Genomic DNA, 72089 nt, shown 5'->3' with positions numbered 1-72089 from the left:
TACACATTCATTGGTTTCTTTTCATGGAAAAGGTAGTCAATAAAAGTCCCATCAAAGAAAAGTGAAACCAGTGAAGATATTTGATTCGTAAGGGTGGCAACGAGCCGGCCTAGGGTAGCTTGGGCTGGGCTGTGCCAACCCTAGCCCTAGCTCCTTGTTCCCATAAAGTTGGCTTAGGCCCGGCCCTGCCATCCTCCTGTTAGGGACGAGCCAAAAACATATGAAGAAATAACAAAAGAAAAAACAAAAAAAAGAGAGGGCCAGGCTGCCAGCATGGCACTGCCCTAGCTCGGCTCTCAGTCCACAGTTTGTGGCCTAAGCGCTACATTTTTAGAGCTAGGCCGCTCGGCCCATTTCCAGCCCAATGAACTCACTGCCGTCGATAAGAGCTTGTGAAAAAACAGTGCGCTCAAGTAATCTGGTTGGGTGGAGTTGAAGAAAGAGAAAAATTACCCTAGCCATATACTTCAAAATTATGCACTCCTTAAGCTCAATCCCTTGGGGCTTTTTGATTTTTTTAAAAGTTTCACGTTTGATACACGATTTCATTTAGAAGTTCATAAAGTAATCTTTCAACAAAAGTTCTCATTCTTTTGTTAAAACATTAAAAATTAAGTTTCTAGAGGGGAGGAGGTGAGAACTTAATCTTTTATAATATTTTTGTTGATCACTCTTCACTACACAATTATGCTTAATATAAATACACAATATTAGTATTATGAATATGATATAATGTAACATAATATTACTATAATAAAATATTGTATAATATAATATTTTTATATTTATTTATTAATATAATTTATATTATATAGTATATATTGATTATATTAATATATATTTATATTATATTATATATAATATATATTTACGATATTATATGTAATATCTAAAAATATTATATAATATATATTTATTATATTAAATATACATTATATCATATTTATATTATTATATTATATAATATATAAATATCTTGCATTATACTATATATTATATATAATATATATTTATTCAATTATATATAGGGGTGCGGTTTGTATAGAGCCGATGCTCTAAACAATCAAATTAGAGCCACCTTCAAATAGTGTCGTGAAATGTAGTTTCAATACTAACAATCTTTGACGAGCCTTAAAATATATTTTTATATTTAATGATAAAATTTAAAGTTTAAAAAATAGTGATTGAGCAAATCTATGAAAACTTGAATAACTTAAAAATTGACAGTAAAAAAATGTGTTACAAGATGCATTATTTCCAAAACTTGAAATCCATTTTTTTCTCAAGTCTATGCATCTTGATGTCGAGATGATCAATTTGAGGATATTTGGGCATCAAAACAACCTCTTCTAGTGAAATTTTTGAGGTGGGCTCTAATTTGATTGTTTCGTGCCTAGGCTCTATATAAACTTTTTCCTTACATATAATATAGGGAAGATATCTCTTTATACCCTATATTTTACTTCTATATCTCATGAGACCCAATGATTGAAAATCTTACTTGTAAGCAAACACTATAATGACATCTCGACATCAAGATGCATAGATTGCTAAACAATCAAATTAGAGCCCACCCTCAAATAGTATCGAGAAATATGGTTTCAATACTGTAATGTTTTGTGATATCTTTAAATTATATTTTAATTTTTAGTTATAAAATTTAAATATTAAAAAATAGTGTAGATCGAGCAGATCTATGAAAACTTAAAAATCTTAAAAATTGACGGTCCAAAAAACATTAGAAGATGCACTATTTCCAAAATTTGAAATCCATTTATTTCTCATGTCCATGCATCTTGAGGTCGAGATGATCAATTTGATGATATTTGAGCATCAAAACAATGTCTTCTAGTAAAAGTTTTGAGGTAGGCTCTAATTTGATTGTTTAGAGCCTAGGCTCTATATAAACTTTTCCCTATATATATATATATTATTAAACACAGTACTCAGAATTTTCTTGACATTCCAACATATTATCAAACACAATATCCAAAAAATTATTTAAACCTTTCAAAACAAAACATTCAACTTTTTAAAAGATGTCTTTAACCTTAAAAAAAAACACTTCAAGAGCCGACTTAATTGGTTAGCGTTTGATGGTTACAACACTACGTTATAATCTTAATTTCCACCAGAGGTAGGGGCCCTCTCCTCACTTACTCGCCAAAACAAAAAAAACAAAAAACACTGAAGGTCTAAGTAATGGTGGCCCAATAGAGCTTTGATAGGCCAATATAAAAGAGGATAAAGATGAATCTACAAATGCACCACTAAAACTTAAAGAACGACCATCGCATCAACATATTAAAACATGTGATACATATGCAATACCAAACCGCATTTCTTTGAAGCCTTTTATTTATTTATTTATATATATATATATATATATATATATATATATAAAAGTGCAGATCTTGGCCTTCTTTCCGAGGACAGATAAACTGCACAGGGAAAAGAGAGAGAGAAGAGCAAGTGGAAGAAGAAGTCATGGAAGGTCGAAGAAGGATGATGGGAAGTCACAGGAGCCGGCCAATTCCGAAGAGAGGTCAAGTGAAAGTGGCGATCGTGGTGGGGTTTGCAAAGTATTTGGCCTCTTTCTTTGCTAATCAGAAAGGACGCTCTTTTACATCACAAGATTACTGACATTTCAGGAATTCCTTTATGAGATTTTTGAGCTCAAGAATTAAACACTGCCTACGCTTAAGATGTTTATTCACTGGCTACTCTGTTGGGCCCTTTCTTGTAGGGAACTCAGTATTATGGAGAGAGAGGGGGAAAGAAGTCATGTGGCTGCAATTTTGTTGCCCATTTTTGTACATAATCCCAAAGGTAGTGGAAGCATTTGATGACTCTCCACAGATTGTTTCCTTGTTTCTTTATACCATCTTTTTGTTTGTTGGGGTTGTAAGATAAGTTCCGCTTCCTTGGCCATTTTTCGTATCCTTCAAATTTTTCAGCTGATTTTGATTCCATCATATTTGGTGTAGTGAAATTAGAGATCAATTTAAGTATAAGTTTCACCAAATTCGTTGAATTGAGAGCTAGACCCAAATAAATTCCATTTCATTTAGGCTGTAATCAGACATTTCGAATCATGGGCCACTGTTAGAGATAAGCCCAAACAGAGAGAAAAGAGAGGGAGTGGGAGCGGAATTACTTTTGGGGAAGAGAGGCTGGAGCCACACAGAGAGAGAATCACTTTTCAGACGAGAGGGTAGAGTGCTCTAGGAGGGGGATTTACTTTGCAGGAACGAGATAACAAAAGTGCTTTAGATAAATTAAAAAGATTAGGATAAAATCAATATTCCATAAAGATTAAAAAAAAAAAAATTGTAGGAAGCTATCACGTATCACTTTTTCTTGTTTGTTGCATGTTTTATTTTTTTCGTGCTATATTTTCCAAAAATCAACCCGTCATGTTTTGAGCTTCCACGCACAACAAAAGTATTATTTGTCTTTAGATCAAATATTAACATTTCCCTTCAAATGCATCTTGGTCGAACATGAGAGAAACTACATCTCAAAATGTGATTGTTGCCTCGTATCTTATCCAAAAGTTTTACCATACAACATATAAAAGTTATAAACATTGTAATATAAGGGGAATGATCATGTTATTTTTAAATACACTGTTATAGGATGTATTGGACTCTTGGACTAAATACACTGTTATAGGATGTATTGGACACTTGGACTGTCCATCATGATAAGCAAAGAAATCCCAGACCCAGTCAAATTGGGAAGTCAGTCAATGGATTTTAAGTGATGTAACTTTTACTATTTTGCTTTCTCTCTCCCCTCATTGAAATTCTCCCCGTTCCATGCCAACTCATGGTAGCAAAGAGTAGAGGAGAGAAGAGATGTAACCAACCATAGTGTAAAAGAACAGTGCATGAAAAGCAAGGGAACATGACTAACAAAAGGAATCAGTGTACCAGTCTCTTTCACTTCACATATGAGATTAGGTTAAAAGTTTTCAAAGGAGCAACACTGGGGAACTCGTCAATGACAAACCGAGCCCAAAAAGAACCCTAAACTCATCATTTCTTTCAAAATAGATAAATGGGTAATTGATACAAAATCCCCTTATGAGGTCGTGGGTATAGGTTGGGCGATAAAAGGGATTCATATCATCGCAATGCATGAAGGATGCAACCACCCTTTCCTCATTCGTATTTGCCCTCTAACCATAGACCTTCATGAGTATAATTGAGCTTGAAAATATGGATATTTTCCTCTAATTCATAAGACGAAATCCAATTTGACTGATTCATAGGCATTGTAATATGCATTCCTCTTCTCATCATCATTGTTCTGTTGTGCTGGAGAGCACTATCATTGGGAGAAAAATGTTCTGCTTTTTTGGGAATGTTCTTTTTATTATGGGAGGATAACTCGTACAGATATGGGATGTACGTGATTAAGCTTTCCCATAAATGAGAGTTCCTATTTTTTTTGGTTTCCTTGATATGCAATGAGGGAAGATCAAGTAGAATTTCTTGCGTGCAGGAGATCTCTCATCAATTTAAGAGGGTGATAGGAGGAAAAGGGATGAGAGGACTATCAGGTGATGGTCTGTTGGGTTCTTTATGAAAGAGCATCTTTATAGAGAGAAAAGCGAAAAATAAGATACGCAAAATAGAGAGAAGGTTTAGTTTTTTAACCCTTGGGTGGGTGTTATAGAGAGAAAAAAACTTGTTTTAGGGCTTGAAAGAGAGAGCTTGTAATCTCTTGAATTCTCCATTCTTGCATGGTTTTTTCTTAGGGAAAATATTATTGTACACCGTAATTTGGTATATCTTTTCTTTGTAGACCCTCACGTTTGAAGTCTATATGGCGGCATTAACTTTTTCAAAAACCTGTCTTCTAACCCCTTGATCCCTATTTACCCAAACATTTTGCTTTTTATTAACTTTTTTCGTCCTAAATAAATATATGAAGGACATCCACGCCCAACATCTCTCTCTCTTTTCATTTCACTGGTTTTCACTCATTTCCTCATCATTTCTCTCTCACTACTCTCTCTCATGCCCTCTTTCTCTCTCACTGGTTTTCACTCGTTTTAAAACTTTGTCTCTCTCTAAAGCTCCATCTCTCTCTCACACATCACCGTCTCTATTTCTCAAAAGTCCATCTCTTTCTAAAACCCAAACTTCATATCTCTCTCGCTCTAAAACTCCATCTCTCTCTCACATCACCGTCCCTCTCTATCTTCAAAGGGGAAGCTCAAATTACATATGGTTGTGTCTTGTGAGTCAAATTTTCGGCCGGAAAACTTGCTAGAACCTTCAAAGTTGGTCTTGAAGTTGCAGAGGATGTTTCTTTGTTGGTCCGTTTGTTTCCCAGAATTTGATTTTTGTCCGAAATCTTCAAACGGGGTGTTGAACTTACAACGGCTTTCTCTTTGTGGGTTAGATATTTTGCTGGAATTTGATGTTTTTCCTGAGATTTGGTCACATTCTTCAAATGGCGTGTTGTTGAAATGGGTGAAATCTTGGTTTATTTGTTCAATGTTTTGAAGGGAAACTTCACCGGACTCTGATTTTATACCGGAATCTTCGAATAATCTTTGAATGTTTTGTGGGTCAGATTTTGCACCTGAAATTTCACCGGAATCTTCAAAGAGAGTATTGAAATTAGAGAAGGCCCCATTTTGTGGGTCAGATTTCCGACCATGAGCAAAAGATGGGGTTCTTGGGCATTTGCACCATGAGAAAAACCATGAGGTTTTTGAGTGGTTTTGAGACCAAGAGTGGTGGTTTTGAGGTGAAAATTGGGGTTTTAGTAAAAAATTGGTGGATTTGGGATGAGAATTTGTGGTTTTGGTGTGAAATTCGGAGATTTTGAGGCGTGGATCATTATTCATGGTTTTCGTGAGCTTTGATATGTAAAAATATAGGGTTTTCTGCAGGTTTTTTAGCATTTTTTTCAATCAAAATTTGGTGGATATGGGATGAGAATTGGTGGTTTTGGTGTGAAATTCGGTGATTTTGAGGCGAAGGTGGATCATTATTCGTGGTTTTTGTGAGCTTTGATACGTAAAAATGGAGGGTTTTTTGCAAGGTTTTGGCATTTTTTTCACAATTTTTGGCGGTTTCATAAGAGCTGGAAGATCAACAAGGGAACGTTTTAGGGAGAGAGAGAGAGAGAGAGAGAGAGATGGAGTTTCTGAGAGAGATGGAGTTTGGGATTTAGAGAGAGAGATGGAATTTTGAGAGAGAGAGAGAGAGATGATGATGCGAGAGAGAGATGGGATTTTGAGAGAGAGAGAGAGAGATGGATAGAGAGAGAGATAGAGTTTGGGATTTAGAGAGAGAGATGGAATCTTGAGAGAGAGAGACGGTGATATGAGAGAGAGACGGTGATATGAGAGAGAGAGACGGTGATGTGAGAGAGAGATGGAGTTCGAAAATGAGTGAAAACCAGTGAGAGAGAAAGAGGGAATGAGAGAGAGTAGTGAGAGAGAAATGGTGAGAAAACGAGTGAAAACCAGTGAAATGAAGCCAGAGAGAGATGTTGGGTGTGGATGTCTTTTATATATTTATTTATGACAAAAAGGTTAACAAAAAGAAAAATATTTGGGTTAATAAGGATTAGGGGGTTAGAAGATAGGTTTTTAGAAAAGTTAATGCCGCCCGATATACTTCAAACATGAGGGTCTACAAAGAAAGGATACACCAAAATAGGATGTACAATGATATTTTCCCTTTTTCTTATTAGTGGAAGCGAATTTTGTTCCCCGTGGACGTAGGCAACTTGTCGAACTTTGTAAATCTCTTCTTTTATTTGTCACTTAAATGAATTTATTGCCTTAATTAGTAAGTTGATGTCATTGGATGTAAAAATTAATAAAGAAGACAAAACGGCTATTTTACTTTATTCTATGCCGGAATCATGGGTTGGATTAATCATGAATCTCAGTAGTACGAAATCTCTTGAATTTGATTATGTTGTTTCAGCACTAATGACAGAGGAGTCTAGGCGAAAGTCTGATAAAGATTCCTCTAGGAATATTTTGGTTTCATGAGAAAGATCAATGGAGAGAACTAATGATAGATGTCAGTTACAATCCAAAACAAGAAGGCATAAAAGTGAAGTGTTGGAGCTATGTAAGGCACAAAAAGGGAACCCGGAAGCCCCTAAATTTGGTTCTAATGAGAAGTCTAATTCCAATGGATCTCAAGGATATCTAATAGAAGAAATTGAGTTTCCTACATATATGGAAGTTTTGTTTGTGGATAGAGAGGAAATTTTGTAGTATCGGTTACTTGATTCAGGTGCATCCATTTACATGACTCTACATAGGGATTGGCTCTATAAGTACCAACTATGTGATGGAGGTATAGTTTACATAGAAAATAATGTCATGTAAAATAGTGGGAATTAGAGACGTGAGAATCAAGATGTGCAAAGGAGACATATGTACCATCTCAGGTTTTAGACATGTTTCAGATCTCAGAAGGAGTCTATTGTCCTTAGCAAAAGTTGATAGGCAAGGCTTCAAATTTACAGGTGAAAAATGATGTCTGAAAATTTCAAAAGGAGCACTAGTGATTACAAAATAAGAGTTAGCATGCAATTTATACAGACTTGTTGGAGGAGCAATTTTGAGAAATGCCATTATTGCAAAAGTGGACTTCGTCATGACGTGGCATGCACGTTTGGGTCACATGAGCGAGCGTGGACTCAAGGTACTTGTCGATAACAATCTTATCCCCGGTTTAAAATCTTTTAATAAAATTTTTGTGAGTCATGCTTGTTTGGAAAGCAGAACAAATTGTGATTTTTTTTATCCACAGCTAAAAGTAAGAATTTTTTAGAATTAATTCATTCGGACACCGGAATTACATGTTGTTTCTATGGGGGGGGTGTTGCATATTTTGCCATTTTTATTGATAATTTTTTAATTAAAGTGAGGGTTTATATGCTGAAAAAGAAATCAAATGCCTTCAGTTGTTTCAAAAAATTTAAGGCCTTGATAGAAAATCAGAATGTAAGAATACCAAATGTTTAAGTACTAATAATGGGGGAGAATTTTGTTTTGGTGAATTAAATGCCTTTTGTAGTGAGCATGGTAGTGCTAGGCAGTTGACAGTTCCTGAAACACCTCAGCAAAATGGTATTATTTGAAAGGATGAATCATACCATTATAAAGCGTGCCATGTGTATGTTGAGTGTTATTGCGTTAGAGCAGTGTTTCTAGGTAGAAGTAGTTCATACAGCTTGTTTCCTAATCAATAGGTCTCCCAATTCTGCTATTGACTACAAGATACAATAAGAGGTTGGATAGGCAAACCAATTTATTATTCTTTCCTTCATGTTTTTTGTTGTGATGCATATTATTTGATTCCAAAGGAGAAAAGAACCAATTAGGATGAAAAATCCAAGTGAGATTTTCATGGCTATGCTAGTGGTACAAAGGGCTACTGATTGTAGGATCCTATTAACCACAAGGTTATAGTTAGCCGAGATGTTATTTTCAATGAAAATTCCATACAGAAAAATAAAGATGAGTTAAATGCAAACTATTAAAGTGAAATGCACCGATAAGAACCAGTAAGATATTGGTCAAGACCAAGAACTTGAAATTGTCCAAGAGCTTGCAGAATATTTAGGTGGCCTTAAACTAAGAAGATCTGATAGGCCTAAAAAGGCTCATGTGAGGCTTGACGGCTATATCTTGTCCAATGCATGCTTAATAAAGGAGGATGAGCCAATTTCTTTTCGTAAGGCATTTGAGGTCAATGAAGTCGGTCAATGGAGAGCATCCATGGAAGGAAAGATGGATGCCCTGTAAAAAACATAAAAAATCAAGCCTCTTCAAATTATCAGAAAACTGAAAGGCAATTGGTTGTAGATGGGTCTTCTAAAAGAAGAAAGGTCATGGTGATACTATTGAAAGATACAAAGCTCGATTGATTGTGAATGGCTATGCTAAAATATCAAGCATTGATTTTGATGTGATTTTTTCTCCTATTGTGCGTATATCCACTATTAGAGTTGTTGTGGCTATAACTGTTGTTTTTTATTTAGAGTTGGAATAATTAGATGTGAAAACTGCATTTTTGTATGGTGATTTAGTAGAAGAAATTTATATGACCTAATCTGAGGGTTTTGTTGAGGAAGATAAAGAGAATTTGGCTTGTAAGCTCAATAAATCGTTGTATGGGTTGAAAGATGCGCCAAAGTATTGGTACAAACAATTTGACTCTTTCATAACTTAAATTTTTATAGATGTGAAGCTGACCATTGTGCCTATTTTCGTACATGTGGTATTGGAATATTTATTATCATGTTATTATATATCGATGACGTGATTCTTGTAGAACCAAACAAAGAGTATATTTCAACATTTAAAGCTCAATTGGCTAGGGAATTTGAGATGAAAGATTTGGGAGTCGTTAATCGAATTATTGAGATGAGTGTACATAGAGACAGGAAAAATATGAAAAATAGGTTAACTCAGAAGAGTTATGTGGAAAGGGTTCTACAACGCTTCAATATGTATAATGTTAAATCGGTTAGTGTTGGGATAGATCGGTGAAAAATCAGCAAGGGTTTATGACATTCACAACTATTGTGCATTCATATCAATATAAACAAGCAATGGAAACTACATAATATCAAAGCAAGAACATGAAATGAAAAATCCAACAACATTCAATCTACAGGGTACAAAGATTTAACGTGGTTCGGTCATAAATAGTGACCTACATCCATGGGAGAATGGGGCGAGACTTTACTTACTGATTTGATAATATTACAAAGTGAAATCAAGCTCAAAATATCAATTTCTAAGAGCCCTTTCTCACTCGAAACAGAAACAAAGCCCCAAAAACAAGGCACTAAGAACACCCAAAAATAGGTTCTCTTTAACACTTTCTCTTACTAAAACATGGCACACAGCAAACCCACAATGGAGTTCAAGCATTTTGCTCAATTTCTCTATCTAAAACAGAGCATACTAAGCCCTCAAGAGAAAAGACAATTGCAATCCAATCTTTCTATCTTTTTCTCGCTATTTCTCTCTCTAAACAAAACTGTTTTAATCCCTTTAAAAGAGTAAAGTTCCTACAACACCATAACCATTAGATTAGATGAAATGCAATGGCCCAAAATAAAAGAGAGAAAAGTCAAATAAAAGTCTCACATGCATGATTTGTTTTCAAACATGTAACAGTTAGTATCCCATTTTCCTATGCATATGAAGTTGTCTTCAAAATAATATCCTAGCACCAAAGCAGAGAAAACACAGATGTCTCGAGTACCATATTCATCCGCAGTAGGGAACCTCATGTCTGTTATGGTCAGCACCAAACCTGACATAACACAAGCAAAGGGAGTTGTGAGTAGATATATGTCATGATCACTGAATTGCTGTGAAGTGGATCCTTCAGTATTTGAAGAGAACTTGCAATGCTGGTATTTGTTACAGTAGAATAGATTTGAAACTCACAAGTTATGTTGATGCAAATTTTGCAAGTGACTTGGATAAAAAAAGGTCTACTATCAGACATGTTTTTTCTTTGGGAGGTCGTGCAATTAGTTGGTTATCAAGGTTACAATCTGTAGTGGCATTGTCTTCGACAGAGGCTAAGTATATATCACTTACTTGCTCATCTAAAGAAGCAATTTGGCTAAACAGATTACTTAGTGAATTCTAAATTGTGCAAGAAGATATATTGCGTCATCGTGATAACCAGAGTGTCTTATTTCTAGCAAGGAATCCAGCCTTCCATGACAAGACTAAACATATTAATGTTCAATTTCACTTTATTTATGATGTGGTAGAAGACATAAAATTTTATTACAGAAAATTCATACTGATGAGAATCTAGCAAATATGTTGATTAAGCCCTTTGGGAGAGGGAAGTTCACTTTGTGAAGGACGTCTTTGGGGCTTGATGTTACTTGATGACTAGTAACTGGTGGGCAGTAATTTCTTGGAGCAGACTAGTGAGAATGGAAACATGTCTTCAAGTGGGAGAATGTAGTGCATGAAGCCTATTTCCATTAACATGTTTATACTTTTTGGGAATTTTCCTTTTATTATAGGAGGATAAAAACTAAGGTTTCACAAAAATAATGGAAAGAAAAATAGTGTAGACAAATAAAAAAACAGTGACAAAGATTTATGTGGTTCGTCAAGTTGCGTACGTCTATAGGGCAGTAAAGTTCTCTTCTACTAATCAAATAAACACCATGCAAACATGAAGAATACAAGAGATTATAAGCTTTTTCTCTCAAGTCTTAAAACACAGTCTTTCTTTGTAGAACACCCACTGAACGACTAAAAAACTAACTTTTTTCTTTATTTTGAACATCTTATTTTTCATAAATTTTCTCTCTACAAAGATGCTCTATTATAAAGAACTCAAGAGAGCGTTACTGATAGCCCTCTCATTCCTTTTCCTTCACTGGCTTAGGTTTCCTATCACCGTCTTCGATTGACGTGAGATCTCCACCTAAGAAATTCTACTTGATCTTCCCTCATGGCATGTCAAGGAAACCACAAAAATAGGTACTTGTATATATGGGAAAGCATAAGGAGAGATCGGGGGTTCGAATGGGGGACTTGAAGGAGATTTTGGGGTGGGGTGGGGTGGGGTGGGGTGGGGTGGGGTATTCAATCCGGGCATAGAAGTGAGAAAGATGAGAAGAAATGAGGGTTTGATGACCGGAGTTTGAACGCGACATTGCATGAGAGAGAGGGAGAGGGTGACTTTGATGATAAGAAGAGCATCGAGAGAGAGAGGGAGAGTGACTTTGGGTATTGGATGTATAGGGGTGTAGGAGAGAGGGATGAGCGAAACCCAAAGTTTTGGGTGTTTGTTCTGCAAGGCCGCAAAAAGTTCTATCCTTCCCCTTATCCAACCATCCATTCTGAATAGAGAGCTAAGATTGCCTCAATCACAATGTAACGTTTTTACGCTATTTTATCTTTTATTTTTATTTTTATAAACTATTTTGATACCAAATTTTGGACGTCCATTCCTCTATTAAGCTCACACTAGCAAAAAATATAAAAAAAATATTTCCAATAAAATAGAATGATCAAAATACTCCTGAAAGTTTCAAAAGGTATTTTGATCATTATATTTTATCAAAAAAATATTTTTAATATTTTTTATAGGTGTGCCCCAATGAGACGATGGCATGTACCAAATTTCATATTCATACAATTTGTATAAAAAAAACTAAAAATAAAATACTTTGAGAAGTTGGATCTAAGATCAAACGGTGAGTGGCTCTCTTGATCAAAATTGGATGGCTGGATGGTAGGGGAAAGATAGAACTTCTATGGTGTAGAGGAAGCATAAAAACCTTTCCCTTTTTGAAAAGAATGAGTAAAAGTATTACAATACACCGTGTTATTATGTATTTTAAATGCACATGATCATTCCTCATAATATAAATATGGGTGCAGTTTGCAAGTGGATGCATCCGTAGGTATAGAGGTAAGGTGTACCTTCAAATTTTATCATGGTATATAATTTTGATGTAAAAATATTCTTAGGATTATCTCAAAATCTATTTTTATATCTAATTATAAAATTTTAAATTTCAAAATGGTTAAAATCAAGTAGATCTATAAACATATGAAAATCTTGAAAATGGACAGTGTAGATAATATGTTGTAAAATGTACTATTTCTGGGACTTAAAATCTTTTTATTTTTCAAAGTCATACATCTCAATGTCTAGATGATCAATCAGGGTTTTTCAACATTAAAACTACCTTTTCCGATGGATTTTTGAGGGGCATCCGTAGTTCTACATTATAAGGTAGCATCCTTATATAAACTTTTTCCTATAAATATAAAAATAATATTCTTTGTCTGTGGGTAAGTGTGAAAAATTAACATTAAATCCATTTATTTTGTCATCTTATATTTTACGAGTTATATATGCCTATTAGTCACACACACACTCTCCCTTTTACATCACCCAAGACAGCATATTTCATCCAAGTCAGTCTCGTTAAATACTCACCTTTGCTACTTAGGACCATACATTTGTTCTTCGTTTCACATTTGTCATTCGTCAATAATTCGACTCACTAGCTCAACCAACATTCACCTCCTAGTCCTTGTGAGCCAAGAGTACTCCTGTGGCATGACACCCTCATTTTATGGAATTACAAAAATCTAACAGATATTATACTCCCTCGCGAGTGTACCGCCCATTTATTCCCTCGGGTAAAACCCTCCTTGCGTTTAATTTCAGGACCTCAAATTGTGGGGATCTTTTCAACTCATAGATTAACCTCAATACGAAGAATTTCCTCAAAAAAAAAAATGTATCAAGATTGAATAGAGACCATTCAACTTTCAGAGGGTAAGAAATTAAAAAAATCAAATTTTAAATTTTATTATTGTGAGAATAATCATCTAGTAATTCTTTGGTGGTTTGAAAAATTCCTTCCAAGACCCAAGTAGGTCTTCCAACCGAGGGAGTAAATGTAAATTATGCTTTCTAGGGAGTATGGTATAAATGTCCTTACAACAAGTAGTCATTGAATGGTTTATTTTATTTTGACTCTTAGGTTGAGGTCCAGGGGTGGTCAACAAAATGCAACCTCCAAAATACCGACTAGCAAATCCTTCAATGATCAAATGGACGGCTACAATAAAAAAAAAGATTGAATACAATAAGACCATTTACTTTTGATATAAGGAGGTCACAATTAGCTACAACCATCCGATGTGAAATTTGATAGCTTGGATGTATCACAAAGTTCAAAAAAAGTTCTTTCGTGTTGGGATGTGATGCAAAGATTACACCCTATGCATTCTCACTGAGTGATGGGCATTTTCATCATTAAAAAGGGGTTTTTTTGTGAAGGCTTAAAAAACAGGTTTTTTGAGAGAGAGAGAGAGAGAGAAACGTGTATTGAAGAGGGCTGAACTCTTTTGTAGAGAAAATGGAGCTTGTATAGAAGATTGGGGGTAGAAACCGAGGGTTTTCCAACAAAACCCTAGCACAATCATTTGGGCTCGTGTTGAGCCATTTTGTCGGCATTTTTTCACGGCATCGGTGAATCGAATAAAGGAATCGATTGTAGTTGGTTTTGTAGTAGGAAGTTCTTTTATTTGAGCTTTCTTTGAAATTGTATGAGGTAACTCTACATATCCCAAAGCTTATAAATTTTTCTCTTTATAGTGAATACATCTTTGCCGTCTTGCCTGTGGATGTAGCCCATCTTAGGGTGAACCACATAAATGCGTGTTCCTCTCTACTTTTATTTGTGTTATTCTTTGATGCTTTCTCATATTATTTGCTTCATTGTTTATTTATTTTTTTCAATTACAATGAATTTGTAATACATCTTGGGCATGTTAATTGAAGTGTTGAAATCATTGATGTGGAGTGCTCACCACATCTAGTAGGGATTTGAGATATCCTGATTTGCTCAAAGGGATAATTGGGTTATCTTGATTCTACATTAAGTGGTATGAGAGCTTAAGGAATTACTGTAGTATTTTTAGAAAAATAACATCTCACAAGTTTGAGGTGGAAAAATTTAATGGGAAAGATAATTTTGAAATTTGGAAATTTCAAATGCAAGATTTATTGGTACATCAAAGGCAACACAAGGCATTACTTGGAAAAGATAAAAAACCGATCAATATGACCGATGATGATTGGGATGAACTTGATATGAAGGCACGAGCCACTGTCCTCTTGTGGTTGGTGAATGAAGTATTGTTTGACATCGTTGGGAAAAAGTCGGCAAAAGATTTGTGGGAAGAATTGGAAAGTTTGTATCAAATAAAATGTCTTACAAACAGAATTTTCTTAAAAAGAAAATTGCATTCCTTGATATTGAAAGAGGGCGCAATTGTATCACAACAGTTGAATGACTTCAATAATATCATTTGTCAACTTAAAAGTATTGGTACGAGAATGAAAGATGATAAGGCAGCCACATTACTGTGTTCATTGCATGAATCTTATGATAACATTGTTACTACATTGAGTTGTAGTGAAAAAGATTCTCTTGATTTGGGCTCAGTGTGTAAAGCCTTACTTGCCGATGAACTTTGAAAGAAGAAATCTTTGGGAAGTTCGGTGGAATCAAAGACGGAAGCACTTATGCCAAGAGGTCGATCGAATGAACGGGGTAATTCATCGAGGAATCGTTCAAAAAGTAATTCAAGATTTCGATCAAAATCTAGAGAGCCCAATAACAATAATGTGTGTTGGCATTGTCGGAAGCCTGGTCATATAAGGAATAATTGTTTTAAAATAAATGGGGTAAATTCTTCCAATCTCCTAATTCGGGAGCTGAAAGATAAATTGAATCTAAGAATGAAGTAAATCAAGTTGAAGAGTCTACATCCAAATTCATAAAAGAGTAAAGTATTGATAGTGGCTTATAACTCTATATTATATCAAAATTAGATATTTGAGAGTAGAGTTGCCCACCACATGTGCCCACATAGATCATAGTTTGACTCATATGAGTCATATGAAGGAGGATCGGTATCCATGGGTAATAACTCAACTAACAAGGTGGTTTAAATAAGTTCGGTTCGCCTAATAATGTTTAATGAGAAAATTAGGGCAATTAAGGATGTTAAGCATGTGCTAGAACTAGAAAAGAGTTTGACTTCCCTCCCTTCTCTAGACTCGGGAGGTTATAAGTTCACCAGTCAAAGTAGAAAATTCAAAGTATCAAGAGGCGCTTTAATTGTGAAAAAAGGAATCTTAGTTGGGAACTTGTATAAGTTATTAGGAAGGACAACGATAAATGATCAAGTATATTTGGTGGTAGACGGTGAGGAAGTTCCATTTCACCTATGGCATAGAAAATTGAGGCATATGAGTCATAAGGGTAAGGAGGCATTGATGAAGATGAGTCTTATTCCTACACTTAAAATTTATGGATCCGAATTTTGTGACCATTATGTCTATGGAAAGCAACATAAACAACCTTTCAAGGCCGGAAAATATACAAGCAAGCGCAAACTTGATTATATTCACTTAGATGTATGGGGCCTTTCACTGACTACATCTTATGAAGGTGTATTATATTTTGTTTCATTTGTTGATAACTTCTCAAGAAAAGTATGAATCAAAACTCTCAAGTCCAAAAGTAATGTGTTATGTGCATTCAAGAATTTTAAAATCGAAGTTGAAAAATCTATGGGGCATCACATTAAAGTTCTTCGGACCGATAATGGTAGAGAGTTTGTATCAAATGAGTTAAAAGTTTTTGCAAGACCGAATGAATTACTAGGCATTACACATATGCCTATAATCCTCAACAAAATGGTGTGGCCGAGATAATGAATCGCACGTTGATAGAGCTTGCGATGAGTATGTTAAGCAAAGTCGGTCTAGAATAAGAATTATGGGCGGAAGCCATATCAATGGCTTGTTATCATATTGACCGGTCACTTACGGTAGCATTGTGAAGTAAAATTCCTAATGAGGTATGATATGGAACTCTTAGTGACAACTCCGATTTAAAAAAAATTTGTTGTGATGCATATGTACTTATTCCAAGTTGCCAAAAAAAAAAAAATGGATCTAAGGTCAAAGAAGTGCATCTTTGTGGGTTATAGAAAGGGTGTGAAGGGATATCAATTATGGGATCCAAGTACCCGAAAAATCTTCATTTATCAGGATGTGCATTTTGATGAATTCAAGGTATTGGCAAAATGGATGATGATGAAGAACAATGGTCAAAAAGTGCAACAAAAGAGCTAAAAATTTGAAAGCAACCCTTAAATACTTCCATCAAGTGCAACTATGCCTTATGAGAATATACTTATTAATCATGGTGAAGAGCAGGAAGAACTAAGAAATCAAGATGAAGAACCATATGGCCATCATGATGAAGTTGTGCCTTTGGCAAATAGGCGTTCTACTAGAGAAACTCTTGCACCCGAGTGGCACAAAGATTATGTGGATCCAAATACTTTGCGTACTTTGATAGCCGAAAATGAAGAAATAACATCATTATTTGAAGTCATTGATGGTAATGGTACCGAGCATTGGAAAAAAGCTATATAAGAAGGGATATTGACCCTTCAAAGAAAAAAGACTTAGGATTTGGTGAACGTACCAAAAGATAGAAAGGCTGCTGGTTGTAAATGGGTGTTCAAGATAAATAAGGGGTCCGATGACAAGCTTGAAAGATATAGGGCAGGATTGGTGGCAAAAGGTTTTTCACAAAAGCAATGCATTGATTTTGATGAAATTTTTGCACCGGTAGTCAAGTTGGTCTCAATTCGCTTGATGCTCGATTTAATTGCAATGCATTATTTAAAGCTTGAGCAAATGGATGTGAAGACGTCATTTTTGCATGAAGAACTTGAAGAGGAAGTGTACATGCAACAACCAAAAAGCTTCGTAGAAAAGGGTAAAGAAGGACTTGTGTGCAAATTGAAGAAGTTCTTGTATGGGCTCAAGCAAGCATCAAGACAATGGTATAAAACATTTGATATGTTCATGATGAGCCTTAGGTATACAAGAAGTAAGTATTTAAAGTTCTTTGATGATGGTACATACTTGATTTTAGTTTTATATGTTGATGGCATGCTTTTGGTATGCAAAGATAAGGCTAAAATTGATGAGTTCAAGACTTCTTTAAGCTAAAGATTTGAGATGAAGGATCTCAGGCCGGCAATGCAAATCCTTAGTATTAAAATTGAAAGGGATAGACGAAATGAAATTTATTCACTATCCCAAAAGGGTTACATAGAAAGGATGCTTGAAAATTTTGGCATGAAAGTTGTAAAGTTGGTGAAGACACCCCTAGCGCTTCACTTCAAATTGTCTTCAAGGCAAAGTCCGAAGAAACATGGCTAAGGTGCCCTATGTAAATGTGATTGGAAGTTTAATATTTGTCATAATATGTACAAGACCGGATATCGCGTATACAGGTGGTATTCTAAGTTGGTTTATGGCAAACCCTGGAAAGATTTATTGGGAAGCAACAAAATAGATGCTTTGTACTTGAGAGACACAACTAGTTATGCATCACATTTGGCAATGGGTCAACTCCATTACATGGTTTTGTAGATGCAGATTTTGCCGATGAGGTAGGTAGACTACCGCATTTGTTTTTCAATTTGCAAATGGACATGTAAGTTAGATGTCAAGGCTCCAAGACACGATAGCATGGTCAACTACCAAAGCCGAGTATATGGCGGCAACAGAGGCATTAAAAAAAGTCTAGTCGCTTCAAGGATTGATGAATGAGCTAGGCATTGTGTGCAAGCTCATGGAACTATTTTGTAACAATATGGGTGTTATCTATCTGGCCAAGAACTCGGTTCACCACAAGAGGTCAATACACATATTGGTTCAATATCACTATATTCGATAAGTTGTTGAAGATGAAAGAGTTCAATTGGAAGATAACCTTGCAAATATGCTTATGAAGCGCTTCTAACTTCTATAGGTTTCAAGAAAGAAAAAATGTGAGGGTTAGAAAGGCAAAGATGTGATTTTGTATTAAGACGGAGATTGTTAGGATGTGATGCAAAAAATCACACCCTATGGTATTCTCACTAAGGTGAGGGGTACTTTCATAATTAAAAAGTGGCTTTTTAATGGAAGCTCAAAAAACAAAAATTGAGAGGGAAACATGTATTGAATAGGGGTGAATTCTTTTGTAGAGAAAATAGAGCTTGTAAAGAAGATTGAGGGTTGGACATTGGGGGTTTTGCAACAAAACCCTAGCACCATCATTTGGATCATATTAGATCATTTTATCGGCATTTTTTTACAGTATCGGTGAATCCAAGAAAGAAGTCGATTGTAGGTGGTTGTGGTAAGAAGTTCTTTTGTTTGAGTTTTCCTTGATATTGTCTAACATAACTCTACATATTCCCCATCTTGTAAATTTTCTTCTTCAGAGTGAATACATATTTGCCGTCTTGCCCGTGAACGTAGGCCATCTTGGATGAACTATGTAAATGTGTGTGTCCCTCTCTACTTTCATTTGTGTTGTTCTTTGATGATTTCCTATATTGTTTGCTTTCTTGTTTATTTATTTTTCCCAATTGTGTTGCACATGTAATTGCATTTTGGGCAAGCTATTGAAGTGTTGAAATCATTAATGTGGACTGCTCACCACATCTAGTATGGATTTGAGATATCCCGATTTGCTCAAAGGGGTGATTGGGTTATCTCGATTCTACAATATTTTAAAGTTCGAGCTTAGTCAATGAAATAAATGTAATTATCCAATTTTATATCCAATGGTCAAGATTAATAGTGACCATCTTGTACCAAAGATAAATGATCTCATTATATACTTTTACATATAAAAAAATACTATCAATTACAAAATTGGAGACCGTCGATATAATGCTGATTTTGCACTGGGGAGGTTGTTAGCTGAACCATTTTAAAAGATAAGCATTATAAACGGCAATAATGGAAGATGCAAGCAATCAGTGCATCTAGATCAAGATCTAGGTCATCAGTGAAATATCTGAAGACATACACGTTCATTGGTTTTCTTTCATGGAAAAAGTAGTCAATAAGGGTATGTTCCGTTCGTATGAAAATGATTTCTTAGAAATTATTTTCTTAGAAAATAACTAATTTATCACATTTGATCCGTCACAAGAGTAAGAAACCTTTTACCTATGAAATTAATTTCTATAAAAAGTGTCCAAAATCTAAGAAATTTGAATCATACCTATGTAGGTATGATTTCAATTTCTTTCAAAATAATCGATGGCAAGGGTGCAAGTAAGGCTGCCATGGGGGCAAGGCTGGCCCGAGGCTCGGCAAAGCCCGAAAATACTTTGGCCTGCCCCGATAAGGCCCGGCCCGAAAAGTGTACCAAAAATCCCACCCCGCCCCCGAATATGCATTATCAAAGCCTGGCCTAACCCAACCCAACCCAAAATAAAATATTGGGCCTGGCCCATTAAGAAGTCCCCCCCCTTTTATTTTATTTTTTTATTTCACTCTTCAATCTATTATTGTTTGTAGTAAGCCAAAAATATTTTTTAGAAAACTTAAAACAAATATTGGGTTTCTCGAGAGAATGAGATATTGGGTTTTTAGAGAGAGAAAGAGATTGGGATTTTAGTGAGAGAAAGAGATGTTGGTTTCTAGAGAGAGATAATGAAATTTTAGAGAGAGAAGAGAGATTGGGTTTTTAGAGAGAGAAAAAGAGATTGGGCTTTAGAGAGAAAGAGATTGATTTCTTGAGAGAGAACGAAAGCATGGATTTCTAGAGAGAGAAAGAGAGATTGGGTTTCTAGATAGAGGGTTTTAGATAGAGAAAGAGACAATCGGTTATTAAAGAGAGAATGGGTTTTTAGAGAGAGAAAGATAGATTGGGTTTTTAGAGTGAGTATCGGTTTTAGAGAGATTGAGTTTCTAGAGAGAATGGGTTTTTAGAGATAGATTGGTTTTTAGAGAGATAATGGATTATTAGAGAGAGAAATAGAGATTGTGTTTCTAGAGATGAATGATTTTTAGAGAGAAAATTGGATTTTTAAATAGAGAATGATTTTTTCGAGAGAGAAAGAGATAATGGGATTTAAGATAGAGAAAAAGATATTGTTTCTAGAGAGATGATGGGATTTTAGAGAGAAAAAGAGATATTGAATTTCTAAAACGAGAGGATGGGTTTTTAGAGAGAGAGAATGGGTTTCTAAAGAAATATACTACTTTTTAGAGAGAGAAAGACAAATTGGTTTTTTTTAGAGAAAAAGAGATAATGGGTTTTTAGAAAGAGACAGATATTGGTTTTCTAGAGAGAGAAAGTGAGAATGGGTGTTCAGAAAGAGAAAGAAAAAGAGATATTGGGTTTTTAGAAAGAGATAATGGGTTTTAGAGAGAAAAAGAGAGAATGGATTTAGAGAGAGAATGGGTTTTTAGATAGAGAAAGAGAGATTGAGTTTCTAGATAGATATTGGGTTTTATTGAGAGAGATTGGTTTTCTAGAGAGAAAATAGGTTTCTAGATAGAGAAAGAGAAATGGGTTTTTAGAGAGAGAAAGAGAGAATGAGTTTTTAGAAAGAGAAAGAGAGATTGGGTTTCTAGAGAGAATCAGTTTTTAGAGAGAGAATGAGTTTTAACAGAGGGAAAGAGAGAATAGAATTTTAGAGAGAGAAATATAGATTGTATTTTTAGAGAGATAATGAGTTTTTATAGAGAGATTGGATTTCTAGAGAGAGATCGGGTTTGTAGAGAGAGAAAGAGAGAATAGGTTTTTAGAAAGAGAAAGAGAGATTGGGCTTCAAGAGAGAGAGAATAGGTTTTTAGAAAGAGAGATAATGGATTTTTAGAATGTGCAAAAAGATTGGGTTTCTTGAGAGAGAGAGAATAGGTTTTAGATAGAGAAAGAGAGATTGGGCTTTTAGAGAGATAAGATAGGTTTTAGAGAGGGATTGGATTTTTAGAGAGAGAAAGAGAGATTGGATTTCTAGAGAGAGAAAATAGCTTACATTCCAGATTCCAAGATGTTAGATTCCCAAATAATCTACCAAACCCAAAAAACAATTTCATAGGAAATATAAATAGTATTACCAAACATGAGAGCAAAAACATGTAAAATCCAAATCTAAAAAATCTATTTCCTAAGAAATAAATTTCCTACAAGAAAACTATTTCACACAAACGAAACGTGTCCTAAAAGGCACATCAAAGAAAAGTGAAACAAGTGAAGATATTTGCTCGTAAGGGTGGCAACAAGCCGGGCCTTGGGTGGACTCGGGATGGCCTGTGCCAGCCCTGACCCTAGCTCGACTGTTGTCTGCATAAGATTGGCTCAGGCTCAAGCCCGACCCTAGTCATGTTAGAGCTGAGCCAAAAAACAAATGAAGAAATAACAAAATGAAAAATAAGAAAAAGAGAGGAATGGGCCGACACTGGTCCTAACCCAGCCCTTGAACCACAATTTGTGGCCTAGGCCCTACTTATTGGAGGGCTAGGGCTGATTGGGCCGCACCAGGCTGCTCAGCCCATTGCCAGCTCTGTGAGCTCGTGGCCGTTGATATGAGCTTGTGAAAAAACAGAGCGCTCAATTAATCCGGTTGGAGTGGAGGTGAAGAAAGAAAAAAATAACCCCTAGCCAAATGCTTACACATTTGAGCACTCTTTAAGCTCAATCCCATATAGAGAGAGAGAGAGAGTAGTAAAAATTAAGCTGAGTGAGGGGAGCCCAATAAAGATTTGAAAGGCCAATACAAAAAGATAATGAGGAATCCACGAATGCTCCACTAAAACTTAATGAACGACCACTGATAATTGCTATCACAAAACTTCACTTGGAACATATTAACACGTGATATATATGCAATAACAAACGGCATTTCTTTCAAGCCCCACTCCTCTCACCATATATATATTTAAAAGTGCACATCTTAGCCTTCAAATGACACAGAAATCGCACAGAGACAGAAAGAAAGGAAGTGATGGAAGATAGAAGAAGGATGATGGGAAGTCACAGGAACCGGCCAATTCCGAAGAGAGGTCAAGTGAAAGCGGCGATCGTCGTGGGTTTTGCAAACTATTTGGCCTCTTTCTTTGTTAATCATAACGGAAGCTCTTTTACATCACAAGATTGCTGACATTTTAGGAATTTGTTGATGATATTTTGTAGCTCAAGGATTAAACATTGCCTACTTTACCCACTGGCACTCTTTTCCGCCCTTTCTGGTAGCGATCTCAGTATTATGGAGAGAGAGGGGGAGAAAAGTCAAGTGGCTGTAATTTTGTTGCCCATTTTTGTACATAATCCCAAAGGAAATGGAAGCATTTGATGACTTTCCACATATTGTTTCCTCGTTTCTTGATACCATCTTTTTGTTTGTTAGGGTTGTAAAATATGTTCCGCTTCCTTGGCCATATCCTTTGTTATTTTTCAGCTGAATTTGATTCCATCATATTTGATTATTTGGTTTAGTGAGATTAGAGATGAACCCAAGGATAAGTTTCACCAATTTCGTTGAATTAAGAGCTAGACCCCTAACCATTTCACTTAGGCCTGTAATTGGAGTTTGAATCATGGGTCACTGGTAGAGAAAACCCCAAACAGAGAGAAAGGAGGGGGAGGGGGTGTGGGGGCGGAATTCCTTTTGGGAAAGAGAGGCTGGAGCCACAGAGCTTTTCAGACGAGAGGGCAGAGTCCTTTAAGAGGCGGATTTACTTCACCGGAACAAGATGCAAAAGTGCTTTAGACTACATAGCAAGGATAAAGTCAATATTTCATACAGCTGAGAGAGAGTGAGAGAGGGGTAGAATCACTTTTCAGACGAGAGGTGTGTAATTTTTTCCACTTTCGTATAGATCTTTTATAGAAGGGAATGACAGAGATTATTATTCAAGGAGCTCGATAAAGTTGTCGAAGATATTGAAAAGATAATGTGGTGCAGTTAGTAACTGATAATCATAGAAGTTATATTAATGCAAAGAAACTCTTGATGAAACAAAGGCCGTATTTGGACCCCTTGGGCTGCGCATTCTATATATCTGTTACTAGAGTACATTTAGCGATATAAAAGAGGAGAGCAATTGCATTAAGAATCAAAAGAATAACTATATATATATATATATATATATATATATATATATATATATATGAATATCAATTATTTAATATGAATATCAATAATAGTAATAAAGGAAAGTTGCCTATGGAGATTGTCCCGACTATATCCGTGAAGATAGTAGTGCCGATCATTAGAAAGAAAAATTTATCTCTGGTCTTCCCTATCTCTTTGCTGAAAAAGTCCGCAATCGACTTAAAACCAAAAATGGGGGGCTCATACCATATCAACTTTATACTCTAAGAGAATTATCAGCCGAAATATGTGTCGAAGGGCTAGCTCTTTGTACTGATCTAAAACTCAAAAAACAACTTGATAAAGTAAAGATGACTGGTCACAAAGAACTTGGTGACTTTTGCGAACAATTCGGATATAGTCTAAATCTTTCCCAAAATAAACCCCATAAAAGAATTAAACCAGAAAAGAGACAAAAATCATATAAACAAGGATATAAGAAAATAAAATCATATAAAAAAGGATATAAGAAAAATAAATGCAAAAAATACGAACAATATCCTAAAGAAAGTTCTAAACATAAAAAGCATAAAAGAAAAATACCTAGATGCTATAAATGTGGAAAATTAGGACACTATAAAAATAATTGTAATGTCAAGAAAAAGATAGAATCATTAATATTAGATGAAAATATAAGAAATCAGTTATATGAAATTATTCAACTATATGATAATGATATTAGTACTACTTCTTCCTCATATTCAGAAAGTTTTGATGAAAAATCAGATATAGGAATAATAAAAGATGAAGATTTATTAAATGGGACATCTTCAGAAAACGACAAATGTGCCTGTCATATTCTTACTAAAGAAGACAAATTAATTCTAGAAATTATAGAAAAAATACCTAATACTGAAGATAAAATAACAATAATCAGCCAATATATTCAAATAGCAAAAGCTAGAAATAAACCAACTCCCTTAATAAAACCACCGGAAGAATATAGCTTTTCTGAAATACTTAAATGAATTGGTCAAAAAGATAGCGGCCATAAAGAACCTACTATTGCTGAATTAAAACACGAAATTAATGAAGTGAAATCTGAACTTAATAAATTAAAAAATTGAGTTAAACTATTAGAATTAACTAATGAATTAACCGATAATCCATCTGAAGATGAAGAAGAAATAGAATTTGATGAACTAATCACTAATAATAGTATATTAGATAAACTAGAATCATCAGACAATAAACAAGAACCTCAGTTAAATTTAATCAATAAATATTAAATCAAAAATGGTATACCTTAAAAAAAATCATAGTCCACAATGAATACCATTTTCAATCCATGGCCTTGATAGATTCAGGTGCCGATTTGAATTGTATAAATGAAGGACTCGTCCCTACAAAATATTTAGATAAACCTACTCAAATTCTAAATACAACCGATGGAAGCAAACTAAAAATAAACTATAAACTATCAAATGCAGCCATATGCAATAATGGTATTTGTCTAGAATTATCATTTATCATGGTAAAAGGACTCAACCAAGCTATTATTCTAGGTATTCCTTTTATCAGTATGTTATACCCTATTGTTATAGACCATACTGGAATAGAATCAATGATTGAAGGAATAAAAGTAAAATTCAAATTTATTGATAAACCAAAAATAAAAGAAATAAATAATATAAAACAAACTATACAAAATAAAGGGAAATTTTTATATCAGCTCAAAACTGAAATAAAATATAACGCAGTTGAAGAACAGCTATAACTTCCTGAAATAAAACTAAAAATTGAAAACCTAAGACAACAATTTGAAAAAGAAATATGTAGTGATTTACCTAATGCTTTCTGGAATAGACAAAAACATATAATATCTCTTCCATATGAAAAAGAATTTTTTGAAAATAAAATACCAAAAAAAGCTCGTCCAATTCAAATGAATTCCAAAATGGTAGAAATATGTCATAAAGAAATAACTTCTCTCTTAGAAAAAGGATTAATAAGGCCAAGCTCATCTCCATGGAGTTGTACCACTTTCTATGTAGAAAATAATGCTGAAAAGAAACGAGGAGTTCCAATATTAGTTATTAATTATAAACCACTAAATAAAGTTTTAAAATGGATCAGATATCCAATTCCTAATAAAAAAATATTTATTAGACAGACTTGTAAATGCCTGTATTTTTTCAAAATTTGACCTTAAATCAGGATACTGGCAAATACAAATAAATGAGATCGTTATAAAACAGCGTTTAATGTTCCATTTGGCCAGTATGAATGGAATGTCATGCCATTCGGCCTAAAAAATGCACCATCTGAGTTTCAGAAAATTATGAATGATGTTTTAACCCTTATATGACTTCTATGATAGTTTACATCGATGATATTCTTATTTTTTCAACTGATATTCATCAACACTTTAAACATCTAAATATATTTCTCAATACTGTGAAAAATGCAAGCCTTGTAGTTTCTGCAAAGAAAATGAATATCTGTCAAACTAAAATTAGATTTTTAGGTCATAATAGCTTCCAAGGTACAATCATTCTCATCAATAGAGCTATTGAATTCTCTACTAATTTTTCTGATATTATCCTAAATAAAGTAGAATTACAACGATTCCTATGATACTTAAATTATATTTCAGATTTCATTAAAGATTTTGCTATTATTGCCAAACCTTTATATGATCGATTAAAAAAGAATCCTTCTAAGTGGACGGATCAGCATACTAATGCTATTCGAATTCTTAAAAGCAAATGAAAAGAAATGTGATGCCTTCGAACTTCGTTTAGGAGGAATCCTTACACAAAAAGTAGACACTAAAGAACAATTAGTACGATATGCTTCTAAGGCATGGAATTCAACCCAACAGAACTATTCAGCAATTAAAAAAAAAATTTAGCTATTGTCCATTGTGTAAATAAATTTCAGAGTGACATTCTTAATACTTCATTTCTTATTCGAACTGATTGTAAATCCGCTCGTGATATTTTGTAAAAAGATGCTCACAATCTTGTTTATAAACAAATTTTTGCCCGATGGCAAGCCATCTTATCTTCTTTCGATTTTACAATTGAACATCTACATGGTTCTTCCAATTCTCTTCCTGCTTTTCTCACACGTGAATTTTTGCAGGGGGGGAAGGGATCTACTACCTCTTGAACCAGAACCGGATACTTACGCAATACAATTATTTAATATGAATATCAATAATAGTAATAAAGGAAAGTTGCCTATGGAGATTGTCCCGACTATATCCGACTCTCCCCTAAACTCTTATCTGCCTTTATCTCCAGCCAGATCAATCAATTACCCAAAATATTCATCTCAGCAGAAATCCACTCCAGACTTCACTCCAGCCTCTAACCCCACTAAATCCAATAACCCAAATAAATCCGTATATGAAGAAACTATTTTCTTGATAGATGTTACTATTGATGAAAAACATCTACATATTGACCCAAATAAGTTAGCCCCTCTATATTTACAAAACCACCTCAACCCTTCAAATGGAAACAAGACTAGAGAATGATACGAGGTTGTTCTTTTAGATACGGGATCTATATCAATAGTTCATTTCTTCAATCCCAATATAAAAATAATTGAATACTCGACAATACAGATATGAAAATTATTATCTTATGATGATTGGGGATGTAGCCCTTCCCAGGGCAGGAAACTTCAAGCCCCAGAATTTCAGTATAAATCCTATCGATATACTGAATATATAGATGCAATAAAGTGTTTGCATATCAAAACCTAAATAATTCTCATACATGGTTTGTCCAGATTAAAATGCCTATTTTTAAAAGATTTTCCAGTTGGTTTCGTTACTGGTTTCTAATCTGGGGATCAAGAACTCAGATACTGCCTGACTCATTCAAAAGGGCTCAAACAGCATTTGCTGAATATAATGGAGCTAATGATGATATTGATTATCATCTTTATTTTATGGCTATATATCAAATACCTTGGATAGTAAAGTGGGAATATGGAATAAATGAAAATACTCATAATAATTTTGAATATATACCCCGATTGGGAAAGAGAATATCGATTCGAAGGTGGGATGTTTTTAGCATGGACCCAAATACTATAAAACCCAAACGGATACCTCCTACTACTCATGATTACCACAATACTCCCAAAGAATTTGACCCAAATACTTTTGCCGAATATATAAGACAAATGAGAAGACAAAACCTCAGAGCTACGAAAGATGAATTGGAAAATCAGCTCTTAAAAATCATATAAGAAGAAACTTCTGAAGCCTCCACTCCTGTATCCGAGCCCGATGATGACTTTAGCCAAAGACCCGAATAGCCCGGCTCAGCCCAGCAACCTGTATAGCTTGTCACATCCTCCAGATGTCTTGTCACTGTGAATAAGAAGCCACATGTACAACTATCTAGGAGAATCTACAAAAAAAAGACAAAAAGAAGTCTCTAGATGGCATCCGCCGTACGACAAAAGATGCCTTCCGTACTATATGGCCGATAGAAGATATTTTTTGCTTTTTCTTTAAGTCATGTCATGTACAAAAGTTACTTTTACTTTTTCTTTTAGTCATGTCAAGTCGTGTCATGTCTTTTTCACCCTTTATCTTTAAGTCACATCTGACTTTAAATATTCCCTTCTGTCTTATCCACCTTACCAGCTTACCTCTGTGAGTGCAATGCCAGCTCACCATTTCCTTTCTGTGTTATCCTCCTTGCCAGCTTACCTGTACGAGTGCGATGTCAGCTCACCACTGCCACCGATAAGATTCTTTTTGCTTTAAGATGTCTCCTCTCCACTTTACAGCTCGACTCCTTCGCTTGCTCGCTCACACTTGCCTATAAATACCTCTCTTCTCCTTCATTTGAGACATCGAGAATTTCACCTCTCTCTCTCTCCGCTCTGCAAAGCTCTGCCTACTGTTTCTCTCTCTATTCTGAAAAGTTTCAGCACCTTTACCCTATCTACCCTATCTTTGCAAATTTGCCAGGCAAGCTTTTCTTCAAGTAAGATCTTTCCATTACTCTTTATTTTCGCTTTGAAATGTGTGACTGTAATATACTAAGTTACCATGGTTCTGTCCGGACGAATGGCAACACTTTTCAAGTTTCTGCCTTTGTAACTTGTAAGTTGTACACCGTGTGTATTCAGTTTGTATCTGTTTGTCTCTGCACTTTGTCTCTATACTTAAATCTGTATCAATAAAGATTGTTTATATTATGCAGTTTAAAATAATAGTTAGCGTTAAAGTATTAAATAATAATTATACCACTTGGATATTATTAGATATCTCTGTTATTTCATTCATTATTATTCTATTCATCATTTTATATTACACTTCTCTTCTTAGATCATTATTAGACTATAGCACCATGTTCTCTATGATATTAAGATAAATTAGAATTTAAGAATGTTAGACGATTTTAGATCTTGGAGCTAATTGGTATCACGTGTGGATTTACAATCAGTTCGAACTGATTGTAAATCTCAGCGTGATATTCTGCAAAAAGATGTTCAAAAGCTTGTCTCTAAACAGATTTTTGCCCGTTGGCAAGCAATTTTATCTTCTTTCGATTTTACAATTGAACATCTACATGGTTCTTCTAGTTCTCTTCCTGATTTTCTCACATGTGAATTTTTGCAGGGGGAAGGGAGCTACCGCCTCTTGAACCAGAACCGGATACTTACACAATACAAATATTTAACATGAATATCAATAATAGCAATAAAGGAAAATTGCCTATGGAGATTGTCCCAACTATATCTGACTCTCCTCTAAATACCTATCCGCCTTTATCTCCAACAAGATCAATCAATTACCCAAAATATTCATCTCAACCAAAATGCACTCCAGTTTTCACTCCTGAATCTAGTCCCAATAAATCATGTAGCCCAAATAAATCAGTGTATGAAAAAACTGCTTTCTTGATAGATGTTACCATTGATGACAATCATATACATATAGACCCAAATAAATTAGCCCCTCTATATTTACAAAACCCCCTCAATTCTTCAAACGGCAACAAGACCAGAGAATGGTACGAAGCTGTCCTTTTAGAAACAGGATTTATTTCAATAGTTCATTTCTTCAATCCCAATACCAAAATAATTGGATATTCGAAAATACAGATAAAAAAATTATTATCATATGATGATTGGGGATGCAACCCATCTCAGGGCCGGAAACTTCAAGCCCTTGAATTTCAATATAAATCATATCGATATACTGAATATATAGATGCATGGCATAAATTGTTTGCATATCAAAACCTAAATAATTCTCATACATGGTTTGTTCAGATAAAAATGCCTGTTTTTGAGAGATTCCCTAGTTGGTTCTATTACTAGTTTATAATCTGGGGATCATGAACTCAGATATTGCCAGATCCATTTAAAAGTGCTCAAATAGCATTTGCTGAATACAATGGAGTTGATGATGATATTGACTATCATCTTTATTTTATGGCTATATACCAGATACCCTGGATAGTAAAGTGGGAATATGGGATAAATGAGAATACTCATAATAATTTTGAATATATACCCCGTTTGGGAAAGAAAATATCGATTCGATGGTGGGATGTTTTTAGCATGGATCCAAATATGATAAAACCCAAATGAATACCTCCTACTACTCATGATTGTTAGAATACTCTTAAATTTGACCCAAATACTTTCGTCGAATATATAAGACAAATGCGAAGACAAAACCCTAGAGCAACCAAAGATGAACTGGAAAATCAACTGTTAAAGATCATACAGAAAGAAACTTCCGAAGCTACCTCTTCTCCATCTGAGCCTGATGAAGAATTCAGCCAAAGACCCGAATAGCTCGGCTCAGCCTAGCAACATGTACAGCATCTGACAGCTGTATATCCATCCAGAAGAAGCCACCTGTACCGCTATCCAGAAAACTCTACAAAAAGACAAAAATAAATAAAGAGGACGACAGATGGCATCTGCCGTACGACAGAAGCGACAAAAGTCACTAAAGCAAGATGCTCTCCGTACAATATGGCCGACAAAAGTTCTTTTTGCTTTTCTTTTAGTCATGTCATGTACAAAAGTTACTTTTGTTTTTCTTTTAGTCGTGTCATGTCTCTCTCACCCTTTATCTTTAAGTCACATCTGACTTTAAAGATTCATTTACCTCGCCAGCTCACCTTGCCAGCTTACCACTGCCAGCCGATAAGATTCCTTTTATGCCTTCTCCTCTCTTTGTGTCTAATCATGACAATGCCAGCGCGACACCTTTGCTTGTTCACTCTTACCTATAAAACCCCTCTCTTCTCATTCAGTCGAGGCATCGGGGATTTTCACCTACTCCCTATCTGTTCTGAAAAGCTCTACCTGCTCTCTCTCTCTCTCTCTCTCTCAAGCTTCAGCGCTTTTACCCTATCTACCCGATATCTGCAAATTTGCCAGGCAAGCTTTTCCCAAGTAAGATCTTTCCACTAATCTTTATTTTCACTTTGGAATGTGTGACTATAATATACATAAGTTACCATCGTTCTGTCCGGACGAATGGCAACACTTTTCAAGTTTCTGCCTTTGTAACTTGTAAGTTGTACATCGTTTGTATACTGTTTGTAATTTGTATCTGTTTGTCTCTGTACTTTATTTGAATCTGTATCAATAAAGATTGTTCATATCATGCAGTTTAAAATAATAGTCAGGGTTAAGGTATTAAATAATAATTATACTACTTGGATATTATTAGATATATCGGTTGTTTCATTCATTATTATTCTATTCATCTTTTTGTATTACACTGCGCTTTTTAGATCATTATTAGACTATAGCACCATGTTCTCTATGACATTAAGATAAATTAGAATTTAAGAATTTCAGACGAGTTTTAGATCTTGGAGCTAATTGGTATCAAAGCCATTAGAAACGCTTAAAAAGTTTTACTGTTAGACTTTTTTTTAGCTGATAATAGTTTTTATAAGATAAGATTATAATAAAATTAGTCATTTATAAGATAGTCCGAGTGTTAAGACTCATTGTCACCCAGTCGTTAAAGACCATCAAGGCCAGGAAGAGTCGTTCAGATCGTTCAAGACGTAAGAGGTTGACCAGAGTCATTATCTGTACCTATAAATGGAAAATTTTATTAAAACGTTATCTAATAAAACACTATCATCTTCTAAAAATACTCTAAGGGTAAAAAACAAAGAAGAAGTGGTTATTGAAAATGTTGAACAACATACTCAAAACTGGATCATATCAAAAGTCCCAGTAACAGACGTTTATAAAAGGGGAAATTTTAATCTCAAAATTGGATACGCTATTAAAACAGTAGAGCAGAGTCTACCCATTCAAAATGAACAAGAAAATCTTCAGTTATTAACGAATAAAATTATACAATCTCATAAAAATAAAGAATATCAATATCTTCATATAGGCTTAATTCAAGTAGCTGTGAAGCTTTTAATTAGACTAGGATTAAATACTTCATTCTATTATGCTTAAGAGATGAAAGACATAATAATTTCTCAGACTCACTATTAGGAATAATTGAATCCAGTTTATGTAATGGACCAATTTATTTTAATTGCTTTCCTAATTATGCTATATCATTAAATGATCCGAATTTACTTAAAGTACTAACTTTAAATATTAAAACACAAGGACTTGATATGCTACAAGGATCTCAAAATATAGCTATCATCTATCGAATATTATAAAATAATGACCACTTTATGTCCTAATGTTATACAAATAGATAGAAAAGGATAAACTACTTTCTTTCAAACAAATACTGAAAGATCAAATATTATTATCCCTAAAACAATACAATGGTCACAAATACAACTTCCACATGAATGGAAAAATCAGATGTTAAATCAAACAATTAAAACTCCTCAGAATAAGATTCCGAATCAAATAATTGAAAATATAGATGGAGAAGTAGAAATACTATTTAATACAAGAACTCCTTCCTTAAAAATAAAAGATGATAATTATCTTCCCATATCAAAGAATTCATCAAATTTCTTATCATCTAGAAGATCTGTGTCAAGTATATCCAGACCAGAAACTGCATCATCTTTAGAGCCTTAAATACAAGGATTAGTTAGAACTCAATATAATATACATAAACCTATATATCGACCAATGAACGCTGATATTCCAGATCAGGATTTTCAATTATTAATATTACAAAAGGAAAAGAAAATAAATAAAGACTAAAAAATGATTATTTAAGCGAAAACAATAAAGAGTTTAGAAATTGGTACCTAACTACCTTTTCAAAAGAATTAATACAAATGACTCATAAAAGATATAATAAATTTTTGAAAAAGGAAAAAATAAACTTAAGATTTTTTGAATGGCTCAAAACTACATTACTTTTAAAAGGAGTAAAAATCCCTGAATTCCATAAACTCCATACTCTTGAAAATCAATATCAAACATATACTACCGATCAACAAAAACAAATTCGAAGTATCCGTCCTCCTGAAGAAAGTATAAAAATTATAGGAAAAGATAAAAAAGAGGAATTAGAAACTATAGCTACTCCTTATAAAACACTTCCCGGAGAACACTATCATAAAATAGAACTATTACCTCATATATTAGAACAAAATAATTATACAAATTTATAGTTACAAACTATAGGAAAACAGACCACCAGAATAGAAAACATTATCAGACAACCACAAGAAAAAGTTGAAGAAAAGAAAAAGGTAATATTATTTAAACTTCCTCGTCTAATTAATAAAGAAAGATTTCAAATGAAAGAAGAACATTCTTCTGAATTAATGCAACAATTAATAACCAAATTAGCGAATCTAGATATCCAAGAAAAGGGTAAAGCTAAAATTCAAGAGTCAATAATAAAGATAACAGAACCAGCAGCTATGATGCTACAGGAAATACCGAAAATTCAGAATACTATTACTAATATCAAAGATGCTTTTACTCAAGAAAATAATATCAACATAATATATTATGGTAAAAAATGGAGACCTGTATTTCAAACTAGAATGTACCATCATATACCTACTCCAGTTGATATACAATTTGAAGAAGACCTTATATCCCATACTATATCCTATTCAGGATGAACTATTGTTAATTGAAATATAGAAGGAATGGCCGAACTTCAGATTCTTGATACAATGAAACACATGACCATGGATGCTACTGCGTGCAAGGTCTCTGGAGCCCATGATCAAGATGTAGCGAAAGCTATTATCTGTGGTTTCACTGGTTGGCTCAGAGGATGGTGGGATTTCCATCTCAATGATATCTCAAAACAGCAAATATTAGCAGCCACTAAACAATCATATATTAAAAATGAATTAAATCAAGAAATCGTTCAAGCAGAAAGCGACGCTGTCAATACCCTCATATACACAATAACCCTTCACTTTGTAGGAAGCACTGCCTTACTAGAAGCACGATCTGAAGACCTCCTTTCTAATCTTAAATGTCCAACCCTTTCTCACTATAAATAGTATAAAGATGTTTTCTTTTCTCGTCTTCTTATTCGTGAAGATAGTAGTTCCGATCACTAGAAAGAAAAATTTATTTCTGGTCTTCCTTATCTTTTTGCTGAAAAAGTTCGCAATCGACTTAAGACCAAAAATGGGGGGATCATACCCTATCAACTCTATACTCTAGGCGAATTATCAGCAGAAATATGTGCCGAAGGGCTAGCTCTTTGTACTGATCTAAAACTCAAAAAACAACTTGATAAACAAAAGATGACTGGTCAAAAAGAACTAGGTGATTTTTGCGAACAATTCGGATATAGTTTAAATTTGTCTCAACATAAACCCCATAAGAGAATAAAGACAGAAAAGAGACAAAAATCCTTTAAAAAAGGTTATAAGAAAAATAAATATGAACAAACTTCTAAAGGAAGTTCTAAAAATAAAAGGCCTAAAAGGAAAATACCTCCATGTTATAAATGTGGAAAAGGCCTGAAAGGAAAATACCTCGATGTTATAAATGTGGAAAATTAGGACACTATAAAAATAATTGTAATATCAAGAAAAAGATAGAATCATTAATATTAGACGAAAATATAATAAATCAATTATATAAAATTATTCAGCTATATGATAATGATATAAGTACAACCTCATCTTCCTCTTCTGAAAGTTCTGAAGAAGGATCAGATATAGGAATAATAAAAGATGAAGACTTATTAAATGAGACATCTTCCTTATCTGACAACGACAATAGATGTGCATGTCATACCTTTACAAAAGAAGATAATTTAATTTTAGAAATTATAGACAAAAATCCAAATACTGAAGATAATAGAACAATAATCAGTCAATATATTCAAATAGCCAAAGCTAGGAATAAACCAACTCCATTAATTAAACCACCAGAAGAATATAGCTTCTTTGAAATTCTTAAAAGAATTAGTCAGAAGAATACCATTCATAAAGAACCTACTATTGCTTAATTAACACACGACGTTAATGAAGAAAAATTTGAACTTAATAATTTGCAAAACAGAATTAAGTTATTAGAATTAACAAATGAGTTAACTGATAATCCTTTCGAAGATGAAGAAATAGAATTTAATGAACTAATAACCAATAATAGAATATTAGATAAATCAGAATCATCAGACAATAAAATAGAACCTCAGTTAAATTTAATCAATAAAATATTAAATCAAAAATGGTATACCTTACTAAAAATCATAGTTCAGAATGAATACCATTTTCAATCCATGGCCTTGATAGATTCAGGTGCCGATTTGAACTGTATAAACGAGGGACTCGTCCCTACAAAATATTTTGATAAAACTACTCAAATTCTAAATACAGCTGATGGAAGCAAACTAAAAATAAACTATAAACTATCAGATGCAGCCATATGCAATAATGGTATTTGTCTAGAATTGCCATATATTATGGTAAAAGGACTTAATCAAGCAGTAATTCTAGGCACTCCTTTTATCAGTATGTTATACCCTTTTGTTATAGACCATACTGGATTAGAATCAACAATTGAAGGAATAAAAGTAAAATTTGAGTTTATTAACAAACCAAAAATAAAAGAAATCAATCTATAAATATATAACTACTCCTATATTTTTACAGTAATGAAAACATATTGCAATGGAGATCTTGTCAAACCTGTCATTACAAGGTTTGTCATGTCATACTTAAGGATAGAATCGATCTTGAAGCAACAAAAAAGGATTGAGGGAGTTTGGTTAAGAAATAAGATTTCCAAAAAAAAATACATTTTTTTTCTTAAGAACCAAAAAGACAAATCTTTTTTTTCTTAAGAAACAATATGTCTAAAAAAAACAATGTATTCTCATTAAGTACAATGTGGCAAACTTTATGATGGCAGGTCTGACAAGATCTCCATTGTAATGTGTTTTCATTAATGCAAGAATACATGAGTGGTTATATATATATATATATATATATATATATATATATATATATAGTTATCCTTTGTGACTTCTTAATATAATTGCTCATTTCCTTTATATGACTAATGTACTCTAGTATCATATCTATAGAATGTGTAGTGTAAGGGGTCCAAACTAAATGCAGTCTCTTTCTTATCAAGATTTCTTTGCCTTGATATAACTTTTATGATTATCAATGACTAACTGTGCCACTTTGTCTTCCACAATATCTTCGACAACTTTATCGAGCTCCATGAATAATAATATGCATGTCCTTCTCTTATGTGAAAGATCTATATTAGACTGAAAAAAATACCGTTGGGGCAATAGGTCAAAAAATTCACTATAAGCCTTCTTCGCCCATCTTTCCAACCATCAGACATAAATGTGACCCCAGTATTATCCCATGCCCTTTTCAATTCTTTGATGTGTGATTGTATTAAAGTAACCTCATCATCAAAAAGCTTCCAGATAAGCTCTGCAATAGTAAGGGGTTTGGCTCCTACCCCGGCATCAGCTATATCATGCACCATAGGTCAAAAATATGGGGACTTTGCTACTATAAATAGGGTGGCAATATGATAAAAAAATCTAGCAATTGCCTTTCTCATAGTTTCGGCTTTCTCCTCATGAGATAATAAGTTTCGTTTAATGGTATTGGGGTACATGGGTGTCAAATCTAGAGGGCTCAGGTCGGGGCAAGGGTTGGGAGTTGGAGTCGACATAGGATCGAAGGTCAAGAATGAGATGGGATCGGTAGGTAGTTGATGGCCAACTAGTGGTAGTAGGTCGGGACGAGAAAGACAGTCTCATCACTAGAGGCTCAGGAGATACTATAGGCTTTGGAGCATGAGAATTAGACGCTCCTCCCTATCTAGCAAACATCGCATCGATTTGCATTTGCCAATCGTAATACTCTGCTAGACTAGCATGTTTTGCTTGCTCCATCTGAGCCTCAAATTCTTCCTCATCATGGGTGAGTGAGTTGAAAATATACCCTCCCTACATCCTCAATGATCATCTCTCTTTGTACCTTCTTCCCTTTGGCAATCTCTATTGCCTTTTGAACATCTTTTTTAACAACCACATGCACCATGCCACATGACTTTACATTATCTTGAATCCTGCAAGCTGATGTTTCAGGCGATTAATGCCACTTGTCATCTCCTTTACACATAAATTACACCGGACCCACCCCTTTTTCTTACCATCGAGCTTATCTCCATATTGCCAAAATTGATCCTCAATCGTCATCTTTTAAACCTATTAATGTAAACGCTGAAGAAGAATATATATTGTAATATATACATTGTAATTGCTTCTAGAACAAGGTCTATGTTACTTAGAATTAGACATTTCGGTTTGTATTATATCCATAATAGATATTGGAGCAAAACAACACATACCAGTATAGGAGATTACAAGTTTGTTTCATTATCTTTTAAAAACAAAAAACACGATTAAAAAAAAAAAATAACAATCAAAAAATTATTGCTGAGAAATTAGAAAGAAATAATAGATTTTTCAATTTTTTTTATAGTTCATTTGTATTACCTCTTTGGTGTACAAAAATCAATTGATATTAGAACAGAAAAAAAGACGAATCTATATAGGGTTTTTTAAGGTGATATCAATAGATTCGAAATAAATAAACAATCATACAAAATTGTTGAGTAATTAGGGAGAAACAGTAGATTTCGTGGAACATGTATAGTTCATCGCTATTACCACTATGATGCCATAAATCAAACGATATTGGAGCAAAAAAGCATAAAGCAATATAGGGGTTTTCAAGTTATTTCAATATTTAACAAAATAATAATAATCAGAACATTATTGTTGATAAATTAGAGAAAAATATTAGATATTTGTAATTTTTTATTGTTCATCGATATTAGATCTATGATGCACGATATTAGTGAATATTGGAGCAAAAAAACCACGGATCTCTATAGGGCTTTTGCAAATGATTTCAAAAGCTTCAAAATAAATTAAAAATGATAAATAAAAAAATTTATGGAGTAATTAGAGAGAAATACTAGAGTTGGCGATTTTTTCACAGACTCTCGATATTATCTCTTTGATGCACGAAATCAGTCGATAATGGTGAAAGAAAACCACTTATTTGTATAGGGCTCTAGAAGCTGATTTCAAAAGCTTCAAAATAAATTAAAAATGATAAATAAAAAAATTTATGGAGTAATTAGAGAAATAATAGAGTTGGCGATTTTTTCACATCCTATCAATATTATCTCTTTGCTGCATGAAATCAGTCGATAATGGTGAAAGAAAACCACTTATTTGTATAGGGCTCTAGAAGCTGATTTCAAAAGCTTCAAAACAAGCCAAATATCATCCTATTTGGTGTAGAAATCAACAAGAACTGTGAGGTTTGGCCAAAAAAAAATCACGCATAGAACCCTAAAACTGAAAATTTACAATGATTAAACACGATAAATACGAAAATCAACATAGGGCTTTTGTAGATAACTTCAATAGATTCAAAAAGAACCCATAATCATTCAATTTAGTAGATAAATAAGACGGAGCGAAAAAGATTGGCAGATTTTGTTATGATGCACAAAGAACCCTTAAAACCCTATAATTTTGTAATAAATTGTTGTTCTATTTGGGTTTTGATGAACCCAAATCTTATCATAAAGATAATATTGTTGTTACAAACACGAAAAGGTTCCAAAAATCCATCTAAACCACTCCCGAATTTCGGATTTTCAATTCACAAAAGTTTTCATATTTTGAAAACCGAGTTTTATCCACCAAATCTGCATACTCGGGCGGTTTTTATATTTTTTGAGCCGCGTCTTCCATTATTTCAATAATTCTCATTCACTAATTGCATAGAAATGTATTGTACCATGGACCCGGGGCTCCTCGGGCTCAGCAGTAGGGCAAGGCCAAGTCAACTTGCCCGAGTTTGAAAACTATGGTTCTAGGTCTACACTATTTTTGAAATTGTGAATGGATTCTAGGGTTGTAAACGGGTGGAGTGGGGTTGGTTCGACCTCAACTGACTCATCCCGACTGGTTCCAAGTTAGACTCAAAGCCGACTTGGATCTTTCCCTTGGTTTGGGACCTAGATGAATGGGACCTAGACCTGACTAAGTCAGGTTGAGTACAAATCTAGATATAAAAAAGAAAAAATATATAAAGAGATCATTCACTTTTAGTACAAACAGGTCGCAATTACTTTTATCCATTAGATTTTAAATGGTGTAGTTGTAAGAGTATTAGTGACTATGCTCAAAATTCAAAAAATATTTAATAAACTTTATGACATCCCAAACTATCCAATTTGACTTCCAATGGCTAGAAGTAATTGTGACCTCTTTGTAACAAAGATAAATGATATCGCAGTATACAATCCCATATAAAAATATATATGTTCTTTATATTTATTTTATAATATTTATTTTTTAATATATAATTAATAGTATATTGATTAAAATATTGTAGATCCAAATGTTCTAGTAAATTTATACATATAGTATTTAGAAGTCTTTGTAATAGTTTGTAATTTTATATAAGGTTATGATAGGATGCTTATAGTATAGAGTAATTTTTAACATTGTACTCAACAAATTTGGACATTTATATATCATTGTTTTGTACATGGAGTTTGTCTTTAGTAAATATATTTTTGATGATGTGCTCCATGTGAGTGATGTCACGCTCCATGTGGATGACATCATACATCTCCTAATGACCAAAAATACCCCTATTAAAAAAATACTTCATATACAAAACAATGATATAAAAATGTTCAAAATTTGTTTAATACAATGATAAATTACTCCATAGCATGAACACTCTAATACAACCCTCTCATGCATAGTATATTCGTGTATGTATATAAAAGAAAGATATACAATGAAGTCATTTATCTTTGATACAAAGTAGTCACAATTGACCTTGCCCGATGTCAAATTAGATGGATGCTTTTATTCTTTTGACCAAATTCAAACTTTAAGAGAAATTTTTTCAAACTTTGTGAGACACCCAAGCTATCAAATTTCACATCAGATGGTTGTAACTAATTATGACATCACTGTATACAATCCCATTTATGGATCATTTTTATTTGAAAAATGTTTCAATAAGGTTGCAGCCTTATCAAAATAAATAAATCACCACCTCATAACTCATCAAAAATTGTAAATCCAATATTGAAAAACCTTTACATCGATCATCTCAACTTGAAAATTATGATTATAAAAAAAATTAAGGTTTCAAATCTAAAAATAATACATATTATAATAAATTATTAAACACCGTCCATTTTACCTTAAAAATAAAAGTTAAAAAATCCGCTAAACCTGTATCATTTTTTCAAGTCATAAATTATATTAACGGGGTTGGAAATTGATTTTAAACTACTTTTTGAATAAGAATTTGCGGTGAAACTTTATTTTGTTTTCATAAATCCTAGACCTTATAGAAACCTCACCATGTTTGTTTTGTTGGATAGTCGATCCTATCAAACCAACCAATCTAGAACGGAATCGGACAATCCACCCCACCAATCTTTGAAATTGGGCCAGGCATGGACGGATTACCCATTTCTGATGGATTCAAAGTACAGACATTTCAAATCTAAAAGACAAAGAAACTAGAACAGGTTCATGCGGACGCACAATAGACTTTTGCTACCAATTTTTTCTACGAGGAAAACCACATTAAAATTACAAATAAACAAGGGGCAAAATATCTATTTTCAACAATACTGTCTTTCCCGTCCAACTAATAAATAACCAACCTTTTTTTTTAAATAACACTTCTGCATAAAAAAAAACTATCCCAACTTCTGTCTTGGCCCGCACCAATTTGAATTGAATGGAGTCAAAATTGATGAAGCTTGTGCGTAATGCACTGCCTCTATGAAATCTTTATTTCATCTCAATACAATGCAAGGAGACGTAAAATTATGATATTTCTATGTCACATGTCAGCTGCAAATGCCACCATGGCACAACTTGTCATTCAGAGACGAGAGCTGTCACGACCAAATACTAACGTCGTGGCCCAATTCACTGCAACGTAGAATCGGTTCCTCCAACTAACAACACGTGTCAAATAGGCAGAGCGCCATATTAGCCAACTCACAAAACCGGCCAGTGAAAGGCCCTTTGCATCCTGAATAATTAAAAATAGATATTAGATTTTTTTTTATTTTTTTTTTGATAATTCAGTATGAATGATGTGTCCGTTAGTGGTGCTTTTTGAAATCGTTAGTGCTTTTTTAATGTGTCATGGAAGCCTAGATCTTTGCTAGACACAAGTGGTGGTCCACCACGACCCCAACCCTATTCTAAAAAAAAAAAAAAAGTTAAATGGGAGCCTAGACCTTAACTGGGGTACAAGTGCTACCAACCACGCCACCAAACCCAACCCCAACCCCAACCCCAACCCCAACCCCATTCTTGAAAAAAGTGGTAACTTAAATGATTTGAAACCCTACCTTTTGGTGAGAAATGAGTAAGAGATCTCACCATCGAGCTCTACCACCAAGGGATCAGGCCATTCTCGTATAAGACATTAGATTTGGTAAACATAATGAGCAACTAGATGATTCACTGGCAGGGTGGCAATGGCCGGGCTAGAGCCCTGTCCCTGCCCCCCATAGGGCCGGCCCAAGCCCCTATCCCTGGCCCAAGACTAGGCCGTAAACAAATAAAACAACATGAAAAAAGAAGAAGAAGTCGGCCGAGCCAAGCCAGGCCTGGCCCTAGCCCGACCCTTCATTTTAAACCAGCAAAAAAGAAAAGTCATACCTTAGATTGGCGAAGATCGACCAAAGCTTTATAGCGGCCAACTGAAGCCATGCTTCCCAAGTGCTTGTAAACAAAAGGGTCACCCATAGACACTTTCCTTGCGCAGAAAGCCTTGCCACCATTTTGTTTTCCAATATTATTTAACAGTGCAGCTAGATATTTCCCTTCCCTCTCAGCCACCTATAAACGCCACAAATTTTAAAGCAAAAGAAATCCATCTCTAATCAAATTCCATACAACTCAAGAAAAAACAGTAAATTGGGTTCGATAGCTTCAATCAGCATTAAGGGCAAAGTACCACAACAAAATTTTAATGGGCGATTCGAATCAAAAAAGGAAAGTGCAAACATCCATATTAAGTCTCTGTCTCAACCTGAGCTAGAGCTGGAAGTGTTTGTTTTCCAGTATGTTCTAGAAATCCAGCACAGTCACCAAGTGCATATACATCGTCGACAGAAGGAACTCGCAACCACTCGTCCACGCCAATTCTAAATTGAAGCAAATACACGTTTTAGAAATGAAATTAGAATGATGGTACTTTTATGTGAAACTAACTTCAAAAAAGATGATAAAAACACATACGAAATTTATGTGAAGTTACCTTCCACCAGGGGCCTTTGGAAGATCAAGCGATTTTATGAATGACGAAGGCCCAACGCCTGTCGACCAGACAAGAAGGCCATAGGGAACTTCGGTCCCATCGTTAAGAATTATTTTCTTTGGCTGCACATCTTTTACAATGCCACGTAGAAGATGAACACCAGACTGATACAAGTTCAAAATTTGTCAGTATTCATCAAACACAGGGTCCCCTACAACACCCAAATGCATACAACTAAATACGATCTTTATTTCAATGATAATAGATGTGAATAATTCCATATGAGACGTCTTCTGCTAAGAAAATAAGGTGTTCCATCCTAAATTCGAATAGTTCATACTTGGTTTTTTTTTCTTTTCAGGTTCACATCTCCTTATGGCCATGTTTTATCAATGAAGAAAAATGTCTTAATACACCTTTTCCTCCCTGGGAATTTCCTTTTCTAATGCTTGCTTCCAATGACATCATTGTTCTTTGGTTCTCCTATTTGTAATTTATTTCCCTTTCTTCTAAATGAAATAATGCAGCAGGAACTAATCATACCGAGTTATCATCCCATTGTCATACCTTAGTCAGGTGCCTGATTGCATATTGCCTAAGTCCAACATCAAATGATGACAAAATTTCATTTGCCTGTTCATTTAAGAGAATCCATTAGTTCATAATTCACTCGTGGATAGTATTAACAACCCAACGAACCATGCCATATGGTATTCCAAGCCACATCTACCATGTGCTTCCACAGATAAATGGTACGAGGATAATGCACTCAACATTGTCCCTACAGGCTCTCCATTTGAAGCAATCTTCAACCACCATCAGTGTAGATGGACCTTGCTTCTGGGATAAGAGTACCATATAAAGTAAGTAAATTGCAGTGATGAACATTTGTTTGAGAACTCACCTCAATCAATGTCACATGGATGTAGTCTTTTACATGAGAAAACCTGTCCTTTACATCTCTCATTATGAAATCACTCAATTCACCACTGAACTCCACACCAGTTGGGCCTCCTCCAACCACAACACAGTGTAAAAGGCGTTTCTTTTCATCTTCTGATACTCCTGCCATTGCATCAAAAGTAACATCATTAACAGGGCATATTTTCTTGGTGTTTGATATTTGTACATTTATATGATCTAGAATCGACCATAGTGATGAACTTATTTCCAGAGGTTTTCGAGTAATTTCATTAAAACTCTACTTGAATCATCACATTGGACTCCTAAAGACAATTTTCACACATGTCCAATGTGCTTATTCATATATGTAAGGGAAAAGTTCATATAGAGCCGAGGCTCTAAACAATCAAATTCGAGCCTACCTCAAAAATTTCACTAGAAGATGTTGTTTTGATGCCCAAATATCCTCAAATTGATCATCTCGACAAAGATATATGAACATGAGAAAAAAATAGATTTCAAGTTTTGAAAATAGTGTATTTTGTAACGTATTTTTGGACCATCAATTTTCAAGTTTTTATAGATCTCTCAATCTACACTATTTTTGAAGCTTTAAACTTTATAAATAAAGATGAAAATATATTTTAAGGCTATCAAAAGAATTTCCAACATTGAAACCACATTCTCGGCACGATTTGAAGGTAGGCTCTAATTTGATTGTTTAGAGCCTAGGCTCTATACAAACCACACCCTATATCACACCCTATATGTAAAGGCCAACCAAATTGTTCATAAATTACTCAAACAAACATTCAAAACTAAAAGAATTCAACTCATAATGAAATGTATGCCACTTTCTCTTGATTCCAATGATATCCTATGTAAGGGATACAGGGACATCGACTTCCATATACATTTCATGAATCACAATGAATTTAAATGCCATTTATGTAACTTCAGTGATATCATATGCATAGTATACAATGACACTGCAAGAATCATGTAAATGGAAGAATCACGACAAATGGGAAAATCAGGAATTTAATCAACTACTTCTGCTGCCTTTCACATTTTAATGATCATTAAGAAGAATAAATTCATAAATATATCATGAAATGCTACAATGAACCCACCCTTTGTTTGATTAATTAGCTGACTTTTGTTCATGTTGGCATTCCATAACCGAGACCTGATGTTGAAAATCAATGGCTCAAAAATATTCCCCTCTCTAATTCTAAATGCGAACTACTTAAAGAGAGTTTTTCTGATATATCACTTCCAGCTGAAGCTCATTCCTTAATGGAAGTATGTGCACACGTTTTCTACTATGATATGAATGGGTAAGCTCTGCTAATAGAAAGAGATGTGATAATAGAAAGAGATAGAAAGAGATGTGTCTCAGCAGTTAAGCCAATGAGGAAATCATGCACCCAAAATGTGAATGTGCATATATGCACAATTATACAGTCATATTCATGTAACTCTTAATAATATTCTATTCCAATTTAAATATGTTGATACTCTTTCGGTAAGCCCACTAGGAACATGCAGATTATCTGACATACCAAAGATGCAAGACTGAGATTTTCAACCTCCCCATGTCAGCTTTGAGTTCTTTAGGTTCGAAAACATGGCAAACAAGAAATGGCAGACTAAGTTTGAGATTAATTCTCGATGTATGATACTTTTATGAACCCTACAAACACCACTTATGCAATTTTCAGTTTAGTTCCTCATTTGTATTCTTGGGACACCTAAAAATTCAGATGGTATTCCTTCCACTTTTAATTTCACAATGAACATTCCAATGCATAGACATGATATCAAAATGCAAATGAAAATAGCGATTGATCAGTTGCCATTTTGGTGCAAGAATTGGTATGTAAGGGCAGAAACACTGTTGTCCAATGTTACTACCTTACTACTAACAACAATTTTTATTTCTACTTTTTAGTGTTTTACCCCAGAAAAGAATTATAAATATAGCGATGGGAGTATCACTTCAACAAGCCAGAATATCGAGGACAACAATAATATCATTAGAACAGAGGGAAAAGTTATAACAATTATACTATATATAAGCAAAGAGATAAGTTGCCATACCCATATTTGGGATCAACCAACCATTCTAATTCAGGATAATTACAGGCATGATTGTTTCTATTCAAACTGAACATAGAGAGTTTCCATAGCCATCTTTGGGAATGCATAGCTCAAGCCACCAACTGAGAACATTTGTACCTTAAAGCTGCATGTTAAATGTCTAAAATTGTATGCTGCTGCATTAAAGACCCTGAAGAAACGGTACCTTTAAAACCACATTTCCACAGTCAGACTCATCTCTCAATTAATTTTAGTCATTTTGAATCACCGGAATCACATGGTACGGTGACTGGTAACAGTGCTCTGCGTTTTTCTTGTACATCCTTTGGATATGGAACTAAAACAGACACATCAGGATGTTCCATCTTAGTCTCATTTCTATCAGTGGATTCATAATCATCTTTGCAGTTTCATGGTACTAGTCGAGATTGCTTATTTCAGTATCTCAATACAGGGAAATGAACTCCGTGTAGACGTATAAACATGGTCGCATCACACAAAAATACCCAAATTTCACTGGGTCAATAAATATTCCTTATGCCTGCAAAACCCAGAGAACTTGCTCTTTCAAGACTGCTATTTGCAAAATTATAGGTGGAAGTTGGAACTTAACCAAGCATATGGCACAACCTGGTGTTATATCTCGAATACCAAATCCTTACTACATGGATCATAAATGTTTAATAGAGTTATACATTCAAAAACTTTCAATTCCTCATAAGTGTGATATTTTCCAAAAAGAAATGATGCAGTAGCATTGAAATCCAAAATCTATACTTGGGAAATCTCATGGAGGATAAACAAAGGGAAAAGAAATATCATCAATGAAAGTAGAGTAATCACTAACCAGGATTTTCAGAGAGCATCAAATTCAGGAGAAGCCTTTTTCGAATTTCTTGAGCATGATGCACTTCACGAAGAAAGAATGCATGCTCGTACACTCCATTGACGTTGAAAGTTAGTGGCTCAGCCCCAGCTCCAATAACAAGTTTATCATACGCAACTCTGAAGCGATATGCGTTATTCGGCAATCCATTATCGCAGACAGTCTCACAGTGAACCTGACATAGAGAGGAAATTTATTAGAGATATATTTGGTTTATGCAGCATAGAAAAACAACTCCATTAATCAGTAAATTAAGAGCTTCAATTATTCAGGAATGTGCCATAACTTTATAGACCACGCTTAAGGTAAACCATGTTTTTCATGTAGGGTTCTCGTGAACCCCTAAGCTTGCGGAACCGGGAATCTCAAACACGGGATCCCACTCAAGATCGCGTACATGATTGACTAAATACAAAGTACATGAATACCACAATAAATCAAGTGCGAGAAATAAAGCAAACATAAAAAACACACCACAACAACACACGATTTACGTGGTTTACCCTGTAAAGCTACATCCACGGCCTCGGCAACTAGAAATCCACTATCACAATGAAGATTACAGTTTTGGGTTACAAGAGATAATACCTATTTCTAAACATCGGTAAAAGATCATCATTGATCTTTCCTTCTAAACCTCCCAACCGAGCAATACCATCGATCAACATCCACTTTCCCCCAACAATACCGCTACTAGAAAGATAACGTCAAGAGCAATATAGAGATTTTCTCTCTCTAGAAGTGAAAGTTAATCAACCCAAAACTCATGGGAATATTGCCCCCCTCTCAGAGGCCATATCTCTCTCTCTTGGAGGCCCATATCAATATTGGAGATCAATTCCCATACCCTCAAAGGATGGGTATTATGTCCTCCTTCCCTCTCTTATAAAGATATCATTTTCTTTCTTCCCAAGAAAGACAATTTTCTATTTCCCATAATCCCCTAATTTTTTAAAAAAATATAGGTATGGTGATTTAGCTATCACCAAACCCAACATTTCAGATGGTTAGAAAGTCAGTTAATGGACACTGCTAAACTATATACATATCTCAAAAAAAACTAAAAAACCTTACAAATAAAGCCCAATTACAAAGCTCAGTTCAATTGCAAGTGATTTAGGTCTATCAAAGGACATGACATGAATGTCAGAAGAAAATTCGTGTAGGTGACCCGAAATAATTGGGATAAGGCTTGGATAATAATAATGAAAGGAGATGACATTGATAAAAGAAACCAACTTCCCAAATCAAAGAAGCAGAAATAAGCGAAAATACATTCTATAAAAATGGATACCAGAGAAAGAGTTTACAGAAAATACCACACACACACACAGAGACAGAGTCTCACCTCATGCTTGTCTGTGTCTAAACCAGTGCACCTGGCCAAATAAAAGTAAGAGTTTGGAGATTTTGACAAGGCAGATTGTATTCGATTAACAGGCTCAGCAACCGATCTGAATTCCAAAGTTCCAACACAAGTGGAAGCAAGAAGAGGAGTAAAAACCATGTGATTTCGAGGAGAGATACAGACTACATCATAAATCTTCGTATCGACTCCTTTAAGAAATCGACAACCTGCCCATCCAGTTCCTAAAACCACAATCCTAGGCTTCTCACCAGGCTTTGTGGGATCCAATCCAGGAAGTTTCTTCTTTTCCACCCCTGTGTCTCTCTCATCCTCTTCACCGTGATATTCCACTACCCTCTCCGCTGAAGAAGACTGGAAATGGATAGTAGTACTTATTTCCCTTCTCCCCAAGTTTATCTGATCTCCGGCTAGAAAACCATTTAAATTCGGTCTCCATAGCTGAGTATTCGGATTCTTTCTCTCTCTAGAATGCACCAATGAAGATAAATAGCGGTCACTAAAAGATGAACCAGTACAACATGTACCACTTTGCTGTATAGAATTCCCAATTACTCTGCCTAATCCAGAATAGGTATCTAGAGATTGGCGCAAGCCGGTTTTCAGAAGCCTTGCCATGAAAGCAATGATGGGTCTCAAACCAAAAATCCTATTGAGTTTTTTGCGCCTTTCAGACAACCTGCATAAAATGAGATTTCAACATTGTAAGACTACCAGAACTTCGAGATCCAGAGAGAGAGAGAGAGAGACAGAGAGAGAGAGAGAGAGAGAGAGAGAATGAGAAATGCAAGTTTTTAGAAGAGATTTGAAAAGAATTAAAACGAAAATGGCAGCTTACTTTTGATCTTCGAAGTATAGACTTCAAAGTTGCGGACTTGCAGTATAGAACTTCAATCAATAAGCTTCTGGATCCTACATGAGAGGAGAAGGAAGAAGTTAATGCATGCCCATTGATCTCAGGAAATTTCAAAATAATCACAAGAAAAATAGACCTGCAAGCTCCTCACCTATATAGATTGCTAAATTGCAGAAGACGACTAAATTGAATCAATAACAATACAAGGAAGTTAGAGAGAGAGAGACATCGAAAGTGGGGCATGCGTATACTAAGTTGTTAGAGAGAGAAAGTCAGATCGAGCAGGGCCATTCCAGATTATGTGGAAAGTGGAGAGAGAGTTTTCCAATGGAGAAAACGTGGGGTGGCGTTGTATGGTGTAAAGTTTCCAGGTGTAAAATGCGTGACAGGCAGGTATGAATCTGTAACTCTCTTATAGAAGTCACCGGAAAAAATCATGCTTAATATCGCACTGCATTTACTTTTGGGTGCGGTTTATACAAAGCCGTGGCTCTAAACAATCGAAGTAAAGTGCACCTTCAATCGGAGTAAAGTGCACCTTCAACTAGTGTCGAGAAATGTGGTTTGATTATGGGAAATCTTTGTGTCAGCCCTAAAATATATTTTTTATCTTTAATTGTAAAATTTAAAGCTTCAACAATCAGGGTAGATTGAACAGATGTAAAAGCTTGAAAATCTTAAAATTTGGAAGTCCAAATATGTGTTACAAGATACACTATTTTTAATATTTGAAATCTATTTATTTCTCATGTACTTGAATCTTGATATTGAGATGATCAATTTGAAGACAATTGAGCATCAAAACAACCTCTAATGAAATTTTTTGGATAGACTCTAATTTGAGTCCCTATATAAACTTTTTCCTCTATTTTTTGAACAATGTTTTTTAGAGCTCCGATTCTATGGAAATTACCGGACTTTAAATACTAGGTTTGTATACAATAAGACCATTTACTTTTGATACTGAAAGGTCACAACTACCGACAACCATCCAATGTGAAATCTGATAGTTTTCGTATCAAAAAGTTTGAAAAAAAAAAAATTGAACTTTGCAGGTCAATGAAATAAATAAAGCCACCCAATTTTTATCCAATAGTCAAGATTAGCACCCACCACCTAGCACCAAAGGTAAATGACCTCATTATATACTTTCCCTTCGATACTAAAGCAATCCCCCCTCAACACAAGAGTGCAAGTGTGCAATTTGGTCCGGCAAGAACACAATTTTGGCACCTAAAAAAGGTTAGGCGGTGAGGTAGTCAAAAAAAAGTAAGCATCCGGAGAACAATTAGGGTCGTAAAACGGCCAACAAACAAATATCAAAATGTGTTAAAGGAAAATAGGAAACCCAAAAGTAACCTCTAATACGCTGTTAGAAACTAACCAGGAGTAAAGGCATGTTCGATGTTTCCAATAAAAATTAAAGGCTGTTTTTTATTTTATTTTATTTTATTTTGGGGTAAATTGGTATCAGGAAGAAGATGCTGGATTGAGTGGATTCCATTGTGATCTAATTTTAATTTTAAACCCAAAAATGGAAGATGCCCGCTACTTCCAACTTGATGCTCCTTCACAACCAAAGACAATACCATGGGGAGAGAGAGAGAGAGAGAAACTATTAAATTTATGAGAAAAGCAATCTCACCGAAAAATGACAAAAATTAATAAGTTACTGATGGCGCTCGAGTAGATATCACAAATTTATATTTTACATAGGACTGTATCTCTATCATTCAATGAAGAAAACATATACTTAGTCTCTCACTAAATCAACTTTGTTTTGAAACTTAATTCGGCTTTTGCCAAATGCCCAAAACCAAAGGATTTACAACTTATCTTTTCTTGAAACTAGAAGGAGGAGAACGAGTAAAAAAATTTCAAAATGGAAAAAAAATACGAGCATCTCTTTAAAAATAATGTATTTTTAAAAATACAGAAGATTTAGGTGAAGATTCAAATAAATTTAGGTTAAAGTTTGTAGCCAATATGGCATTAATTCTCCTGCTAAAACGCATATGTAGAAAAAACAACCCACGAACAAAAGAAAATAACTTTTGAGATTAAAATGTTGATTAACCGGAATTAATTCGACTTACCTCAAAAGGACCGGGTTGTTATTCTACAAAGAAACAAGACGAGGTCTCCTCAACTCTTTCTGCAACTCTTTCTAGGCCTTCAAAACCTCCTTAAATCCCCAAATGAACTTCACTAACCTGCCTTGCTGAACACGGCTCGGAGAACCCACGAAGAAACAAATGAAATATTTTGAGAAGGTTATATTAAACTTAATTTTTTAAAAAAAAAAATCGTGAGACTTGCAGGAACTTTTCTATTAAAATATCATATTATACATGGGTTAAAGTAAAGAACACATTTTTTCAATTAAAAAATGTGTAAAATAGAAAAATAGCACTGGGAGTGGCCCCTTTCATGGAAAAATCCCCATCTTTAAGGATTCTAGTGTTGAGGCGGTGGAGAAGACTGACTCAAAGGAGACTTTTTTCAATGGGAGATGGACTAAAGTACCCTTAACGTTTTGTAGAAACGCCCATGTTATCCTTTATGGGAAAAATAACCGTCTTGTGCTTTCCTTCAAATAGTAAGATTTTCCCTCCTAGACAAAGTCAAGAATAAATTTTTTTGAAGGAAATTTGTTTCATGTGGGACTGTATGTGCGGTCCAAAAAGTGTAAAGCATTCAGTGTAAAGCATTCATCTTAAAGATGAATACAAGTAGATGTTTTATTTAAAAACAATGGAAACTAACAGATCAAATGTTTTTTTGCTAGAATTATTATTTTTAGTTTTTTAAAATTTATTTATTTTTTTATATTCATGATCTCCATATTAAATATTACATGTCTTTAAAAATTCAGTCTAAGAAGCTATCTCAAAAATAGATTTATTAATAGGCCCGCATTTCTATATATACAGGCTTGGCCGCATAAAAACCGGATCCTTTTATGGGTCATTTTATGAATCCTTGTTATGAGTTTTAATCATCTAATTCTATGTTTAACGGCTAAAAGTGATTGTGATAGTAGTTTAACAGTGGGATCGAAAACTTGGATGATGTTGTGCACTAGTATATCATATATAGAGTGAAATCCATATATATTATTTTATGTGGGCTGCCAAGATGGGCTGATTTTGTGCTCATGGATTATAAGGCATTGAAGGAGCTTATTATATTTTCCATCCATAATGAGCATCGACAAACATACAACATGCATGATTGTGCATTGCATGGCACAGTAGTAGTGTTTAGAAACACAAAATCGGGAACCCGAATCGCTTCCTTGCTTGATTGAATCGTCTGACTCGAGGAGATCGGATAGAAAGAAATTTAAATAACAGTAATATAAATGAAAATGCGTGGGAATTGAGTGACTCCAAGAATTTTAATGAACCAAATTGCCTACCCACCAATCTCAGATTTCTATTTAACGATTTTAATTCGGATCGATAATTTTTGTAACACTATACCAATATATTTCATTTGCGACAAGCTGGAGGAAGTAATTTACATGAAAAAGAGGGAGTAATGCCGGCGGAAGGGGGCGATGCGAATGAACGGTCTACTTGTAGTTGATCCGAATATGCTCTAGCCGTCATTGAAGAACCAAATTGCCCAGACTTGCAAATATGCGATCGGTTGGTGACGTATGCTTTTTCATTTTCGTTACATAAAAATTGGGGCTCTGAGCTACATCCATTGGAGCTTTTTGTCGTAATAAAATAAACGTCAGATTAGTCTTAAACCCTGAGCTATATAGATTGGGGCTTTATGTTCTTTTTGACGTAATGGCCCTTTTCCACAGCATATTCCCGGAACTCGGTAGAATCTCCCAATGTTTGACAACTATTTATTAACTAATGACGGAGAGACCGAAATGAGAAGGGAAAATGGAATAGGAAAGCTCGCTTTAGTTGACTCGATTTGGAATCGGATTATCTCGATTGGGTATCGATTGATCTGTTTTGGTTTCATATAAAACATGGATTATGCGATTCCGGTTCGTTATTGTAGGAACCACTATTGAAAAAACTAGGCGATCTAACCGCAAACCATCTTGTTAAATTGGAATTGGCAACTAGCTGGTTTCGGTTTAGGTGGTTTTGGTGAACAATCAATATTTAAAAATATATATATATTTAAATCTTTAAAAATAAAGAATTTGATTTGTAATGTATTTTTTATTATTTTTTACATTAGGGTAAAGATTAAAATTTGTTTTGGCTACTGATACTCACTTTTATATTTTTTTTATTTTTTTCAAAAAAATTTAAAAATACCCATATGTACAAATTGATTTGTTTATGAACCCATGTCCAATTTACCGTTCTGGTTAGATTTTGATAGGGACCGGTTCCGTTTCGGATTCATGGTTTATGGGATCCACCATGCGTACCCCAAATCTCGGAGTCAAATCGAGCAGGCTTGGAGTGAATTTCCTGAAAAACAGACATTTTTTTCGAATAACGTTAAGATTTCCCCCACGTGAGGCTGAGAGACTTGTCTCAATTTGGGAGGTTTTCGCTTATTTTCTTAATTTTTTTTGAATTTTGGGTGTAGCCATTTTAGGATGCCTTGTACATAAAAAAAATCAAAGCGTCCAGCGAAAGTTTTTACACGAAGTAAAAGAGAAGGATATGATTGGACAAAGCGAAAATGTCATGGACATTGGGTTTGTTATAAGCCTTGTACCATATATATTATATACAATAATATATATGGAGTATATAATATATATGGAGCAATTAACACGTGCCCGAAAGTACTGAGAGCGAGGTCCGGGCATACTGGATATTCTTGGCACGTGGAACGAGGCCATGTGAAGTGTGATCGCCAAATTATTATTTTAATTTTGCTTTTTTGCAGTCGCGTACGGCGGTATTATTTAAGTTACTTTGATAATTGTTTTCCGTTGAAATGTTTATGTTATTTTCATAAGTAATGGTTCCATGAGACCCTTCGAAATCTAGATGGGATTACCATTAAATATGTTTTTAAAATTATTAAATTTTATAATTATATTATAATTTTTTTAAATATATTTGTAAAATTTAACGACAATCCTTTAAAATTCTACATGAATGCCGGATCCCATAAGATCATTATCCTATTTTCCTTGACAAAAGCGGTTGCCCACATGCTAATTTCGCAAGACCATGGTCTCAACATATGACGCCTACTAAACGCAAAACACCATTAGCCAAAGTTAAAAACTAAAACGACATATATATAACTATTTTGGAATGGTAAGAACGGTTTGGAAAATTTGGACCGCCGAATCCAGACCCAGTAATATACTTCTCCCAGGTTATTGGTTTATGTTTTTTTTTCCCAAAGAAAAAATTAGCGTGTTTTGTATTATATTTAGGGAATAATTTATTTAAAGTTACAACTTTAAAATGTAGAATTATAGATGCACTAAAAAAATCCATCGAAAAATGTTGTTTTAATATTGAAAGACCCTCTAATTGATCATCTCGACATCGAGATGTATGAATGTATAAAAAAAAAGATTTTGAGTCTTAAAAATAGTGCATCTTGCAACACATTATCTAGACCGTCCATGTTCAACATTTTTACATGTTTATAGATCTACATGATTTTAACTATTTTTTGAGTTTAAAATTTTATAATTAGACATGAAAATATATTTTTAGATAATCTTAAGAATTTTTTGCACCAAAATTATATGTTATGATAAAATTTAGAAGTGCGCCTTAATTGGATTGTTTAAGATTACAACCTTATAGAAACCGCACCCTTATATTTATGTTCATCTTTTGGCTATTATAATACCAAAACATTAAGAAACTTAAAATATATTTACAGGCGATTTCATTCTTATTTTTAGTTTTTATTCGCATTTCGATAACCTGTATGTAAACAACACACGGGGGCATCCACCAATTTATTTTTTAAAATTTTTAACTAAAATTTTTAACAACATTTCGATGACCTGTATGTAAAACCACCAATTTATTTTTTAAAATATTTCACTAAAAATTATGAAAAGTAGTATGTAACAACACACAGGGCATCCACTGTAAATTTCAATTCATATAAATAGAAAATGGATGGGACTCGGACCAAACCAATGCTCATCTTCACTTACCTACATGGACAGGGGAGCTGGAAGACGTACTTAGTACGCTTGTGTATTATATGCACGTGTTTGTCTTCAACAATATTTAAAACAATTATAGAATTTTTTTTAAAAAAGTACACAAAGAAAACAACGATGGCAATCATTCTTGTCCGTCAGATTTCAAATCAAATAGTTGTAAGAATGCCATTGATTAAATTCAAAGTTCAAAAAAAGTTCTTCAAACTTTTTGATACACAAAGTTGTCTAATTTAACATCTAATGACTATGAGTAATTGTGATTTCATTTAACAAAATTTATCTCATAGTATACGAGTAGTGATTTCATGCAATGGCTGTCTAGTAATATAATAAAACGATCTTAAAAAACTATGTTATGGCCACTTGTTTGACCAAAAAAATTTAATTATACGATATTTTCGTTTCAATGAACAATCACAAAAATTAAAATTTAAAAACACAACCTAAAAAGTTTTTTTTAGCCCAATTAACATAGCCGGTTCATTTTGAGGGTAGTCATTTTGACCATATCTAGGGTGCAAATTGAATTTTATATATTTGGAGATTAATTGTTGGGATGAAGAGAAAGTTTGTGTATGTTTTGAGGTCATACAAATGTCAAAAGCATTATTTTCTACAAGTATGGTTTCATTATATCATAATGACACAGTGAGATGATATCATTCTCCCATAATATACAAATCCTTTTTTGATTAATTTGAGCTTTGAATAATAATCAAACTTAGAAAACTTTACTGTGGGGTATAGAAGCAATCTTTTAAGTTTTCCCCCTCTAAAGCAGGTTCGACCCCATATAGCTCCTTGCAAGCTTTCCAACAAGGGCCCCCCAATATCTCTCTCTCTCTCTCTCTCGCTTTCTCATTCCAAATAAAAAACAATTAATATACATCCAATTTGTCAAGAGGTGAAAATTTTGCCCAATATTTGCTTGATGTACAGGTCCGATGGTGAGTATGAAGATTACCGTTTTGTGCACTGTCTTTTTGCAGCAAGGATTTGGTGTTGGTTTGTGGTACATTTGGGGATGAGCACTACCATGTCTCAATTGGTTTTAGGTGTTATTACTCAACTTGCTTTCTCAGCTCTACCAAAAGTGGGGAGTCTGATTTGGAAAATTGTTGAATGGACCATTTTCTAGGAGGTGTGGAAGGAAAGAATAGAAGAACATTCATTGAAAAAATAAAAAAATGAGAGAGTTTAAAACAATATAAAAGCTCAACAGTTTGGTGCTGGTTGGCTTATGAAGGAAAGTAGGGGATTTCAGAAGTTGATGTCATGGTTAATCTATCAAAACTATTTTGGTTGGATGTCGTTGCTTGCAGGGCAAGAAGTGTTTCGAGATGTCCTCAATATGGCAGTTGTCAAGCAAGCATAAGAAGGGTTGTTAAAGATTGGTACGGGACTTCTATTTTTGCTTTGTTGGTCCTATTTTTGCTTGGCTATCGTCAATCATGCTAAAATTGTTACACTACTTCGTAGGTTGCGTCCTTTTAAATAGAGAAATTTGGGGGTAAACTGTATAGTGGAAAGAGATTCTTTAATGTAATTAAATGGTATAACAAGTAATAGAAACAAAATTTAGAAATTGTAACAAGATGAGAAAGTAACAAGACAAGAACGATAGGAAAGTAATAAGTTAGGAAAATGTATATTGCATATGATAAGATAAAAAATTATATATTGCATATGACAAGATTGGAATGTGTATAATATACCATTGTATTATTATTATATATATAATGAACGAACAACCATAAGATTATTGTAGGGTATAATTATTTTCTCAAAAAATTCCTCTCTCTAAAATTCTTCGACCAAAACTTAGAAGCTTTTGGTTACAAAATTATGTCTCTTTATGAGAATTTGAGGATTTCATTTCAACATGTTTATAAAAAACCAAATGTGGAGGCTGTATCGTTTGCCAAAATTGGGGGTTCTTTACCCTCTTTCATGGTTATTGACAATGATATAATCTACATGTAATTCCTTTAAATAAAAAAAATTTATGATATTTGTCAAAAAAAAAAAAAAAATGATAAAGTAAAAGCAAATATTAAAGTAATCCCCCTCAACAAAAGGGTGCAAGTGTTGCAAGTTGCTCTGACAAGAGTACGATTTTGGCACCCAAAAAAACCTAGGCGGTGAGGCCCGTTCTTTGGACAAACTACTAAGCATCGGTAGGACAATTACGATCGTAAAATCTAAAAAAAAAAAAAAAAATTTAAAAAAAGAAAAGAAAAAGAAAGAACAAAAAAAAACAAAGAAAAGAGAAGAACAAATATGTACGAAAATAGGAAACCCCAAAAGTAATTAAGCCAGAGTAAAGGCAAGATAGTTGTTTCCAATAAAAGTTAAAACTGTTTTTATAGTAAATTAGCATCAGGAAGAAGATGCCGGATTCCATTGTGGTCTGATTTCAAATTTAGAAGCCAAAAATGCAATAGCGATACATCAGCAGATTATTAGAAAATTTCAAGCCTAGAAATATTGGAGACAGCCTACGCCTAACGTACTAATGAAAGAATATTATATATTATGTCCCAAACCAAAGAAATTTTTCGAACTTTGCCCCTTGGATTTTGAATTGGGTGGTAACAAAAATTTTAAAAAAAATTTCTCGAACGTTATCATATACTTCAAGCCATTTTATTTAACATTCGAAATTATTTTGACCTCTTTGTAACAAATAGAAATGGCCTCATAGAATACAATCCCATAGATATAACAATCCAACAAAAAAATAAAAAACTTAAAAATTGATTTTTTTAAAAAAGAGATAGGATTCATTTATTTTTCGCGAATTAAAATAAGAAAAACTCCATAAATCAGACTCAAGATTAAAAATGTTGATTAACCAGAATTGATTCGACTTACTTCAAAAGGACCGAGTTGTTATTCCATCAAAAGAAGGAGAAACGAGGTTTCCACAACTCTTTCTGCAACTTTTTCTACGCCGTCAAGGACTTGAAAGCCTCATTAAATCCCTAAAAGAACCGTCCAATTTTTACGGTGATTACTGTGCCTTCGGGAACACGAATTTACGAACAATTTCTTTATTTTCAATCGCATTTAAAGGCAAGCTGGATTTATTATTAAACCATTTTTAAGTAAACTTTTTAATTTCCATGAGATCTGGAGAGGTAGAAGACGACGACTCGGAGAACTCCAGAAAAAACAAACCAAGTATTTTAAAAAATATTATATTAAAAACTTATTTTAAAAAAATTCATGAGACTTATGAGAACCTTTCCACTAAAATATTGCACTTGTATTAATTAAAGTAAAGAACGTATTCTTTCAATTAAAAATATATTTATATTAAATAATACATATATATAGGACATTTGTAAGGATCTTTTCATGGAAGAATCGCCATCTTTAAGGATTCTGGTATCGAGGCGGCGGAGTAGACAGAGAGCGAAAAGGACTTTTTCAAGGGGAAATGGACTGAAGTACCCTTAATGTCACTAGTAATGCCCATCTTATCCTTTTTGAGAAAATGACTGTTTTACCCCTCCAATGCTTTTTTTTCCGCAATAGGATTTCGCCTCACGGATCCTAAAATAGGTAGATCAGATGTAATACGCTATTATGTAATTTATGCCATCAATTTTATGCGGCGTATTTTATTTGGACGGTGTAAATTTAACGTTATTTGAAAGATGTGACTCTTTGTGATAATATCTTAGAATTGTTCAACTAAAATAGATAGTATGGATCAATGTGCTTTTACTTCTAGGAGTAAGGTTGCGGCCATAGATTAGTCACTTCTATTTATTAGGCACCGAAAACAAAAGGGTGCCGTTTGTATTGAGCCGAGGCTCAAAACAATCAAAATAAAGCATACCTTTAAATAGTGTTGAAAAATATGGTTTCAATACTGGAAATCTTTGTGATAGCTTTTAAATATATTTTTATATCTAATTATAAAATTTAAAGCTTATATATAGAAATTTAAAAATCTTGAAAATTAATAATAAAAAAATGCATTACAAAATACACTATTTTCAAAACTTGAAATATGTTTTTTTCTTATGTCCATGCTTCGAGATGATTAATTTAAAGATATTTGAGCATCAAAACAACTTTTTCTAATGAAATTTTTGAAATAGGCTCCAATTTGATTGACCTCAGCTCTATATAAACTTTTCCCAATAGGGTCGTCATTCTATTCTCTCCATCACCGTCAATAGTTTCAGTAGTTTGTGATGGTATTCCGAAATCATATTATTCCTTTCTGTTCATAGTTCATAATCGTGGCGCATAGGAATGAATAGAAGAGATGCAGGTAAGCTATGCATGTACCTTATGGTATCTCTTTTTTGCATCGGAAAATAATACATGATCTATATGGTCACTCTAAAACCATTGATCCCATCATAGGACGGTGATAATCAGTCAGTGGGTCTTATTATACGGAACCTGTCTCTCATATAAACCAGAAAAAGTATTATTTTCAGACCATTTACATTCATTACAAGATGGTCGCAACTATTTTTTGACCGTTAAATGTAACATCTGATGGTTGGGTTGTGGACTTGAAAAGAGTTTTTTTTATGCGGTGTAGTTTCTCTGTGACCATTTACATTCATTTCTCTTTGACGGAATCTTCCTTTTCTACGGCATATTCCCGGACGCAGGAGAATCTCCGATGTTGACTAATATTAAATCATTAAATAACTAATAAAGAGAGGGGTGCAGTTTGTATAGAGTCTAGGCTCTAAACAATCAAATTAAAACCTACTTTCAAATAGTATTGAATAATGTGGTTTTAATACTGAAATCTTTTTGATAGCCTTAAAATACATTTTTACTTTTATTTATAAAGTTTAAAGCTTAAAAAATATTATCGATCGAGAGGTATGAAAACTTGAAAATTGACGGTCCAAAAATACATTATAAAATACACTATCTTCAAAACTTGGAATCCATTTTTTTCTCATACCCATATATCTTGAAGTCAAGATGATCAATTTGACTTATTTGCAAAAGAAAATTTTGAAGTAAGCTCTAATTTGATTATTTAGAGCCTCGGGTCTATAAAAACTTTTCCCCTAAGGGGAAAGCCCAAAATGAGAGGAGAAAATAGGGGAGAGAGAGTGAGACAAAAATGAGAGAGAAAATGACAGTTTCGCTGGCTCAGTATTCCAAGTGGAAGGGATCCATCGTGTGGACCCCAAATCTCGAAGTCAAATTGAATTGAGCAGCCTTGGGCCTAATTTCCTAAAAAATTAGACTTGTTATGGAAGGGTGGGTTTGTATAAGGCTGATGTTCTAAACAATTAAAGTAAGACACACCTTTAAATAATATTGAAAGATGTCTTTTTAGTACCAACAATATTTATGATGATCTAAAAGCTATTTTTATTTTTAATTATAAAATTAAAAGCTTCAAAATAGTGTAAATCAAGGAGATCTACAAACAGTTGAAAATCAACGATCTAAATAATACATTGTAAAATGCACTATTTCTAAGACTTGAAGTCTATTGTGCTTTTTTTTTTTAACCTATATCTTAAAGTTGAGATGATCAACTTGAGGTTTTTCGACTTTTCGGCATAAAAAACAACTCCTAGTGAATATTGAGGTGCGCATTAGTTTGATTGTTTAAGCATATACCAATTTTTTTTTCTTTTTGAAATAACGTTAATACTTCTCAAAGTTTGTACATATAAGAGGCTTTCATTATTTGTAAAAGTTATTTTATTTTGAATTTTGTGTAAAGTCATTTTACCGTGGCTTATGTGCAGCTAATTGAAAAACTCAAAGCGTAAAGCAAAAAGGAAAATGCGGCCACTAACTCAGATGAACATATGAGCCCAATATTGAATATGAGCCAATTTGACAGTCACGATTTCATTTTGTTTTTTAGATTTTATTTTTTTTATACAAATCAAAATAACTTGAAATTTTAGGCATTCATTTTTCTCATCAATGCGCACCAAATAAAAATATTTAAAAAATAATTTATAATAAATAAATTAATCAAAATACCCCAAAACTTTCAGGGGTATTTTGATCAATTTATTTCTTATAAATTATTTTTTTGATATTTTTATTAGATTATCAAAATTTTGAAGAACGTACACCTAAAATTTCAAGTAATTTAAATCTGTAAACAAAACATTAAAATTCAAATACGAAATGAGGTCGTGACCGTCAAATTGGCCTAGATTCAATTTGAGCCATTAAGCTCATATACACTCATATGTTCATATGAACTAGTGGGCTAATCTCAGCATTTTCCAAGCAAAAATATTAAGGACATCTTTTTCACGTTTGGTATGGACTTTGGAGCCATGTGTTGCACAATTTATATAATATAAAATAAGCTAAAAGATTTCCTATAAAATATGAAGCGATGCACACATGCCCAAAAGTTTGGAGAGTGAAATCCGAGTTATACTATATTTTTTTGTCATATAGAATATGTTGGAAATATGGTCTTTCAGCCTCTTTTCTCTTGAGAATTTATTTTTCAATAATGGTATAAAAGCTCTATTATATGGTATATGTGAAATCTCATGTGGTTGACATGAGGTAATGCCATATATTAGGATCCATTTTAAAGCTTTTATAGGATGTTGCATTGGAGGGAAAACCCAGTATCACTAAAGGAAAAACCCAATGATATGTTTGGATTCTTTGTAAGAATTGTTTTTCTATAATATAATTGTACAATATTATTTAATTTCTAAATATCTTTTTATCAAATTGTAGGAATGCTTGGATGACATTTTACTATCTGAGTCATTGGTGCACTAATGATAGATTTAGCTCATTACATAGGATTAACAGTTTGGTGGCAACATGTTAATCGTAATTAACTGTACTTAAGGGAATTAAGGCAGGAGTTATACTTGGATCTCAACTCCTATAGACCATGAATACGAGAGTTACAAACTAAATGGTTCTCTATAAAAAATATGTTAATCCGTCAAGTAAAGATAAGAGAGAGAAGGATGAAAATAAGACATCTAAGTTGAATGTGATTCACTAGAGATGACTTTCAAGGTAGCCTATCACCGGATGGCTTGGTCTATAGGTTTTGGTATAGAACCTTAATTCTTTTATGTGATTTAATAATAGATCCGAGTAAATTGTTTATCGATTGTATTTATTTATTTGTTGATTTTTTTTATTGAGTCTAACATAACATGCCTTTAGTGAAGTATCATCGGCATACATGATATACACTTTTATACAGTGTTGTCAAATTCACGATTTGCAAAGCTTGGTGTTGCCATTTCGATTAGGTTCAGACCTCTTCAGGCTACTTCGGTCAGATTTAGATATACTTGGGCCAGCAGAAAATTACCTATATAAAAGTATTTTTTTTAATTTTTTTATTATTTATATATATTTTATATATAAATATTTAATTTATTTATATTAAATTAAAAATATAATTCGAAGTCTTCCCCGAAAGCACATAATCACTTTCAGGTTGCTTTCTTATTTTGCCAACAAGGAAGCAGTCGCATGTAGCGGGATAGTTTCAGTTTGCTTTTATTAATATTTTCCTTTAGAAATGTTTCTCATTGACAAAGATGGTTGCCTGTACACGTCTATGTCGCAACCATCATAGTATTTTATTTCATGTACCTTTCATTTACCTACCTGATCATAAATAAATGGGTGCAGTTGGCATTTGGAAGCATCCGTAGCCGTAAAGATAAGATGCGCCTTAAAATTTTATCATGGTATATGATTTTGATGTGAAATGTTTTTAGGATTATCTCAAAATCTATTTTTATGTCTACTTATAAAATTTTAAATTTAAAAAATGGTTAAAATCAAATGGATATATAAACATATGAAAATCTTGAAAATGGACGATGTAGATAATATGTTGTAAAATATACTATTTTTGAGACTTAAAATCTTTTTAATTTTCATGGTCATGCATCTTGATGTCCAGATGATCAATCAAAGGGTTATTCAACATTAAAACTATCTTTTTCCCATGGATTTTTGAGGTGCGTTAAACTTTTTTTTAAATAAATATATACATATAAACTAAGAAAAAGCACGCGCATGGTTAAATGTATGTACCATCAAATAAAAAATTATAAAATTCTCTACATACCAAAGATAAAAAAAGGAAAAAGTTTATATAGAGCCTAGGCTCTAAACAATCAAATTAAAGCCTATCTCAAAAATTTCACTAGAAGAATTTGTTTTGATGTCCAAATATCCTCATATTGATCATCTCGACATCAAGATGCATGAACTTGAGAAAAAATGTATTTCAAATTTTGGAAATAGTGCATCAAACAATGCATTTTCTGACCATATTCAAGTTTTCATAGATCTGCTTGATTTACACTACTTTTAAAGCTTTAAATTTTATAATTAAAGATGAAATATATTTTAAGGCTAGTCCAAGATTTCCAATTTTGAAACCATATTTCTTGACGCTATTTGAAGGTGGGTTCTAATTTGATTATTTAGAGCCTCGGCTCTATACAAACCGCACCCATAAAAAATACATATAAATGGACGCAATCACTTCAATTTGATTAACTAATAGGAAAATTTACTAAGGTCACGAAGTATTAGTACGGAACATATACTTATAAATTTCAAATCTAATTTAAAATTATTTAAATTTTTTAATTAAAAATATGAAACTTCTTAAATTTTTTTAAAATAATTCCTAGGTTCAGGAATTTACAAATAAGAAGTTTAATAGACATTCGGAAACACTAAGCCAAATCTCTCCAAATTTATTTAAAAGAAGCAAACCTTCAAACGAAAAATCAAAAAATTCTCCAGATATAAACATATTAAAAAATAACAAAACATATAAATAAGCACAATGGTCATTTCAATTTGATCAATTAATAGGAAATGTCAGTAAGGTTATGAAGTATTACTATTGATCATCTACTTACGAAGTGAAAATATAATTTAAAATTATAAATTTTATCATTAAAAATATGTAATTTCTTAAAAGTTTTAAAAATAATTCCAAAGTATAGACACATTGGGAAATAAAAAGCGAAACCTCTCCAAAATTCTTTAAAAGAAACTTTTGTTCGTAAAAAATAAAAATGAAGAACAAGCCATTAAAAACTTTGAAGCATATTTTGTTACTAAATAAGTATGAAAATTTTAAAACTTGGTTTTGTCTTTGTAATTTATATAAATATTTTAAAATGGTTAAAAAATTCTAAAATTTTAGTCATAGACAATTTTTAAGGGCATGAATTTTGTAAATATTTATTTAAGCTCTTGAATTCTAAAATTCAATCATAAACAAAATTTACAGCTCTTGAAAAGAAAACCAACCTCGTAACATATAAAAGTTAAAAATTCTTTAAAAATTCTTTTTTTCGTAAAAATCCATGCAATCTTTTAGTGAATTTAAAAATTCTTAACTAAAAGCTTTGAAATGTAGTCATTAGTAAGCTTTTGATGCACAAAAATTTATGAATAATTAAAGAAGTTGTAAATAAAATAAAAGAAAATTGAGATCAAATTTCAGGGTATGGTAATCATGGGGACGAATTAATTGAATATAGAGTGCAAGAACATGGAAAAAAAACCCCAATTACAATAACATGTAAGTAATAAATAAAATTAGAAGAGACAATATTACAAGAGAGGGAAAATAATGAGAGCATAGAGAAAAAAAGGTAGATGCATTCAAATGATTAGGGCGACAATGTAGAACACATAGAGAGCTTGGAAAGAGCTAGGGTTTTAAGGCCATTTCCGCCTGCAAGCCCTCAACGCCCGTCACCGTCCAACTACCGCTTGCAAGCCCTCATCGCTAGCCACCGTCCAACCACTGCTAGTACCCAACGCCCCCAGCAACTGCCTTCAAGCTGCTGCTCTAGTCTGTGGCTTCAACCATCATTTGAAAAGAGAGAGACTTCAGGCTTTCTGTTTGGTGAGAGTGGTCATTAAAGACTTTATGAGTGCTTGTAAAATGAAAATGTATAGTGGAACGTAAACTTAATAGGAGTGTGGTTTCTTGTAGATCATACTAAACAAATAATGTCTACTAATACTTGACCATGCTTGACATGCTAGGTCGGTCTGGTTGAGGAAAACTCATGTTGTCTCAACTCTGAGAATTGTACCGATGAGGGTTATATGAGTTATTCAGTTGAAGTATGCCTAGATGAGTGAGCCGAGGGACTGTGTGACCTTTCTGTGTGATGAAGGCCTTGAGCGACAGGGTCAAAACCTCATCAATTGTTCCATCACACGAAATGTACGTCGATAGCCGTTTTCGAGAAAGCATACCACCTTTTAGAGTGAAGCATGTGCATGTACGAGAGATACCCATGTGCATCATCGAGCCATGGTTGTATCAAGGTTATGATGACCTTTGTGTTTCGTCTCCAGGCGCATACTTGAAATCCATATACTGGGATTACGACCCCTTGCCCATTGGCTAGACTTTGATGACCCACTAATGATCCCATGCATAGACTGTGGGTCATGGGCAACGCTAAAGCATGTGTGGTTCGTAGTTCGCGGTTGGACATGGAGTGCCCCCAGTGGATATTTTCCTAGACCATACGAATCATTTTTCCATCAATATTTTAATTTTTTTATTTTAATTCTATTTTATTTTAGAATTGTTATTTGAAAATTTTTAAATCTCTGAATATTTTATTTATCAAATTTGGATTTATAAAATAGATATATTGATTTTATAATAATTTAAATATTCAAATAATGATTTTGTGTATTTCTAAAATTATAAAAATAACTTAACATATATGGGAGCCCCGAGAAGTCTTTTGGGCCCACTATTGCATGTTGGGTGGGGCTCATTATGTGCCACCATGGGTGGCACGCCCCACCTATGTCATCTTTTTTATTTGGTGTTCAAGCTTTGAAGCTTGAAAGAATGATTTGTGTTACTTTGGAAAGTTTGAAGCCTTGAGGAATATTTGATTAATATTTTGGAATGTGTGAGAAGGCTTATGGATAAATGTAAAAAAAGATAATATTATGATATGTTAATTTTTTATTTAAATTAATCGATAGAAAAATGGTTTACGAAGTAGGGGATAATGGTCTAGCATATTCCATAAAATGTTGATGACCTATCTATAGAATGGAGAGTTCAGATCTCTCATCCCACAAGTCACCCAAGGTCGATGATTCATATTCAATCTCATGTGAGTGGTAAGCCAAAAAAAACTCTAAGAAATCTAATCCTATTCAAGCACTATAAAAATAGATTGATCTCTACCCAAATCTCTACACCTTATCTCTTGCCACAACTTTCCTCTGTCTCTCAACCATTTAAAGGGGGCATGCCCCACTCTAAGGAAAATCTCTCTCTCTCTCTCTCTCTCTCTCTCTCTTCAGAAAGTTTTTCTCTCTCGCTCAAGAGACACGCCCAACTCTCTCATCTTTGATCTTTCATCTCATGGTGGTTTTCTTTACTCTCTCATGATATCTCTCATATTTTCTCATGATATCTCATATCTCTTTTAGGGTTTTAGATTATAGGGTTGTGGTAGAAAAGATAAGCATTTCTCTCAAACTAGGTTGCTAAGGGGATTCACATAAGGGTTTGAGATTTGTGATAAAGGGGTTCATGTTTCACTATCCAAACTTGCTCTCTCGGTTGAGATTGAACGTTGACCATTAAATCCTGTGCCATTAGAAGGTAGTGACTCAGTGGTATAGGGTGCAAGAATCCCGGTTGAGGTAATCTCTGACACCCTTTTTTGTTTCTGCCATAATTATTTATTATATTTTTTATTCCCGAACATTGGTCGTGTCTTTACTTTGTTAATAAGAAGTGTGGTTTTGAATGGCTTCAAGTTCTTGAGATCCTATTATATTTTTTTATTTTATTTTATTTAAAGTTTTTATATTGCAACAGGACTTCTTGTGAGTGATCTAGACGGTGAAGAAAAGAAAAGAATTTAAAAAAGAAAGAAAAAATTCACTATATACGTTGCCTAGATCACACGTGTCCTTCTTTCTCTTCCTGCATCAACCTTCTGGCGGCCCTGCATCAACCTCTTGCGACCTATAACAACCTTTCGGTTACTAGCAGTAACCTCCAACGACTAGCAACAACCTCCGGCGACCAATATTGTCTTTCTCTCATCTTTTTTCCAGTAACTTCCTTGCCTCCCGACATCCTTTTTCTTGGTCCTCTTTTTATGGGATAAGATCTGAGCTTCCATCATCAGATCTGACGTTTTTCCTTCATAGGCTACACTTTTTTCGTGAATTTGTGTCTCTCTTTCTCTCTATTCTTCTATGCTCTCTAATTCTTTTTTGCTTTCTGGTCTCTCTTATTCTTTTCCTTTCCATTTCTCTTTTGTTTTTTGGTGTCTTCATATTTTTTTCTTCCTTCTTCCCTTTGACGACCTTGTTCTCTATCCTGTGCTTATTTGTGCTTGCTCCTTGATTTGTGCTGTTTTGGTGCTCTACATTTCTTTTTTCATTCTACTTTCTCTCATTTTTCTTCTCTAGTTTTTTTTCCTGCATTTTGCCTAGTTTGTTCCTTTTTCTTTCTTTTTCGCTGCTCTCTCCTTTTCTTCCTTAGTTTTTTGTTTTCTCGACCCCTTTCTTTGCATATATTTTAGGAGCCCACTTCCTTTCGGTTTTTAGGGAAGTGATGTTTACCACAATTGTATTGCATTTAATCAAAAGAAGTGTTGCTTGCCACATTTTAGTTCCAAAGACAAGTAGCTCATGCTGTTAGTCATCAATAGTCTTGAAACAATAAAATACGAAAAAGTCTTGAAACAGCTAAAGGCTAGGAGTGATTGTTACCTCGTATCAATAATAATAAATTTCATAGTATACAATCCCATAAAATAATGAATAAGAAGTTTCTTTGTTATCCTAAGTTGCAAATTTTTCTTCCAAGTGAGTTCCATAGGTAGGCTTGAGGGATAACATATCATACAACCGGTCACCGAAAGTATGGAGAATAATTCCTCAGCACATGTAAATCGTCGTGTTCCCACTTTACTTTCTCATTATTATTCACCTCTTCTCCACTGGACTCATCAACAATGGTGGTATAAGTAATTGATAATACATATAACAGTTTTTGAGATCTTAACATAAACAGTTTGATGAACTATTAGCTTTAAATTGTTGAATACAACTGGTACTTTGAAAAATACGAAATCAACCAACAATAATAATTTACAAAAACATTAAGTATAAAAAATAACATAGTAATCTTAGTGTTTAATTGGACTTCAGGCACAAAATTTGCCCTTTTAAAGGTAATTTTTGTCCCCTATGGATTTGTAACCGGCTCTACCGCCTACATGATGCAACAGGCCCAATAAAATACTAGTTATACAATTAAAGCATAGCCAGAATGCTTAAAAACTTGACTCAAATGTCCAATAATAAAAAATAAAAATAGAATATTAATAAAAAGCTTAAATACTACTGGTTGAAGCAATCCCTCTTTTCAGAAAATATGCTTTCTCCTTTTAGAGATTTTTTTTTTTGACAAGAGTACTTAGCTTTTAATGATATAAAAAAGAGAGAAATTTATTGCTCAAATTAAAACATCGGAAATAACAACAAGATCAAGACTTCCTCCTTTCTTAGCCATATCAATAACAACCTCATTAGCCTCCTTGAAAATATGTTAGAAAGAAACAACCAACGAGGAAACAACGTTCATCACTTGCAGCCACATTTATCTTAGACGCTAGGGGTTTAGAGGCGCAAGTGCACCAATTTACGATATTCAAATAATCTCCTTCCAAAATCGCTGCATTTCCCAACCCCTTCTCTTTCCAAACCAGGATACCTTGTAAAAGCGCCGCTAACTCTGCATGATTTGCAGTAGCCACACCACACGGTCCAACATAACATAAAACAATATTACCGATGTGGTCTCCATAGTCTACCAGGTTTCCAAGGGAAGAACCATCAAAATTAATCTTCAAACTTCCAAATTTTGGTGGTGACCATCTTAACCTTTTAGAGAATTTCTTTCCTCAAACAATTAAAAACATAATAACCAAGACAATGTAGAAAATAAGTGAATGAATACGAGCAAATTCTAAAATAAAATAGACTCTTTAAAAGACTTTTGGGAATATATAGAGGGGAAAGCTTTCTATGTTCCCCTTACAACATAGAAGTTCTATCCTCCCCCTTATCCAACCGTCCATATTTTAATGGAGGGCTACGATTGCCCCAATCGCAATATCACGTTTCTACTCTGTTTTATTTTTAAGTTTTTTTTCTATAAACTCTTTTGACACCAAATTTTGGACATCCATTCCTCTATTAAACTCGCACTAACGAAAAATATAAAAAAAATATTTTCAATAAAATAAAATAACCAAAATACCCCTTGAAAATTTCAAGGGGTATTTTAGTCATTATGTTTTATCGAAAAATTATTGTTAATATTTTTTATAGGTGCACCCCAATGAGAAGATAGCACATACCAAATTTCATATTCAAAAATTTTTTATTAAAAAAACTAAAAATAAAATACTTTAAGACGTCGGATCTAAGATCAAATGGTGAGTGGCTCTCTTGATAAAAAATGGACGGCTGGATGGTAGCCGGAAGATAGAACTTCTATGTTGCAGGGGGAACATAGAAAGCTTTCCCTGTATAGAGTATGTGTTCAAATATGTATTTACATGTCCTTCTGGTCAGGCTATTTACAGAGGGGAAAAATTTACATAGAGCCAAGGATCTAAAAAATCAAATTAGAGCCTACTTCAAAAATTTCACTAGAAGAGGTTGTTTTGATTCCCAAATATCCCATGAGAAAAAAAAATGAATTTCATGTTTTGGAAATAGTGCATCTGGTAATGCATTTTTGGACCGTTAGTTTTTAAGTTATTAAAGTTTTCATAAGTTATTCAAGTTTTCATAGATTTGCTCGATCTACTCTATTTTTGAAACTTTAAATTTTATAATTAAAGATGAAAATATATTGTAAAGCGAGTCAAAGATTTTAAATATTGAAACCATATTTCTTGACATTATTTGAAGATGGGCTCTAATTTGATTGTTTATAGCCTCGGCTCTATACAAACCGCACCCCGCCAGATCCTTCCAAGAAATGTCTTTTTCATTCAGAAGGCTCTTTTATGTTAGCTCAAAATTTCATTAATGCTTCCAAACAAGATGTACAACAAGACGATGTACAAATTGCACAATAACACCATATACTCATAACAGATACAATTAACGTGTACCTCCGAACCCCAAGCTTCAATGACCTGTAACTTATTGATTCCTGTTAAAAATGACCTCCTTTTACCAAATGCCATTTTCCACTTCATCAAGCAGTGAGAGTCGATGCTCCGAGCCTGAAGAGCAGCTTATTACATTAGTCGAGTTGCCTTCCATTTTTATGTAACTGTGGCTAAACATATTTGACGTCATGCATGAATTCAACTTAAATTGGTGGTACACACAACTGAGAAAGTCATAAGGACTTGCCCATCCTCATTTCTAAGAATGCACCCCCAATCCCCACAGGCAAGGGATTAACTTGAGAGCCAGAATTAAAGTTAAGCATCACCTAGCATGCTGTGGTGGCTGTTATCTACTTGATTTATGAGTATTGCTCATGCTCATGGCACCATTCCTCATGCTACACAATATTGCATTTGTCCCACTATGCTACAGTCACCACAGCACCAGAATTAGCCCCTTTCTGTAGCATGACATCAGCTCGGACAATAACATGCCTTGCCAAACCCGCAGCATTTCAAATTTTGAAAGAAGCGAAGACCAGAGTAGCCTCGAGAATGTGCAGGGTAGAAACTGGTCATTGGTTTCCTCATCCTTGTTGCATAAAATGCAAAATTGGCAATTGTTGGAGCTCTGTTCCTTCGCTGCTCAATTGTCAGGTTCATATTTTCATCAAAGCAATCCAGAAACTGCTTGAACCCTACAAAGAACCAGCAACATCCATATGATTTCACTAGATAGAATGAGCTTGGATTCCCTTGCAGCACTTACCACTTTTAATCATCTAAATTTTCAACACTTCTTATGCATTCACTACAACTATCTGATATTTTACCTACCAAAATTTAACTAAAGCAATAAATCGCAACTAAAATATCCATTCAGGCATGCATACAAATTGACCAAGTCACTCCACAACACTAAAGGAAATACCAGACAAACCAAAAGTCTGAGCCTGCTTAAAAATTCCATCTCATTCCTATCATGCAAAATGTTCTGAAAACGTCTTTAGAAATCTCAAAAGAACCAATACATTTTTGTGAACTCATAACCGTCATCTTTCTGCAGAATTGCACTCAAATAATTGATTGTTTTGTAATAGATTCTTATAATTATAACAGACATGCGATCAATCTAAGCTCGTCCTTAGTTTTGCCACTAGCATCTTTAACAAAGCTCATATGGTATAAGAACCTTCAACTTGGCCGAGTCTCTTTCCTGTGCTCCCTGCATCAGTCTTCAGGCAAGTTGACATGCTTAATGACAGCTTTTATGAATTGTGAATGATCAAGAATAGAATAGCACAGCATTCATAACATGAATTACTCTCAACACTCAGATATCAAATTAGGCAAGGCCAGCTTATAAAAGTGGCAGTAATATTCTTGCATTCATAACATGAATTACTCTTAACACTCAGATATCAAATTAAGCACGGCCAGCTTACAACAGTGGCAGTAATATTCTTTCTTCCAGTGCTACTCCTTGCCCTGAAGTACATGATTGATGCTGGGCACCTATACCACGTCTCTCATCTCCACATTGAATCCACATTGAATCCCATTATCTTAGTGTAAATTGCTCTCTTTCCCTCCCTTCCTCCCCTTCTTCCCTCCTTTCCCTCCCTCCCTCTCCATGCCCCCTCAACCCCCCCACATACACCTCCCTCTTCTCTCTCTCTCTCTCTCCCCTTATTCAGGCACTTGCTATGTGCCTAATGCTTTATGATCCTCCGGCAACAATTTGCTCTCTAATTTGTAAATCATCAAGAATTAGTTAGTAAGTTGGTATTCATATTCCAACTGGAAGTCAAATAAAGCAATGAATGATTATTAGATCGAGAAAGTGCTATCCTTTCTTCCAACACCATTCTTCACTATGGATCACATGGGTCATGTTTGGCACATATCCCACCTCTCTCATCTCTACATCCAATCTCCTTATCTCTGTGTAAATCGTATCTTTTAGAGGATGGGAATCATCATAAGCAAGGAAAGAATGCACTTTGTTCTTAACTTCAATCCAACTTCTCCCTGGCATCTTCTTGATCCCTCTCTCTTTCATCCAATTCCTCACAACTGAAACCTCACCCCACCTCCCAAAAGCCGCATACACATTTGACAAAAGAACATACGTCAAATGGTATTTCGGATCCAATTCTATCATTCTCTTTGCTACTCGCTCTGATATTCTTAAGTTCGAATATGAGGTACAAGCACCTAGCAAAACTGCCCAAAGAGAAGCATCATCCTTAAAATTTGATCTCTCTATCAGATCCTCAGCTTCTTCTAAGAGACCAGCCCTGCCTAAGAGGTCGACCATGCAAGCACAATGCTCTAACCCATGATCGATTCCATGTTTCTCTGTC

General features: G+C 34.0%; 2 protein-coding genes and 1 long non-coding RNA gene across 11 annotated transcripts in view; all 3 read right to left on the bottom strand.

Moving 5' to 3' along the window:
- Positions 1 to 24683: 24683 nt before the first annotated feature.
- On the bottom strand, positions 24684 to 35250 carry LOC148783327 (uncharacterized). The gene is made up of 3 exons (XR_016049522.1): positions 35184 to 35250; positions 30277 to 30410; positions 24684 to 24888 (listed from the first exon to the last, which is right to left on the bottom strand). It is a non-coding gene; the product is annotated as an uncharacterized LOC148783327 (long non-coding RNA).
- A 5154-nt stretch (positions 35251 to 40404) lies between these two features.
- Positions 40405 to 50870, bottom strand: LOC18431569 (internal alternative NAD(P)H-ubiquinone oxidoreductase A1, mitochondrial). Of its 4 annotated transcripts, none has more exons than XM_088858490.1 (10): positions 50493 to 50870; positions 48379 to 48452; positions 47523 to 48219; positions 46136 to 46349; positions 43187 to 43347; positions 42850 to 42915; positions 42283 to 42446; positions 42055 to 42169; positions 41682 to 41861; positions 40405 to 41043 (listed from the first exon to the last, which is right to left on the bottom strand). In XM_088858490.1, the coding sequence occupies exons 3-10, from the start codon at positions 48156 to 48158 to the stop codon at positions 40891 to 40893; spliced, it is 1689 nt and encodes a 562-aa protein (XP_088714616.1). In that variant the 5' UTR covers positions 48159 to 48219; positions 48379 to 48452; positions 50493 to 50870; the 3' UTR covers positions 40405 to 40890. The 4 variants fall into 4 exon arrangements, with proteins under 4 accessions (XP_088714616.1, XP_088714615.1, XP_088714617.1 ...); XM_088858489.1 differs by lacking the exon at positions 50493 to 50870 and adding an exon at positions 48548 to 48968; XM_088858491.1 differs by lacking the exon at positions 50493 to 50870 and adding an exon at positions 48533 to 48670.
- Positions 50871 to 69608: 18738 nt separating this feature from the next.
- LOC18431570 (Pentatricopeptide repeat (PPR-like) superfamily protein) overlaps positions 69609 to 72089 on the bottom strand; it is a 4157-nt gene continuing 1676 nt past the window's right edge. For 3 of the 6 annotated variants that reach the window (XR_016049520.1, XR_016049521.1, XM_088858488.1), the window contains one exon: positions 69609 to 70421. Coding sequence is in view for 4 of the 6 variants with exons in the window: in XM_088858488.1 (XP_088714614.1) it covers positions 70198 to 70421 (224 nt within the window). In the remaining 2 variants the exon portion in view is untranslated. The other 3 variants (XM_088858487.1, XM_088858486.1, XM_006841692.3) reach the window with 2 other exon arrangements.

The sequence above is a fragment of the Amborella trichopoda genome, chromosome 2 (assembly GCF_054954075.1).
Source record: "Amborella trichopoda isolate Santa Cruz 75 chromosome 2, AtrichopodaSantaCruz75HAP2 v2.0, whole genome shotgun sequence".
NCBI lineage: Eukaryota > Viridiplantae > Streptophyta > Magnoliopsida > Amborellales > Amborellaceae > Amborella > Amborella trichopoda.
Note: the sequence above shows the minus strand (reverse complement) of the source record. Positions and strands in the feature narration are given on the sequence as shown.

Coding starts and splice junctions, on each gene's coding strand:
- LOC18431569 (XM_088858490.1), bottom strand. CDS start 48,158: ATGGCAAGGCTTCTGAAAACCGGCTTGCGCCAATCTCTAGATACCTAT. Junction 41,862..42,054: donor CACTTCCAGCTCTAGCTCAG/GTTGAGACAGAG, acceptor TGGCGTTTATAG/GTGGCTGAGAGGGAAGGGAA. Junction 41,044..41,681: donor TCGATCTTCGCCAATCTAAG/GTATGACTTTTC, acceptor TTAATTATTCAG/GATGCAAAGGGCCTTTCACT.